Raw genomic sequence first — 72,089 nt, 5'->3', positions numbered from 1 at the left:
TTATAAATCTTTGGTGACAGGAATAGGTAACTGGAGCTAAGATTTAGTTAATTTTATTATGATGTATTGGGAGGGCAGCTAAGCCACTCCGGAGTCTGAGTTCATTGCAAGAGTCCAACATATGTTCCCCATGAGATGTGAAGGAGGAAATTATCACACAACTTCTGATGTAGTATGCTTCTGTGAAACCCAAAAGACAATGCTCTTGATCTGGAGGTGAGACAAGAGGGTGGGTCCCATTGTCAGATTTCTTTTTTTTTTAATTTTTATTGAATCACCATGTGGAAAGTTACAAAGTTCTCAGGTTTATGTCTCAGTTATACAATATTCAAACACCCATCCCTTCACCAGTGCCCATATTCCACCACCAAAAACCCCAGTATACCCCCGCCCCCGCTCCCTCACCCCCAACTGTATAACTGATGAATTTCACTTCATTTTCTCTTTACCTTGATTACGTTCCATATTTCAACACAAAACTCACTATTGTTGTTGGAGTTTCCCCCCAAGAAAGACAGCCCTACTACCAAGGAAGCATTTGATAATTAGTTTTCCATTGCTGAGAATGAAGAGATATGTAGCCCCACTGCTCCAAGTACATAACTCTTTTTTTTTCCTTTTCCTTTTTTTTTTCTTCCCCTCATCCCCCTTCCCGCTCCTCATAGTATGGTGGATGCCATGCCGCGTTTCTCCCTGAAAATGGGAAACAACCAGGAAAGAGGGATATTTCCTCTTCTCGGCCGGCGTGGGGCTGTTGCTTAGTTCACAGTCCAGAGAAGTGGCTGCTACTTTAATAACCTTCAATATTTCAACAAAAACTCACTGTTATTATTTGGAGATTCCCCCCAAAGTCAGACCTGTTCAAAAGGAACCGTTTCGCTTTGCTGACAATTATAGATGTTAAGTCGCGCGGATGCTGGATTTCTGTATAAAGTCCAGGGAAAATTCTGCCAGAAATTGCATAGCCCATCTCACAGTCCCAGTGCACTGCTGTAAGAAGTCTCTGGAATCAAAGTCTTTAGGCGCAGAGGGTCCGTTTCACTCTCAGCAGCTCCGAATTTATCTGGGCCAAGGGTGTGCCGGTTACACCCACTTCCCATGATTCCCTAGGAGCCCCAAGTGTAAAAGTCGTATACTTCTGGGTTAGGAGTCTTAGAAGATGGCTCCTGCCATGTGGATGCTGCTGCTGCTGCCGCCATTTTCCATGTAGGAAGACAGGATGGGGAGGAAAGATCCACCCCCGGGCAGTACGGAGTTGTAGCCCAGTTCACAGTCCCAGTGCATTGCTATTAGAAGCTGCGCTGGATGCCCGAATGTGTTAGGTCTCTGGAATCAAAGCCTTTAGGCGCAGAGGGTCCGTTTCACTCTCAGCAGCTCCCCATTGTCAGATTTCTTATGCAGTCCTCCTAATACTCTAGTGAGGGCAAAAGAAAATAGGGGGCCTGTATGTCATGAATATTATCTTGAATAAGGTTTGGTTAAAACTTTGTTCTGTAATAAGGGGGTTTATGGTTAATAGACAATGTGGGGGTGAAAACAACCCTGTGATATGGTCAAAAGAATTATGATCTGAGGGCTTAGGGAAAAAGACCCTGGTATATATACCAAAGTTTCTTTAACCAGTTATCAGTTCTCAGGCACTTCTTTGTTTCCAAATAAATTCTGACTATTGTAAATAGTGCTGCAATAAACATACAAGTGCAGATGTTATTTCTACTGTATTTTTTTTTCATCTCTGGGATATATTCCCAGAAGTGGTATTGCTAAGTCAAGTGGGAGCTTAATTTCTAGTTTTTTGAGAAAAGTCTATATTGTTTTCAAAAAAGGCTAAACCAGTCAGCATTCCTACCAGCAGTAAAGGAGAATCCCCTTTTCCCCACAACCACGCCAACACTGGTTGCTTTTGTTCTTTTGGATGTGTGACAGTCTCTGTGGTGTGAGATGATATCTCGTTGTTATTTTGATCTGCATCTCCCTGATAATTTGTGATGAAGAGCATTGCACTGGTGGAGGGATGGGTACCCAATCATTGTATGACTGAAATGTAATTACAAAAGTTTGTAAGTCTGTAACTGTATCTCATGGTGATTCATTAAAAAATATACATACATATATCCATATATATACACATATATACATACATACATATAATGTGTGTATACTTATTTATATATTAAGAGACCCTGGGACAAACGTCATGAGAATGAGATTTTGGCATGGTAGTGGGTGGTCATAGTGTAGCAACACTTTAAGTATAAAACAGTAATATCAGTACTACTGTACACTATGGTACCTCAATAAAAACTGATTAAAAATAAAATCTTGAGATTTTGTTAAAAAGTAAAAGGACTGAGAAGTGGTTTTGATTTAAAAAGTGAGTATGTCAGCCCGTTGAGAACCCTAACAAACCACAGTAAGTAGATTGTTCCTTGTCCAATTTCAGTTTATCAAGTACCTATAGATCAGATCACAGATTAATTAATCACAGATTAATTGGAAGATTAATTTGTCATTGCCTTTTGCTTGTTTATTTGTTTTTGGAGAACACCTGGCTTTGCTAAGGACTTATTTCTGGCTCTGTGCTCAGGAGTGATTCTTGACAGGGTTTAAGGGACCCTTTGTGATACCAGTATCCAGCCTGTGTGGACCACATGCAAAGCAAACACCTTACCCACCGTACTATTTCCCCAGTAACATTTGCTAGTTTGATTTTTAAGATGAAAAATTGACTTAAAAATCTGAACGGTATGACTATAGTTTCTTGATTGTCTGGAAAATAAACTTCATGTCCCATATTAATTCTTTAGTGAAAACATTTCTCTTTTTGGGGTATCATGTAATAATAGATTAAAGAAAAGAGTCATTTGTACAGTATTTATTTAATTGGCTCTTAGGCATACTTGCCACAAGGTGGCAATATAGCAGCCCACACATGCTTATTTGGGTTCTAGATATCTTCTAAATGAAGGGAGTGGACATATATACATATGTATATGTATATATGTCTCTCTATATATACACATACATATATATGTATATGTACATAAACATATACATATATGTATATTTTCCCTTACATTTAAAATCATGTTCATATGATTAATTAATATTAGGTAAATTTTATAGTTAAACACATACACATTATGTGTCCACATTCTTTTATACTCATAAATATTTTCATATATATTCTGTCCTATATAAAATGATGAATATTCTGTCCAGCACTTAGCAATATGTTGATCAGATGTTTCATAATTAGCCTCGTGTAAGTAGGAGCAATAAAAAAATTGATTAGTGTAATTTTTAAGTCAGTATGTAAAACTAACCCATATTAGGAGTGGTATTATTACTAACAAAATGCCTCAGTAGTTCTAGGCTGAAATGGGCAGAGAATCTATAGATTAAGGCCTAGATGAAGCCAGAGGGGAGAGTTGCTTAGCTATGTTATCATCATTTTTAAGATACAATATTACTGAGCACAAATTTTCTATTATTTTATGTCCAAAATCTGTCCCTTACCTTTGAAGAGCTAAAGTTATAAACAACAGAGCAAAAAAAAATACATAAAACATGTGAATAGACCATGACCATTATTTAAGAGGAAAGAGAGAGACAAAAGGGAAAGAAATAGGGATTTTATGGGTTTTTTGTTTGTCTAGTGGATGAGGGGAAACAGAACAAGCAAGCAGAATCAAATGGTCAAAAGATCCTGGGAATAAGAATAAAGTTCTTGTCTCAACTTTGCCCTTTCCCATTCTAGAGCATCTCAGCATCCTCATGTATAGAACTAAATACTTGTGAGGATCTCGGTGTTAGAAACAATAACAGAAAGGTATTTTTTCTTTTTTTTTTGTTTTTGGGCCACATCCGGTGTTCTCAGGGGTTACTCTTGGCTCTGAGCTGTCAGGTCACTCCTGGTGGTCCTCGAATCCTCTGGAATGCTGGTGATAGAACCCTGGTTGGCCTCTGACTGACTATGTGCAAGGCAAGTACTTATCCATGTAACTCTCTCTCCAGACCCCAAAGATGTAATTTTTCTTGTTAGTTGTTGATGTTTGGCCAGTGGTCTTTGGCCACCAGGACCTCTCCTCGGGGCAAGGAGGGAAGCTGGAGCCCATCCCCTCCGAGGGGCCCCAGGGAAGACAGCCAGGCATGCGGCCCAAGACCACCCGAACCTAGCCACAGCTATGCTCAAGGCCCCTCTCCACACATTCGGACAGGCCTCACGCATGAAGGTACCGGCAGAGGAACCCAGGTTTGTGTAATCCCATCAACGGCCAACATCCAGAGACTTAAAAGCAAGCTCCCAGAAGCTTGCTTCTATAACCTACTTTTCCCTCTGGGAGAAACTCACAAGCTACTGAGAGCTTCCTGCCCACATGGGACAGCCTCGAAAGCGTCCCATGGTGTATCTATATGCCAAAGCCAGTAACCAGCTGAATCTTGTTCCCCTGACCCTGACAGAGCCTCCAATGTGGCATCATTGGGAAGGTCTAGAAGAAAGAAGCTTCTAAAATCTCAGGGATAGGACGAATGGAGAGGTTACTGAGACCGCTTGAGCCACTCGACAAACAACGGGATTTCGTGATATAACTATATATATATATATATATATATGTATATATATATATATAGTGATATCGTGAATTGTTGATATTAATCGTGCTCTTCAAAACTATTTGTGTTGAAATAACTTTGAGAAAACCAAATTACTATATTGTTTTGCATCTCTTCTCCTCCTCAGAATCACAGTACATTAAAGAACCTGAATGAGAAACCTGGTATAACTTTGTTTAACCTGATAATTTAATCATTGAACACAATTCCTCACTCTACTCCGTTAGTTAGCTAGTAAGCATCAGTTAACATTATGTAAAATATTGATGCTCTTAGTAAATAATTTGGAAATCAGTGCATTAAGAAATCTTTAAAGTCTGTTCTGGTTCTAGGAACCTGACCAGAAGCTCCAGGAAGGCAAGAAATAATGCCTGAGTTATTTAATTCTAACCTTAAGTCTTTGACATAGAGTAATTGATCTATAATATTTGTAAAATCGATGAATTAACTCTTACAGTGCAGATTTCTCATCTCCAGCTTGGAAGCATGGATGTGTCTACCCCTGTCTGTACTGAAGTTATGTGCAAACCGGAATAAAGAAACTGCTGCTAGAGGAAAAGAGACAAGACTATTTTTTTTCGGTTTAAAAACATAGTAAAATTATGTTGTCTTTTTTTTTTTTTTTGCCTTTTTGGGTCACACCTGATGATGCTCAGAGGTTACTTCTGGCTCTGTACTCAGGAGTTACTCCTGGCGGTGCTCAGGGGACCATACAGGATGCTGGGAATCGAACCTGGGTCGGCCACGTGCAAGGCAAACGCCCTACCTGCTGTGCTGTTGCTCCAGCCCCTATGCTGAGTCTTGTGAATGAAAAAGTTTCGTTGTCTTGAAGACGTTTGACTGTCATAGGTTGGTTTCTATTTATTTCTTCCTCTGTTTTCATGAGAGGAAATCTTATCTAGATACATCTAGGAAAATAAAACACAATCAAATAGAAGGAAATGACTGACAGTCCCATTCTGGATAAAAGAGGAAAAGAATCCCAGAAAAGGGAGAAAAATTGGAGGATTTTAAGAGACTAAATGGTAGTAGGGGAAAGAGAAGATAGAGAGAGAGATAAAGAGAGAGAAAAAAGGAAGTTTCCTGAAAGATCAAAATGGTGAGCAAGTGGTGGGCCTCTAAAATTAAGAAAAAAGTTGACAACTAGCTGAATGAGCTGAAGTACTACTTCATGTGCTAGTTAAACTCTGGATGACTTAAAATGGTGTCTTGAATTAGAAATGTGTATTCCTTTGTATTCTGTAACAGTGAGTGTTCATTTAAAGCAGAACTTTTCTCAGGGACTAGATGGCACCATTAAGTTATTAAAGACATAATAAGGAAAGGGACAAAGTGCTAAAAAGTTAACTCTACTGATAGTGTAAGTACTAGAGCATCAAGTTTCAGGCTCTACCAACCCAAAAATAACTGCTGCTTTTGAAGAACTTCTGTTGCTAAGATACATTTTAGAAATGTCTCTGAAAATACAATTATATGACTCAATAGTAGCCCTATCCCTGTTGCAGGGACTGGAGCGATAACACAGTGGGTGGGACGTTTGCCTTGCATGTAGCCGACCCGGGTTCGATTCCTCCGCCCCTCTCGGAGAGCCCAGCAAGCTACCAAGAGTATCACACCTGCATGGCAGAGCCTCGCAAGTTCCCTGTGGCGTATTCGATATGCCAAAAACAGTAACAAGTCTCACAATGGAGATATTACTGGTGCCTGCTGGAGCAAATCAATGAACAACGAGAAGACAGTGATACAGTGATCCCTATGGGAGAGAGCAGAATTATAGGAAGTGGAATGTAGACAGGTAACTTTTTTTTTATTTTTAAAAGAGAAGTTGTGAATTGTGAGGCAATATTTCAGGGGTATACTGTAGCAATCCAAGAGTCAGGAGAAGGACTCTCAGTACCAAAGGCTGGAAAAAGACCCCAAATATAAGATGTGGGTGACATCAAAAATGTATTTGATCTGTTTTACAGTTTTATTCAAAGAAGACCTAAAAAGAGATAATGTCAGATCAAAACAAAAGGAAGCTGGGTTTTCCCATTTCTGCCTATCAACTGTTGTGATCTTATTAAGTAATTTGTGTTTAATAATAAAACACCAATATTTAAAATTATTAAAACTAACAAATTTAATGTAAATTATTTTAAATTAAAAATATGTAAGTAAGCACCCACATCATGCGTGGTATATAGTAGTTTCATTTAAAGAAAAAAAAATTGGGTTGGAACGCTAATACAGTGGGTAGGGCATTTTTTTATGGTAGACCTGGCATCTCATATAGTCTCCCAAAACACTGTCTGGAGTAATTCCTAAGTGCAGAACCAGGAGTAACCACTTCGCATTACAGGGTGTGACCAAAAAAAAAAAAAAGCCAACAAAAAAAGAAAGAAAAATAATTAACAGATTTCAAAGAAGAAAAGAGAATATCAACAAATCTATCTTATTAATGTCACTATGAAGTGTTAATTTTTATCCAGCAGGAAACGACTTGACTCAAATATTTATTTCACTTACTTATTACAGTTTACTTTTAGACAAAAAACTATTAGTTTGAGTGAAAAGACATGATTTACACTACTGTCCTTGGCTACCCTGAAGATTTAAATGTTATGTCAACTTTCAAAATTCAAAGCAGAAAGAGATTCAAGCATAAAATTAATTACATTAAGCAGAATTAATGTCACCATTCTCCTTAGGAAAACAACCAGAAAGCAAGAAGTACCCATGTGTTGACTTGTTGAAATGTTACTACCATGTTTTTGGCATTCCAGGTGATTAATATGTACCATTTCATACAAAGAAATGTTGCTCAGTTTAGAAGTTTCAGGTTTCAGTAGATGTCTCCAAGAGATTTTATGTGATTTATACTGACAGATAAGAATCTTGTACAAACCATGTAAAAGGACAGAAGGGGGGTAGGTGGAAACAATGACAGACCCACTGTATACGGGTATTACACAAGAAATAGTTCCCAAGGATGTTCTTGTTCTAATCCTCAAACCTGTGGATATGTTACCACACAGGGAAAAAAAGGGCAAATGAGATTAAATTAAGATGGGCAGATTATCATGGTAGGGCCCATGCAATCACAAAGGTCCTTTAAAGTAGGTAAAAGTACCAATACCAAACATAAAACATGAAAGAAGACAGACTGGAGTAGTGCTCTTTGAAAATATAAGAAAGAGTGGTGAGGAAGGGCATATGGGTGACTTTTAAAACTGATTAAGGAAGGAAATCTCTCTCACCTTGAGCCTTCAGATGACAGGTCCTACTGACACTTTGCATTTTGTCCAGTGAGACCTATTCCAGACTTTCCTGACTCTGAGAGAGTTTTTGTACACATGTGTTGTTTAAAACCACAGTGGTGACTTGTCACAGCTCCAGTAGGACACGAATATTGATGAGACCTTAAATTCCCTTTTTCTTAAAAGAAAACTTCTGGAAAGTAACATGATGAAATAGAAAGACAAGTTAGAGTTAGAAGATTGTTCAAACCCTGATTTCCCGCCCCCCACCCCGTTCCTGTTTGTGTGACTTTAAATCAGTTGGGAACTTCCCTATTTCTCAAGTCTTTCATCAGGGAAAGAGTTTAAATGAAACGAGTATACTAAGACATGTAAAATACTTAAAATAATGTCTAGATAATTCCTTCAAGATAGATCGCCAAGAAATGTTACCTCACTCTTCACAGACTGTTGAAGATTTGTTGCACAAAAATACTCTATCTGGCAATTTACACATTGTGTTTGGAGTGACCACAGACCCAGGAAGATACCAGTCCTTACTTTTCAGTAAAAACCAAGGGAGAATGGCAACCTTAGAGATTGTGTCTAAACCCAAAAGCTTAGAAGGGTTGATGTGCAGCCTGAGCTGAAGGTTTGGCATTCCTTGTAAACATTTTTTTTTCTTTTGGTCACATCCAGCTGTGCTTAGGACTTACACCTGGCTCTGCACTCGGGGATCACTACTGACAGGGCTCACGAGCCCACACGGGGTGCCACTGATCAAATCCAGGTTGGCCTCTTGCAAGGTAAGTACCCTAACCATTGTACTATCTCTCCAGCCCCAGTCCCCCCCCCCCCTTTGTAAACTGTTCACCTTCCCTGTCTCACTTTGTCTGTCTTTGACCCAGGCACAGCACTGTCTCACCCACAGTGGCACCGTGCTGATTTACCAAGAGCCTGTGAACAAGCCTGTATGTTCACAGATGGGGCATGATTACACTCACCTGCAGCTGCCTGAGTTAAAAATTTAATCCTGGGCTTGTAAGCTTGTGACTCAGACAGTGCAAGTCATTGCCTGTTTGCAAGTCCATGCTGCTTGGCACGTTCAGTTTGAGTGAATTGGGTGCCCACATTTTCAGTCATGGCAACTTAATATTTCCGTTAGAGAATATTGAACAATCCCTAGAAGGCAATATTTAGTTGTAAATAAACAAATGTGAGGATAACACATCAAAAATAAGGAGAGTTCTTTTCTCATAAATGAAATTTTAAAAAAAGAAATTCATAATCCAAGGTGAAATACATCTTTGCTGCTAAATGACTTGAGGAGCAACATTAAAGTTTATCACTTTCTGGTGTGTAAATAAATTAATATAATTTACTACATCAACACAAGGAAAGATAAAAATAATAGGATTATCCAATATGTGCAGAAAATGCTTTTGACATGATTTCTACATCTGTTTATGATACAAAAAATTTCTCAACAAAATGGGTATAGAATGAAGAAACATTCCTGAACATAATAAAAGTCAAATAAGAGGAACCCACATCTGGGACCTGAGAGATAGTACAGTGAGTAAGGTGCTTGCTTTGCATATGGCCGACTTGGATTTGATCCCCAGCACCACATGTGGTCCCTTGAACATTGCTAGGAATAATTCCAGAGCATAAAACCAGGAGTAAGCTCAGAGCACAGCAGAGTGTGGCCCAAAAGCAAAAAGAGAGAAAAAGCAAAGAAAGCTTGTACACTGTTGGTGGAAATATAAATTCATCAAGCCTCTATGACAGAGTATAGAGATTTCTCAAAATCTAAAAATACGTCTACTGTGTGATCCAGCAATTGCACTCATTCCTAGATATCTTTTCAAAGAACACAAATATATCCACATACTGCATCACACATGAGATATGAAAACAAACCAAGTATTTATTAATGGATGAAGATAAAGATGCGGTTTATACAAAAGAAGTAGAACTTCTACTCACCTATGAGAAGAGATGAAACCTTGCCTTCTGCAACGACACAAATGAAACTGAAGGGGGTCATACTTAGCAAAATATGTCAGAAAGAGCAAGACAAATATAAGAAGAATCTACACATATATGGGGCATAAATAAAAAAGCAAAAGAACATACAAAACCAAATGAAAACAAGGCCTTATAGTCTAACAGTAGAACTGAGATTACTAGAGGGGGCGATGGTGACTGAAGGTAGGAGGAGTCCAGTAAACTATAGTGGGAGAATATTGGAACTTTGATACAGGATAAGATGAGGTGCCACCACTTTTTGAAAAGGATTAAAATTGTACTCTTTATGATGGTTGGAAGAATCATTTCAGATGGGAGATGTGTGCTGAAAGTAGATAAAGGACCAAACATGATGACCTCTCAGTATCTGTATTGCACACCGTAGTGTCCCAAATTAGAGAGAGAGTATGGGGGAAACTGCCATGGAGGCAGGGGGAGGGTTGTAAAGGGGGCTATACTGGGGACATTGGTGGTGGAGTATGTGCACTGGTGGAGGGATGGGTGATCATTGCATGATAGAAACTCAAACATGAAAGCTTATAACTGTATCGCATGGTGATTCAGTAATACATTTTTTTAAAGTATATATTCTGTCACACAAAATGAAATCATTCTATTTATGTTCTTCTCATTCTGACTCTTTTCACTCAGTATGTTATTGTCCATGTTCATCCGCTTATAAACAAATTTCATGATTTCATTTTTCCCGGTGGCTGCGCGGTATGCCATTGTGTAAATGTACCATAGTTTCTTTAACCAGAACAGTGCCTTTTCTTGGGACTCAGGTTGTTTCCAGATTCTGGCTATTGTGAATAGTGCTGCAATAAACATAGAAGTTCAGGGATATTTTAAAAAACAACAGCATAGTATTAGACTAGTAACTGTGGATAGTAGGAACATAGGCCAGGAGAATTGTCCATGGTTGGAAGCTTGTCTCAAGAGGTGGAAGTGGTGGGGGCAGAAGGCAGTTGGGATAGAGATGGAACCACTATGCCAAAAATAGTTGAAAACGATCACTCTGGATAAGAAATGTGTGCTGAAAGGAGGTAAAGGAACAAGCAGATGACCTCTCAGTAGCTGAATTGCAAACCATAATCACCAAAAGGAGAGAGAGAGAAAGAAGAAAAGTGCAAACCATAGAAAAGTGTAAACCATCGGAGGGGTGGCAGGAGGAGAAATGGGGACATTGATGGTGGAAAATGTACACTGGTGGAGGGATGGGTGTTGGAATATTGTATGGTTGAAACCCAACCATACAATATGGTTGTATGAACAGCTTTCTAACTGTATATCTCATGGCGATCCAATAAAAACTTAATAAATAGAAATAAAGTAACAAGTAAATAATAAATAAAATTAAATAATTAAAAATAAAAGTATATATTCTGAAAACCAATATCATATTAATTTTTTTAAAAAATGAGAGCAGGGGAGAAGTTTGTCGAGCACACCATGTTTACTTATGGTTTTTCAAGAAGCAGATTCCAAGGTAGGATTAGATGTGGCAGAGAGTTACTGGGTGAAATGTATGTGACAAATAAAGGGTAGACGATAGGCTCATCCAAGGGAAGCCTTTAAGCTTAATGCAGGTCTATCACCTGAAGAGGCGAGGAGGAAAGAAGATTGGGTAGGAAGAATCCCAGACTGCAGGGAAGTTTCAAGAGATATTGTCCAGACTGATAAGAAGTCCTAGAGTACCAGTTATCTATCAGAAGAATCCTGATTATCTTAGTATTGACCTGCACTAGTTTCCACTGTGCTAAGCTGTTGTCAGAGAGTCACCTGAGGAAATCTTGGCCTAGCATGACGGCAAGTCCAGCAGGTCACTATTGTCATCAGTCAGTCATATTAAAAAAAAAAATACAACTCGGCTGTTTCTTCCCTTGCTCTTCCTTCTTCCCCTTGTTATGTATCTTACAAACAATGGCTTGTGTATTGACTTTTCAGTCCATTCCTAGAGTTCCTTATTCTTTATTCTTTGATCATTTCTCAAATCTGAGAGGCTCTTGGTTACCATGCAGGATTTTCCTACCAGAGTTTTCTGGGCTGTGGGTTCTGCTTCTTTCTATGTCTGGAGAAAAAGTAAGAGCCAAATATGCTAGTTTTGTGAAGAATTTCAAGAAGTAAGCTATGTTTTTCCTATATGAGAAGAGAGAACATTGAGAATGCACCGGATTCTTGGCTTCTGGGAATCTTTGATTAGAGGGAGGGATTTAGTAGACTCACAATCTTTGGTAGAAAGGAGTTATGGTTGGAAGAGGTACATGGATCCCATTGGTCACAGGGGATCTGGGCCATAATTCCAGAGGATATGGGAGGGGACATAAGTTCCATCAATCCTGGTACTTGCCCAGGCACATACTGCGTTCTGTGTCTATCAACCACATGACCAAACAACTTCTCACTTGCCAACTGATGTTTCAAACTCATTTGTCTGGTATAAAGCCTTTCATTCCATACCTCAGATAGTATTGAAATAGATCTGCTTATTACACTCTAGTCAATTGTCTACTGGCTAGGTGAATTCTTTTGGTGCAAAACTATATATTTTTTCCTCTTCTGATTTACAGCACTTGCAAAATGTTTGGAACAAAATTGATTCCCAATTAACTTGTGTTGAATGGCAGATACTTGTGGGAGAGGTGGAATCACTTTTAAGTGTATAAATGCCAAACTGGGGTCATTCAGATGTCACCTATTTTCAACTCCAGCACATTCTAAAAAAATGGCAAATAAATACCTTTCTGCATTTTAATTTCCTTCTCATAAATGAGGTCAAAACACCTTCCCATGATACCTTGAACATTTATGTCAAATGATCCCACAAAAAAGGACTTCAAAAGGTAGAATTGATAGATAATTTTATATCTTGTTTTTTTCTCTTTTATAGGAACGTGGGATTTAGCTAACTGTATTTTAAAGATAACCAGCATGTATTTCCAGCAGAAAATTTGAAGAGAGGAGTATTATGGACACCCACGTCTGCCTGGGAAAAGGGTTTTTAAACCATACATCATTATAATGCCCACCTGTAGGAAACTGTAGATTTAAAAACCTTGACCTGTAATTTACTACTGGAATTTTTTAGGCTTTATATAAGCTTGTATAAATTATTTACACTCAATATATTTGCTTTAACATCAGAACTGATATACAATAGACACACCTAATGATGAAGAATGGTGATTCACAGAAGTAATTTACTCTTTTTTAGTCCGTTGTAATTTAGCAAATGTTTTAGTGTATCATTTAAATTACCATTTTTATTCCTCCTAATTATTCTAGAAACAAGGAGTTTTGTGAATATTACCACTTAGTAGGTAGACATATTAATAGAATTCTACAAGAAAACAATGAATGACATTTAAGTTTGGAGTAAGATATATCTGGTTTAATCCAGGGATTAGCAAAATGCTAGAGGCATGAGCCTGGATAAATACATTTAGGAATTAACTTATTAACCTGGATAAATTATTTTAGACAAAGTTTCTTGTTATTCAAGATAAAGGCTTAACCATTATTTACATTTTTTTTAGATGAATGCATTTGTCCCCCATCTGAATTTTAAAGAAAAAAAATGGTCATGTGTTTTGGACGATCCTCGAGGACTTTCCTAAATTGTGAGGACATTCATATTAGTTTAAGGGAGGTATGTAAAGTTTTAGCACAGATTGTCAGGAAGTAGTCAATAAGTATTCCACAGTGGGTTTACAGTTTACAAAGGACCTTCATATATTTCATTCAGTACTCCCAACCAACCTCATAAAGCTTTTCTTTACAAATGAAGAAACTAATGCTCAGCAAGTTTATGATTTGCCTCAATTACATACCAGTCATGTCAGCACCAGCCCTTACATCGTGCTCATATTATCTTCTTGAGATGCCCATTGCCTGCCTTTCAGAGAAAGTTGTCATTAGTGTTGTCATTAGTAACCATTATTAAGAATAAGTAGGTCAGGGTTGGGCTATAAATCCAGAATGAGAATTTTTACTAAAGAATAGTGAGATGGATTCGTTTGCCTAGAATGAGTAGAGTCAAATATGCAGAATAAGTTAACCCTGGTATAGCAGACCCTGGAGTATAATCAATAAAGTACCACCCTTTGATTTCCAAGGAGTAAGAGTGGAAGAAGGCCCTTCTCAAGTCCATTCAGACACTGGAAAAACAGGTTCTCAAATTATCAACAGAAGGTGATATTATGGAGAGATGAGAAACCACAAGCAACAGTTACACTATAAGATTGAGTATGTGAGCTTAAGAGAAAGAATATGAGGGAAAGTAATTGTATAATTAACCTTGATTCTATAATTAAAGAAGATGTGGCAATCTTTTGAGTCAAAGAGAGCCATAGAAGATAAGAATAATACAGTCTCCATTTATGTGGAAGTCCTCTGTGTGTGTGTGTGTGTGTGTGTGTGTGTGTGTGTGTGTGTGTTGGTGTAGGGCATTATAAATGCAGCAATCTGTGGGTGGATTTGGGAAATCTGGTGTCATCTCTGCTGAGAAGCCATAATGAGAAAAGAATAAACACTGTAAAGGGATGACAAATTTTAATTATGCTTACTGTTTGCTTAATATAGAATGTAGAGTGTGCATAAATTAAGTGTTCAACAAAACACTGTGTCAGTGGTCCTGGGAATGGGGTCACTTGTTATCATTCTTTAGTAAGGCCAAGAGAATTTTCTTGGTTTTGTCATTGCCTAGACCTAATGTAGATATGCGACCATACAAATCCTCATATATAGGCAGCTCTGACAATCTTAGCTATATCAATGAAGAATACTCGTTCTTTGTCCAAAGGCATGCCATCCGTGAATAAATCAGTAATTGGTAGGAAGCAAGAAGTATTTAGTATTATGATTATGGGCTGGGACAGCAGAACTTTGAGGGCCCTAGGTAGCTCTATCTTCAAAAGCAGCAACAGAGGTGATTATGGACGTTTCTTTTCTAAGGACTTATATCAACATTAGGTTATGGTGCTGGGGTGAAAAGTCAATAAGCCTAGAACTACACAATGTTCAATTCAATATATACCTAATGGATTGAATTGAGGCAGAAAAGAAAAGCTCTCAGGTGCCTTTTCTCTTTAAGTAATTTTGTCTGTGCCTAGAAACTGAATACTTGAGTTGACATCATGCCAAGATTTAACTATTGGTCATATATTTTCTAGATAAATTACATTAGCTTCCCTTTGGATTTCAAAGAGGGTAAAGGATATTGAATTTGTGATGAGGCCCTAAGGACCTCCTTAAGTAGTGCTGACAAGTCTCCGGATGGGTTAAGGATATTCTTGATTTTAGGAACTGAGAAGTCTAACCCCACAAGAGTGCATACACACTGTCAAGTCTTATGAGACTATTTGGTAACAATGTATTTTGTTATGTTTTTAATATGTCTTCTTGGGTGGCCAGAATATTAGTCATCAACTTTAGCCTGGTATTAGATGATTAAAGCTCCATGCCTTTCATATTAAAACAGAAATTGAAGTAAAAATGGGATCTATTCCTTCTAGCCCTATCCATCCCCATCCCTTACATGGATATTTTCATTGCATTCAAGGTCACTAGTCCTATTTGACATCTTGTCTTAAAGGCTAGTGATATTTGAAGATCTACACACATAACCATATTCTGTATTTTGGCATGAGTACTTGTAGGAGCTTATGTCAGATTTGGATCTTATTACGAACAAGGTCAGTGATTCCTGAATCTGCAAAACTCTTTTCAGGATTTGGGAAGGAAAAATGAGCAATGATAGGAAGATTATCCCCCTCCCTTCTCCTTTTGCATCCCTGTCTAGTGACAGAATGACTTGCAAGTGAGCTGTGAAAATAACGGCCCTGTCAGAGGCTTTTAAGTGTATAGAAGGCTATTTTGCAACAGCAGCAAAACAGAAACAAGTTCAAAAGGACAGAGGAAAAGTGTTCCAAATGTGAGGCAAACAGGATTTCACTGAAATTTGCAGGATTCCTTGGATATGCCTTTGATTCATGCACTGATTTCCCAACACTTGGAAACTAATTTAAGTGGTAGTAAAAGAAATGAAAACATTTCTCTGTAATAAAAACATAAATTACTTTACTTTTATAGGCAAACTGAAAAAAAAATACAATGGTTCCCTTTCCCCCTCATTAATCTGAGAACTTTTCTTTTTTTAAATCAAGGGGATAGTTCTACAGGAACTATTTCTATTCTCTCTCTCTCTCTCTCTCTCTCTCTCTCTCTCTCTCTCTCTCTCTCTCTCTCTCTCTCTCTCTCCCTCCCTCTCCCTCTCTCTCTTTCCCCCACCTCCCCAATGAAAAACACACTTTGTGATTTAGCCAAAGGAAGTTAAGGATGAGGCTTTGGGGAGAGGAAGTAGTGCAACTGTTTATCAAGTTAATCTTCCATTATAGCAGTTGGGCTCAGAGCCAGATTTGTGGCTTAGAACAAATGAACAGCACTTGAATGGTTAAAAAAAAAAATTCCTCCAATTCTCAGCTCTGATGCTTGCAGAGCAGCTTGATATCTTTGCTGGTGTCTTTTGCTAGTGTCCTTCTTCATGCACACTAAACATGTAAAAGGACTAGAGATAAAAGTCAGATTCAGATCATTAGATGTGAAGTGACTCTCATTTATTCAGTTTCAGTAAAAGTCTCTAGTTAACCATGACTAACTCAAAACTGTACTTCAATGTCAGTTTTTCTGGAAAATTTTCTATTCTTGGCCTCTGCCTCATTTTATCTATAATTGGGAATAATAAAAGACAAAAAGGGAGTACTATGAATACAATTATCATGATGATTTTTGTGGTGCCCAGAGAGTAGGAGTTGTATTGAAAGGTAGAAAAGGTGCTTCCCATCTTCTATTTGGTTCTAAGTCTGTTTATTGGTTTGAATGTCTTTGAAATTCCTCTGCAATGCCTTTATTTCTTTATTTGCATGCAAGGCAACCACCCTACCACTATATTATCTATCTGGCCCATAATATGTAATTTTGTATTGAATTATTCTAAGATGAAAGGAATTATTTTTTAAGAGGAATGAACTGGGGTACACGAGGAGAGGTTGTTCCCTTTTGGAAGGACTGTGTTCCTGGAGTTTAGCATTCTATTTTATCTCTAGCAGTAATTAGCTGTGAGACTTTCAGTAAGTACTTCAATGACTTCAAGTCTGTTTTCTCAATTATGACATGTATAATGTCAATTTTCTCAACTATGACAAAGTTTTAGTAAATTGCTTCTAATTCACTGAAATATTCAGTTGACTTGACATTACTCTGCTTTCCAGCCCTTGATTATCATGGCTTTACTTTTGATTCACTCAGCCACTATTTACTAGATATCCACTATATACTAAATATGTGTATATTTATGTGTGTATGTGTATATGTGTCATGTGTACATGTGTATATACACATGTTTATATGTGTATGGGTATATGTGTCATGAGGATTCAGCAGTGTAACCAAATTCCACTCTTAAGGAGTGTATGGTCTAGTGTGGGTAGATAACCATGATATATTAACAAACACATGTTTTTCAGGGGTATAAGATTATGAGGTAATGGGGCTGGAGTGATAGCACAGCGGGTAGGGCGTTTGCTTTGCACGTGGCCGACCCGGGTTCGAATCCCAGCATCCCATATGGTCCCTGAGCACTGCCAGGGGTAATTCCTGAGTGCATGAGCCAGGAATGACCCCTGTGCATTGCCGGGTGTGACCCAAAAAGCAAAAAAAAAAAAAAAAAAGATTATGAGGTAAAATAGAATATTGTTTGCGATTAGGCACTGATAGTTATGGGGGAAGAGAACTTCTCATATAGTAGTCAGGAAGTTCTATTTGGACATTTAGACAGGATTCTCATGAATAAGGGAGCAGCATCTGCAGAGATCTAAGGGGAGAACTGTCCAGATGGGAAAGCAACTCAAAAGCTATAAGTTGCTCTATCAGAGTAAGGAAAAGTATGACAGAATTTGAGCTCGGTGGGAGGGAAGGGGCAGTGGGTCAGTGCTGTTGAGAGCAGTCTCAGAAAGGTTTTTGGCTTTTTCTACCCTGGGTCACATGGAGGCCACTGGAAAGTTTTGAGCAGATAGTGACATGATTTGATATACTTTTAAAAATCATCTCATGGCTGCTGTGTTGACAACAGCCAATAGAGGAGAAAGAGCGAATGTAGTGAGATTAGTTACAAGGCTTCACCAACAATTCAAAGATGATAGTGCTGAGGGTCAGAGTGGCGTTGATGAAGGTGATGAGAAGTAGGTAGAATCTGGCTGTATTTTGAAGGCATTATCAAAAGGATTGATTGATGGGTTGAAATGCAGGGTGATTATAAAAAGGTGTCAGAGATGACTCCAGTGATTTTGTGTGGGGAAGCTAGGAAAATGGGGTTGTTATTATCTAGATGCAAGGGACAACAAAAACAATGTTTTGGAAGGAAGGAAGTTGAGGTTTTAGGGCTATAGATATAGTATAGGAGTTTAAGTGCTTATCTTTAATGTGTCTGACCCTGGTTCAATCCTTGGCACTGCATATGGTCTCCTGAGCACTGCCAGAAGTGGTTATGGAGTGTATGGCAAGATACCTGTGAACTATTAGTTGTGAGCCCCCACCCCACAAAAGAGAGAATGATAAGGAGATCACTGACTGAATTAGGTCATGTGGAGGTCACTAGTGATCTTGACAGGAGGATTCTGAAGTTAGGAGGAAAACTTGACCTTGATGTTTCAAAGAGGTACAGAACTAAATATGGGGAACAGGATAGAGATATGAGGTGAGAGGTGGACTGAAGAGCTAAGGAAGTGCATTTTAAATGATTTCATTTATTTCTTAGTTTTGGACTGGAGCGATAGCACAGCAGGGAGATCATTTGCCTTGCACGTGGCCGACCCAGGTTTGATTCCTTCATCCCTCTCAGAGAGCCCGGCAAGCTACCGAGAGTATCCCACCATCACAGCAGAGGCTGGCAAGCTCCCCGTGGCATATTCAATATGCCAAAAACAGTAACAAGTCTCACAATGGAGATGTTACTGGTGCCCATTGGAGCAAATCGATGAACAATGGGGCGGACAGTGCTACAGTGCTACAGTGCTTAGTTTTGGACCACACCTGGCAGCGCTCAGGGATTGCTCCTGGAGGTACTCTGAAGACCATGTGGTGCTGGGGATCAAAACACACTTCCTAGGAGAGACTTATGTAATGTATTTGAATGTAATGGTGAAAGAAGAGAAACTGATGCTGTAGGAGTGACAATTCTGTGTAGAATTCTCGAGGCATCCTACAGGATCATGTCCAGAGTCTACAGACAGGGTGGCCTTAGATCTGTCTCTCCTTGTGACAACAAACAGGAAGAGCATGTAGACACAGTGTGGGCATGCTGGGGACGTGGCAGTGGGGTAGTGTATAAACTTAGTTTATTCAAGTGTTAGAACATTTATAATTGGAGGTTTAGAACATACTGAATTAGTAATTATACAGTCTTAGTAATATGGGTGCTTGTAGTTATTGGAGGCAATCAGCATGTCAGAAGAACATAAAATAAAATGGCGTTTTGTAAACATAAGTATCATGCAGATATTTAAAGGCATGTTTTAGAAGAAAACTCACTTAATGCAAAACTTTTTAGTATATGTTAAATGAAAAAAAAAAAGCATTTTTCCTTGAAGGTAAGCACCAACTTAATAGACATGTATGTTTTCACATTTTATTGGTGGGATTATAGATAAATTTTCTTTAAACTTTTCAATATATTACTCACTTTACATACCCAAACATCATTTTTATAAAAGATAAAATAATATAAAGTAGAATATATTCAAATCAAAATATACAAGTAGAGCTATTTTTTTCCATTTCAGAATTTTATTTACAATGGAAATTTAAAGTTATAGTATCTGATTCTATCGTCTGGGTTAAAATATACAATGAACTCATACCAAGAGGAAATATACTCATACTGGTCTGCCTTACCATGTGATGACTAAATTAGTACCTAGTTCAATTAGCTGTATCTCGGAAACAAATTGAGGTTATAGAAATTTTGTTTGTTGATGTAAAATTTTCAGCCTACTTGTTACTTCCTCTTCTTATGTAGATTTAAGATTTTTTTCCAGGATTCTCTTTGTTATCCTCACATTAGCATTGATCCTGCTTTCAGACAAATGAGGTAACCACAGATAAAACCTCTGACCTCTCAATTTTTTTGTAGGTAAAATAGAGCCAAGACTTTGAGCTAATACCTCAGGGGTATGGCATTGTAGAGCACTAGTAACTGTGATGCCAAGGTGGTCATTGGGTATCACCAAATTTCATGGCTTTGATGCTTGTGAGCAATGAGCATTTCTATTCACGATATAGTCTTGGGCATTTTGTAACGGTTCTCGGGTGACCATACAGTGCTAAGGTCTCAACCAGGGTCAGCTGCATGTAAGGCAAGCACCATGACCCCAGTACTATATCTCCAGCCCAGGTAAAAAGTTCTTATTTGTGATAGAACAACTGTTTCACTGGCAGAAAGAAGCAAGAATAATGCTTACCTAAAAAAAAAAATGAATTGTTTTCCGTGGAATATAGAGAATACAGAGCATGATAGATCTGGTATCACACAAGCAGAGTTTCATGTAAGTAGTTAATGGTTACAACTGAGTGCCATGGATTCTTCAAAGTTGGCCTGTGTACCAGATCACAGAATGAGGGCCTGGAGACTGTTGCCATTAGGGAAGCAGAAATTTTTGCAAACATCCAACAGTACAGCAGGGCAACTCCAAAGCCTGAATCAAGAATTAACATGCATCTCAAGAGAAGAGTTCTACTTTGAGATTTATTCACTAAGAACACTAAAAAAAATGCAAATTAAGTGCAAATTAAATAATTTTCTGTTGGATATGTAGATATTATAAACATATTTTATAACATACTATTATAACTTATAGTAGGACACACTCTTACAGATTATAGTCTTATAGAATTCTATAGTTTTAGAAGTTTGCAGCATCTTGGATGCAGCATCTTGGAAATGTTGCTACCTTAGGATAGATATTACTTGGTGAATTAGAAGGCTCCGGAGCGGTGAGCTCTGTACTCAGTGTGGTCATCAAAGCTGATTGCAGGGTATTGCTGCCAGCAGAACTCCCTACACCAGCAGGTGCCAGGCACCGAGAGCACCGCTCCCTCAGACATTGACCCGAGCAAGGGAATACGCTGACGCATTCTGTTTACCCCAGAAACGGACAGGGAGGCGAATGCCCCACTCCTTGAGGAGCAGCCCACGTACCATAAAGGTTTTATAGCTGTTCGAGATAGATTTCAGGTTCATTCTTTCCAGATTCATTCACAGGGAGGGAGAAAGCAAGGGAGAGGAGGGTAGAACAGGAGAGCAATGTTTAACTCAGGAGATTCCAGCGTCTCGGTGGTGAAGATCAACACCCCTATCCCCACCAACTCCTCACCCTGTTGGCTCCATAAACAGAAAATGTCAAGGGTGGGCATCATGCCAGAGGTTCCAGCCAGCAGCTGGACTGAAACAGAATGGTCCTAGGAAGGGAGGGAAAGAAATGCAACCAAACAACGCTAAGTAGGAAAAAATGGTGAACTATTGCAATAGTTCAGTCTCAGACCCATCAAAGTGTTTGTGAAAGTGAGAATTAGAATATATCTGATATGCTCTTGCCACTGATTTTATTATATTTTTGATAGCTAAAATGTATCAGATCTGAGATCTCAAACCAAGCATTCACATGCATGTTATCTATTTTCACCCTGTGAATTAGACGATATTGCATCTCCAAGTTAGAGAAGTGAAAACTGAGCTTCAACTATTTGTTATTTAATGGAATCAGAACATAATAATTAAACCTCACTGTAATTTAACCTTGAGGAATATAGTGTCAGAACATCAAGGAACAAAGCACACATCTAAGGTGTTTTACACTATACACCCCAGGATAAAAGAATAGAAAAAAAAAAAAACAACCTATCTTTTGTTTACCCTATCTTTGACCCTTTACAAAGTGATTTTATTTTCTATTGAGTAGATATTAATTTCCACATTTTTGTGTAGAGTTAAGAAATAAGATTAAATGCTCTGTACCCAAAGTCTCCCTATTTCCCTAACATCTAACTGGAAGGAAAAGGGAATAGAAAAGAACCTCCATTTTTAGTGGAAACAATGGGGTAAAGTCTATTCTGGCACAGGAGCCAATTTACTATAGTTTAATTTTCAGCAGTAGTTTAACTTCCTCTCATCTTAGCTACAAGAAATCCTGCTTTACTTGAACTTTGCTTTCTTTGAAGCTGCTAATAAACACACACACAAATCATAAGGTAAGTAGGAAAGAATACAAAGCTTTCTTTGAATTTGTAATTTGTTTTACAGTTTACAAAGCATTTTCTTAAGCTTCAAGTAGATTTGCTAGTTCTGTTTTATGATTTCCCAGACTCCACTGTTTTTTACAATGAGGAAGCCAACACCAATCCATAAATTTTTATTATACTCTGGTTATTGCAGCCACTACCATTTGTGCCTCAGGACTTTAACAGGCTTTATCTCCTTGACCTTTCACAGCAACTCGGTGAAGTAGACAGTCACTGCTAACCACTAAGGAAGTTGCTCTTCAGAGCTTTCAGTGGCTTGCCCAAGGGCGCAAAGCTTATCAAGCTTGGGAGGTGCTCTTCCCTCTACATTAGCCTAGTCTGCCCCTGGAAGTTAAAAGCCAGAAAGTTGAATGGTTAGTCTCTCAGTAATTAAATGTTAACCGGAAAATGTGAAGCACTTAGAAATGATGGTGTTGATCTCTTTATCCCTTTTTACATATATTGGAATAAGACAGAAACAAATCACAAGTCAATCACATAAATGGTCAGTAGACAGTGATTTTATGGCAGCATTTCAAACTGGATATCGTTCAGACTCTCAATGTTACATACACTAAGGACCAAAACTCTGATCAGAATTCTCTACTTCTCAGCCATGTGACAAGAGTGCCTCAGATAAACTAAGAAAATAGAGAGCCTCTACCCAATCTGATGTGCCTACAGAACCAAATAATTAGCCAGATTACCTCTATTCATATGCTACAGTTGATTTTGAGTTATTTTGAATATTGAAGGTTGCAGAGAGGTTGTCACAGATATAAAAGCAACACTTCCAACAATATATGTTTACCCTCATGAGGCCTCTATTACATCAAAATTTAATTCTGTTCTAATCTGTCAAATTTCTAAACTGTCAGATTTTACAATGATCTTGGCAAGGAATGTTTTGGTTTGTTTGGGGGCAACACCTAGTGATGTTCAGGTATTATCCTGGCTCTGCATTCAGGGATCACTCCTGGCAGTCTCAGGGACCATAGAAGGTTCTGGGGATCGAACCCTGAGTTTAAGATAAGAGCCCTACCCACTGTACTACCTCTCCAGGCCCTGGCATGGAATTTTATAGCTGTGGTTATATTGTTTAACTCTTCTGCTTTCTAAAGTAAGAATTCTAAAGTAAGAAGTGCAGAAATATTAGGACAATGGAGCTGGAGTGATAGCACAGCGGGTAGGGCTTTTGCCTTACATGCGGCAGACCCAGGTTCGATTTCCAGCACCCCATATGGTCCCCTGAGTACCACCAGGGGTAATTCCTGAGTGCAGATCCAGGAGTGACCCCTGTGCATCGCCAAATGTGACCCAAAAAGCAAACCCCCCCCAAAAATACAAAGAAATACTAGGAGTAAAGCAAAACAAACCAAAATACCAGCAGAGGGTTTTTCCCTTCGGCTTTTAAAAGACTTGATTTTTTTCACTAGATTTATTACCAAATGAACAATTCCTAGGTGATAGCAGCAGCTAGAGGGTAAAATGGTACACAGAAATGAATCCTAGTTCATGCCAGATACTATCCTAAAGGCAAGTTTCAATTTACCAAGGTAACAGGTAAACTGTGTCCAAATGGCAGGTAGCAACAAATGACCTTTTTTTTTTTTGGCTTGCTTCAAATATAATACTAGTAATTGGAAGTCATTTTAAACAAAATACTTCTGGACTGGAGTGATAACACAGTGGGTAGGGCATTTGACTTGCACGCAGTCGACCCAGGTCCGATTCCTCCTTCCCTCTTGGAGAGCCCAGCAAGGTACTGAGAGTATTCCGCCTGAATGACAAAGCCTGGCAAGCCACCCGTGGCATATTCAATATATCATAAACAGTAACAACAAGTCTCATAATGGAGACATTACTGTGCCCACTCGGGCAAATTGATAAACAGCAGGATGTCAGTGCTATAGTGCTACTTCTAAGACTGAAAAAAGTGATGATGGCTTGACATTGCTCCTCAAGAATGGGCTAGTTTCTGGCAATAATAGCTTAAATGTTGAGAAAATGAGGTAACTCTAAAGCTAAAAAAGAAGTAATGTGCCTTCTTATGACACTGGTGAAAATGATTCAGGATCTAGATATATGGTTTCTTTTTCCTAGATCTCTTTCTAGTTCTTTTTCCACGAAAGTTCATTTTCAGAAGTTCCAAGATTCACATCATTTAAATGCTGTTTAGGATGATGTTGAGGAAAGGCCCTTTTTTCTATGGTAAAGTGTTACTACATGATTTATTGCATGATCTCCTGCAGTATTCAACACTTTCTGTTTCTAATCTTGTGATGATTAGAATCAGAGGTGATAATCCTAAATACCCTTAAGTCAGAAATCCACAGAAGGTAGATGAATCCAAAGAGAAACTGGTATCATTATCATTAAAGTTGATCGCAATTTCTTTTGTAGAAAATGAAAACTCTCTGGAAATTTTGCAAATTTTTGTTTTAAAAAATTATATTTGCCTTTCTTAATGATTGGCAGTAAACTTTCTAAGTTTTAGAGCTTTGAAAAATTCTTAATCATCCTAGTATTTGTATTAGTATTAGGACTATCACTAAAAATTTATATAAATATATAAGTACTGGAGCAATAGCACAGCAGGTGGGGCGTTTGCCTTGCACACAGCCGACCAGGGTTTCATTCGAGCAAATGAATGAACAATGGGATGACAGTGCTACAGTGCTACTAAATAATAAGATGGAATCATGCAGGATGTTTGAAAAAAGGGTAAGATATAAAAGAAACAGAACATACACAACAAATAGGAAATAGTTACAAATGTTCTAGACCTTAATAAACTATGTTAGTAATAGTTTTAAGTATGAATGGTCTAAACACATCAATTAAAAGTCAGGGAAAAAGTGGTTAAAAACAAAATGAACAAATTCTCCAAACAACTTAAGTATATATTGTAAACAAGAAACTGAATTAAATTTAAGTTGAAGTCGTGTTGATTTTTATTTTTTTAAATTTAGGACTGGAGCTATAGCACAGTATGTAGGGTGCTTGCCTTGCATGCAGCCGACCCACCCTTCTTGGAGAGCCTGGCAATCTACCGAGAGTATCCTGCCCACATGCAGAGTCTAGCAAACTACCCATGGTGTATTCGCTATGCCAAAAGCAGTAACAACAAGTCTCACAATGGAGAGGTTACTGGTGCCCGCTCTAGCAAATCGATGAACAACGGGATGACAGTGCTGCAGTACTACATAAATATATTTATTGAATCACTGTGAGAACAGTTACAAACCTTTCAGGTTAAGTCTCATCACACAATGGTGAAACACCCATCCCTTCACCAGTGTACAATTTCCACCACCAAAAATCCCCAGTATACAACCCATCCCACACCTTCCCCCTACCTGTGTGGCAGAGGATTTCCACATTACTCTCTCTCTACTTTAATTACATTCAATATTTCAACACCCGACCCACCATTATTATTTGGGATTTTTCCCCAACACACAGACCTGCCAAAAAGGCAGAATTAGACAATTTGTTTTTATTGTGATAGATACAACCTTGTATCAGTGAGAATGGTTTATATCAAAAAGGTCAAAAATGAATGCTGATCTGGATGTGAACTAAAAGGAAGACTCACTGCTATTGGTAGGAATGTAAACTATTATTCTTTTGTCCCTCCAAGTTCTTTCACAAATGGATTCTACTAATCTATGAGGCAATTAGACCCCGAGGGTCCTTCTCAGGTCTGTTCTAGAATCTCCAACAATGAGGGACTCTTCATTGCTACCTACCACTGGTTACCTTTATCCTAAATTCTAATCTCAGGAGAACTAAAATGTGTATCTTGTCTCTCTTATGGAGAATAAGAATAAAGAATAGGACAAAACTCCCTATTCTCCTTTTTATTGTGCTTTTAATTGTTCCAGAAAATATATTGGAGAGAGAGAGAGATTTTGGGTTTTTTTTTAATGTTTTTCAGTTTTTCTGGTACTTATTGCCTGAGGATTACTCCTATCCCTGTGCTCAGAACTCACCTCCAGTGGGTATCATCCAGTGCAAGGGATAGATCCTATGCTTCCCACACACAAAGGATCTTTTATAAGCCTTGGAGATATCTGTCTGGTTATTTTTTCAAAAGGTTCATTCCCCTTTTTATAACACAGAGGTTTCTCTCATAGATATAGAAAAACAGCATAGAAATGGATGGAAACTACGTGTGGAGAATCCAGTGTTTAGATTAGAGTCATGTGAAGATTTTTAAAATTTATTCTTTAATTGAATCACAGTGAGATACACAGTTAGAAAGTTGTTCATGATTGGGTTTCAGTCATATAATGTTCCAATACCCATCCCTTTACCAGTGTACATTTCCCAATGTCCCCAATGTCCCCAGTCAGTGTACATTTCCCAATGTCCCCAATGTCCCCAGTCAGTTTCTCTGTCTCTCTGTCTCTGTCTGTGTCTCTCTGTCTCTCTGTCTCTCTCTCTCCTCTCTCTTTCTCCCTCCCCCCTCTCTTTACTTTTTCTTTTGGGGCATTATGATTTGCAATTCCTGTGATGCATTTTGTAAGGAAGCCCCAGGGAAAGGGACTCAGAAATTGAACACGTGAAGATTGAAGAGAAACCCCAAATTAGGATGCTAAATAGCCCTGGGAGATGGTAAGGAGCATAGAGAGTTGTGGAGTGTGTGAAATAAGCGAGGTAGGGATATTTTCTGTGTGTTTCACACAAACACAGCATAGTCAAATAAAACTAGATAAATCTTTATAACACAGTTGTTGCCTCCATCCCATCTTGAACTTGGACATGGTATTGGACACATTTCTGTAACCCTAGGGGAATGGTAAAGGGAATCCACAAGGCAGCATTAAGCTGCTAAACCACCATGCCTTTCTGGGTGGTGTTACCTGGTTTTAGGCAGGGAAACTATGTGGGAAACTATTTTTCATGTGCTGGAACTGAAATGTTTGACATGCTTCATCTGAGTTTAAGGGTGGTAGAAGGAGCCAGAACCAAAAGACTCTGGATGTTGGATCCAAAAGTAGAATTTCCTACAGCACGGCAGCAACTAAGATGGTGCAGTGGTTGTGGGTCAGGTGCTACTGAAATGATATGGGGAAACGCAGAATATGGTGGTTAGTTCAAGATATTAGTAGACTTGTGATTACAGGTTAATGCTAGATTGGTGTCATGTGACTATTAGCTGAAATGAGGGTGGGAAAGTGAATACTTTGGAGAGGAGCACATGGCGACCCTTTAAAAATAGGAATTAGCAAGGATGATGGGGACTAGACAGTGGATAAACAGCAATAAATTGTTGTTATGTATAATAGTAGCATTTCCCCCCTAAAGTTAAAGAAAAAAAAGCAATGAAGGAATACCAGATACAACAGGAGGCTGAAGAACCAAGTCTGAAATGTAATCAGGGCCATATACATAAAGGTAATCACAAGCGCTATAAAGGCTTATAGGGAAACTTTTTAAGAAATGGCACAGTTATGATACTGCTGCAAGAATTCCCTGGAAGGGATAGCACAGACATTACTGCACCTGAACATTGAAGGCTCCGATCATTTTTTATACATCAAAATGGATCATATTTATTTAATTTTTGTTTTATTTATTGATTTTTATTTGAACCTTGTGCTGAAGCGATAGCACAGTGGCAGGGCATTTGCCTTGCACGCGGCCGACTCGGGTTCAATTCCTCCACTCCTCTCGGAGAGCCCGGCAAGCTGCCGAGAGTATCTCACCCACACAGCAGAGCCTGGCAAGCTACCCATGGCATATTCGATATGTCAAAAACAGTAACAATAACTCTCACAATGGAGACGTTACTGGTGCCCGCTCGAGCAAATCGATGAGCAACGGGATGACAGTGACAGTGATTTGAACCTCTATGATTTACAATACTGGCCATGATAGTGTTTCATGCATACAACATTCCAACACCACATATTCTATCATCATTATCTTAGGATCCTATCCTGTTCATTGCCTGCCCATGATCAATTCAGAACTGGTCAGAATTTTGTGGTGTCAGGGATCAAACCCAGGGCCTCATACATGTAAAGTATGCATTTTATTACAAACTACACTCATGAATGCTACCTTCTTTATCAATGGAATCAAGTTATTACTTACTTATAGCTATTTCTTCAGGTTCACTTTCTTAGGTAAGAGAATCAGATTAGCACAGTTGGATGCTTTTTTCCCCAAAGGAGAAATTAGAGAGAAAATTATCTGACATTTTCAGTTTCTATGGAGCGACAGCACAGAGGTAGGGCTTTTGCCTTGCACGTAGCTGTCCTGGGTTCAATTCCTCTGCCCCTCTCGGAGAGCCCGGCAAGCTACAAGAGTATCTTGCCCGCACAGCAGAGCCTGGCAAGCTACCCATGGCATATTCAATATGCCCAAAACAGTAACAACAAGTCTCAAAATGGAGATGTTACTGGTGCCCGCTCAAGCAAATTGATGAGCAATGGGATGACAGTGACAGTGATGGAGGTAAACGAGATTCAGTCTCTAACCATGATCATATAACTGCAAAATTTTCTCACTTATTAAAGAAATCAAATGCTGGGAAGCCAAAAATTTGGTAAATAACCAACATATAATCCACCCCTTTAGTTGTTCAACATCCACCTACATGCTAACTCAAACCCTCATTATAATCAAAACTGTGTTTCTGTCAATGTAATGTAGTATCTCTCAAACAGACAAGAAAATACTCTTTCTTCATTTTAAGTGAGACACCCAAAGTGTATCAGTTAAAATATTGATACAGGTGCAGGATCTTGGTTGCTGTTCTCTCCTCATCTAGCACTGATACCATCCAGCACTGTCTCAGTAGTTTGTTCTATGTGGATTGTATTGTACGTATGTTTAGCCTTCAACCATACTCTTTATGTCTAAGAAATCTCTTCTGAGTCTCAGCTTTATTTGTTTCAGATGTTTGGCATCATTTTCTTCACCTTAACCATCCCTATAACAACAAGTTGATACGAGGATGAATGATTTCATATGAGTGTAACCTAGCAGGGAGAAGGGTCTTGTAGAGATATAGAAGGTTCCTGGTCATTGATGAATGACTTGGTTTACTGGTCATGAACCCAAAAGAAAGTGGACAATAAAATAGGGACTAAATAAGAAAAGAGGTTGTAGATGGATTCGGGCAAGTAGGCATAAACTACATGATTCTTTGTCTCCAATTACACCCCCTGAGGCATGTTTATCACGTAGAAAGCTCTCAACATTGACACCAACTACAATTCTCATTTTTCTCATATCTATAATTTAATCACACACATATACATGTATATATATTCAATCCCTGATACTATGCTAGTTGAAGAAAAGTTCTTTGGATTTTTCAAAAGTTTTCTAAGTGATCTTAGTGATACTGAATTTACTGCTCTTCTTAATTTTATCCTTCAATACAATGAACCAGTCAATATTCATTATAAAGTGTTGATTAGATCTTTCTTATGGGATGGAGCAATAGCGCAGCAGGTAGGGCATTCGCCTTGCACTCGGCCAACCTGGGTTCAATTCCTCCGCCCCTCTCAGAGAGCCCAGCAAGCTATCGAGAGTATCCCGCCTGCACGGCAGAGCTGGCAAGCTACCCGTGGCGTATTCAATATACCAAAAATAGTGACAACGAGTCTCACAATGGAGACATTGCTGGTTCCCACTCGAACAAATCAATGAACAATGGGATGACAGTGACAGTGACAGTGTGATTAGATCTTTCTTACTCTGCTCAAAATTCTCCAGTGGTGGGGCTGGAGCAATAGCACAGCGGGTAGGGCGTTTGCCTTGCACGTGGCCGACCCGGGTTCTAATCCCAGCATCCCATATGGTCCCCTGAGCACCACCAGGGGTAATTCCTGAGTGAAGAGCCAGGAGTAACCCCTGTGCATCGCCAGGTATGACCCAAAAACCAAAAAAAAAAATTCTCCAGTGGTTTCCCTTTTCATTCAAAGTTAAAATAATTTTTTTTCCCAAAACACCTGTAAGTCATATATACCTTTTTGTCCTCTGCATACTTCTAACTTTATATCCTTCCAGGAATATCCAGGTAATCCCCCTTTTCCTACCGCAAGCTCCAATGTGCCGACCTTACTTCCATTCCTGGGTCTATGAATGACATTTTCCTGGATCACTCACTTTCCTGATGGTATCCTATGGCTTATTCTCTCATGACTTCCAAGTCTTTTCTGAAGCATAATCTTTGCAGTGAAGCCAAGCCTGAAAGTACAGTTGACTGAAAATTTCATTCCTTGCTAATACATCAACACTCCTTTATCTCACAACCTGCTCTACTTTTCCATATCTCTTCTATAAGTGTATTTATCTGTCATACTTATTGGCTATCTTCCCACATTATAATGTAAGCCCCAGGAGTGGAGAGGCTTTTTCTGTTTTGACATTGTTGTATTCTTGACATCTAGATTGGTGCTGGGTATGTAGAGGGTGTGGAATAAATGTTTGTTCAAAGGATAAGTGTTCTTGAGTGGGGCTGTATATTTTCGAAAGTACAATTCTTGCTAATGTCAGGAAAGTGTATGAATCCCCTGTAAACAAATAGTTCAAGCAGTCAGCTACTCACAGATAAATTATTAGGGATTATTATCTGGGTTGAAAAAAAGCCTTGGACTGAGAAGGCCTTGGAAAGAGATACATCTTAGGGTCATGCCTAGGGTTCATTTGAAGCCCAATATATGTTACATCAGGGGTGGTAGATGGCCAATGAGAAAATGACACTCAACATCACATATCTGTTCGACAACAAAATGCAGTGTATCTCCCCTAAACAGAGCACCAATGTACTTTCTTTTGTTAGAACAAGATAAAACTAAAAATGATTTTATAAATACATAGTGGGCCCGACATTATGTGGGTGTTTGTTTTAAAATTTCCCCAATGCATAATGTTCTTGTCTGCCTAGTTTCAAAGAGTGTTTTACATTTCTGTCATTCTGAGCAGTATGACCCCATCAGGATGACTATAGCAGTTAAGAAAACACAGAAAACACGTCGCAAGGAAAAGGATTCAGTCACAACAAAGACTCGCTCTCCTTATCAGCCTGAACCTGAGAACCCAGTGAGTACCCCAAAATATACATTGATGATGGTGCTGTGAGTCACTCTATGACTCACAACTCACTGACCACTACAAACCAGAAACATGAGGGATAATTTACTGCCCAGGCCGAAAGGACTTGAAAGAACTTTCCCACCCACCCTGTGAGTGATATATCAAATTAGGGATAAGGCACTATTCCTTTCTTCTTCTTGGAGTGGATTAGTTCTCCTTCTTTATGCCTCTCCCCTAGAGACCCAGGTCCAGATAAGCCTGTGATTTCACTAATAATCTCTCAGTGAATCGTTCTATTCCTGTACCTGCCTATTCAGGCTCACTCTGCAAAGAAATCTAACCCTTAAGAGTGTCTCAGCACACAAAAATGTACTTCATCACTCCTCAGAGCAAGATGGCTTCTTGGATCAGCCTTTTATGCCTTCCCTCCCTGGACCATGACACTAAACAGGCCCATAATAAACCGTCTTCGACTGCACAAGAAAGAAAGTATTCTCTGTGCCAAGACAGTTTGTTCTCTAAGGCCATTTCTCTCCCTTGTATGAATAAAGGAAAATCACAATTTAGGGGCTCATAGAGTGGGTTTGTACAAAGATGAATAGCTATGTTGGTTTTCTAAAGGGATTTGACTCCCCAACACTTTCTCTGTAGGACTGCTGTTATGCTCACAGGATTTTTTGTGTTTAACCAGTGTTAATTTTTGGACCAGAAGGGTCCAAAAAAGGATCTGGGACTTAAGATCATGCATGCAAGCACTTGCTGGACTAAGGGTGTGTATACTGAAGTCCCTCTCCAAGGCTGTGTCGGTCACCTGCCCTGTCCACCTTCTAGAACTTGACTGCCCCATCCACATAGTGATGATGACATGGCCTTTCTGGGGTGGAAGGCTGTCTGGCATCTGGATTTTCTCTCCATTAGAAGGCAGCACTGTTAAAAATAGTCTCACAGCCACAATGTCCCTGCTTTTGGAGCAATGAATATACTCTCTGCCTAGGGAGAAAGGATTCTCTCTCCTCCTTCATTCTTTGCACAGGAACTGAAAGTGCATTACTTCCTGATTTATTGAGGTAGGACAGACATACAGTTATAAATATACCTGATGATATACATATAAGTTGTGAAAGTTTCTCCTATCTAATTAATTAAACCATCTACCACCATACACATCTTCTGAAAAACTTAGAGAATAAAACAAACAAGTCTTTGTGACTGGATCAGGTGATGATTTCTTTTTCTTTTTTTCTATTTCCTTTTTTGTTTTGTTTTCTGGGCCACACCCAGCTGGGCTTAGGGCTTACTCCTGGCTGTGTGTTCAGGGATCACTTCTGGTGGGTTCAGGGAACCATACGGGGTGCTAGGGATTGAATCCAGTCAGCCACATGCAAGGCAAGTGCCCTACCCATTAAACTATTGCTCCAGCCCCTAGAAATGATTTTTTACTATGATACTAAATATATAGACTGCAAAAGAAAAATGAAATTAAGACTGGGGCTGGAGAGATAGTAGCGCAGGTCAGGGTGCTTTCTTTGCTCATGGCCATCCTGGGTTTGATCCCCGACACCACATATGGTTACTCCTGAGCCTCACCAGGAGTGATCCCTGAATGCAGCCTCACCAGGAGTAAGGCCTCATCATAGCTGGGTGTGGCCTTCAAAACAAAACAAACAAACAAAAAAATCTAAGCTAGGGTTCATTAAATGACAATGCAAAAAAGTGCATCAAGAACATGAAAAGAGCCCATGATAGAAAACAGTCATTAACCATTTGAAAAGCTATTTAACACAACTGGTTGTCATATAAGTGAAAATGAAAATGCAATGGATGCAATTTCATATCTATTCAGATGACTATGATGATTAAAAAGACAGACAACAGTGATTTTTGACAAGAATGTAGAGTAATTAAAATCCACACACAATTGGAATACAGGTGCTGTGGTTCTTCAAAAAATTAAGCATGAATTTATTATGTGACCCAGAAACTCTTACCCTAGAGAAAGAAATCCACACAAGAACATACATAAATGTATTCACCATGACCCCAAAGTAGAAGCAATCCAAATGCCTATTAACTGACAAGTGGATAAACAGAATGTGATCTAGCCTGCAATGAAAGATTACTCAGCCATAAAAAGAAATGAAGTACTCATACACTCCCCAATATGGATGAATATTAAAACATTATTCCAAGTGCAAAAAGCCAGACACAACCCCCCCACATATCATATGATTTCATTTATTTGAAATGTCCAAAATAGATAAATCCATAGAGATGGAAAGTATATTAGTGTTGTTTAGGTCATTTGGGAGAAAGGAATTAGGGAGTGACTGCTAGTAGGTCTGAGGTTTCCTTTGAGGGTGACAAAATGTTCTGTATTAATTTGTGGTACTTGTGATGCTCGCTCAACTTTTAAATTCTACTGAAAACCATTTGACTCTACTTCAAATGGATGCATTTTATGGTGCGAAAATTAAATATCAGAAAACTTATAATAAATGATGTAGTAAAAATATTGAACATAAAGTACACTCATTTCTTTCTCTCAAACATGAGTAATATAAACATTTAGATGAATATTTTTATTGCAATAGTACATATATCTTAAGACTCATATTAAAGCCTCCCTACTGTCCACTTTTGTTATGGATTGAGTTCAACAGATCAAATGAAGACACATTTTCTCTCTTCTAATTTTGTCACTCTCTAAGTGCATCTAAAGTAGAAAAATCATCATTTTTAATGGTAATAGATAAACATGACTTTGGCAGAGATTAAAAATTTCCTGGATTTCAGCTATATTTCAGTAGTATTCTTCAAGTTTGAAAGTTACAAAGAAATGGAAAATATATAAGGAAATTTGCAGATTTTTTTCTCCATAATCAATCTTTATAATTGCCTGAGGGCCCAGATTATAGTAGTAAGGTATTTTCTGTGTGGGCCTTGATTTTGATTCTTGCCACTGCAAAAAAAATTGATTTTATAGATAAGCAAGACTCATTTTGAATAGAGCTTAAACACAATCTGGCCCAATGACTCCAATTTTCAGGTAGATGATGTAATATCTTGTAGCTCAAATAGATTAATAGTTGATATAGGATTAGAATACAAAATTTTAGTATCTATATCTTGCATTACAAGTTTTTTGGTCTTTATTTTTTAAAAGACATGCAAATGAAGATTTTCAAGCATTGTGATTCTGTGCACTGTATCACTGTTGAGAGCTGATAAACTTGGTCATGTCTCATTTTCTGAAGGAACATAATTGCCTTTGTTAAATCCTATGAAATACCAAAGAAACTATTCCATAATTAACAAGGTATTCTTATCAATGCACTGAGACATGCTTTTTTAAAAAAAAATTCTACTTCTAGGCTGCAAGATCCACTAGATCCATTTGGTCCTGTACTTGGTGAAAATCTATTAGGAAATGAATTCATATATGAATTTCTTTAGAGAGGCTAATTAATTTACAGAAAACATGAGCATTATTATCTGCTTATTGATAACCCTGGGAAGATAATGTCAGCCATTTAGCTCATACGTATTTAATAGGGTGTGAGTGAATAATAGCTTTGGGTCTAAGCTTATTGGAATGGCCTAGGTCAGTGGGGTCAACACTGCCAATGGTGTCACATCATGACTTGCATTAATGATAATCACCTAATTAGTTAATTCCATTTTTAGCAGCACTTGCATAGAACCTCTGGCTTATATAGTGGGACACTAATTGGCATGTTCTAATCCCTCCACTGCTTGGACCGGTAGTTGACTTAAATATGAATGATGACAAATCTATTGAATTTAATCTACTGTCTACATCCTGATCATAATTGTGGATCAGTGACTGGTTTTTGAACTTCTGGAAATTAAGATTTCTGTTTGGGTAGAGTGCAATTGCACTTGAAGTTAAATCTTAATTTTGTTTTTCATTGGTGGAAACAGGAGCTTCTGAGGTGGAAAAAAAAGAGAACTAATACCTTCAGACCGTAGTATAGGAGAACAAGCAAGGCTGATATTTCCCTGGCTACTTTGTATTCCTGTATTTATTTATTTCTGATAAAAGAAACTCAAGAAAATTCATAACACCAAAAATTTGTATCACTGTGCTCAGGAGTTACTTGATATTCTGGCATCTTATATTCTAGTTGCCATGTGCTATGTAAGTCCCTGATTTCTGAGAAACCACAAGGAAGAGGTGAGCATAGGTACAAATCCTAGATGACTAGAGTACCTTCTGAATAATAAGTTAACCATTAGGTTGCATTTTTCACTGGGCATAAAGGTTTTCATTCAGTTTTTGTTTACCTTATGCTGTAGAACATGTTTCTTAACAGTATTTCTTTTTCTGGTATGAGGCAATAATAAACAATACAGTTTCCATTGCCTAAGGAACTGCAGCTATTTTGATATTCCCCAGAACCCACTTCTCCCCATTTCCATCATTTGTTACTTGGGAAAGGAAAAGCAACTTCCCTCCTTGGGGACCCCTAATCTTTATTTGTTTTTCTATTTTGAAACAAAACTTAGTAAGTTTTGTCATGTTGTCATTTAGTATAATGATGACAGAGGGACCCTTCTCTCTGTAACCCTGTGTAGGAAGAAATTACTTGACTAAAAATATAAAAGCAATTGTCAGTGCAATGTTTTAATATATCTCCTAATTGCTTTGTTAATCAAGTATTTTCTTCATGTAGTGCAAGCTGAGGATTTTGCAGTTAGGGACTTTCTCCATGATTGTGTTGGTATTCTTTTGGCTCCTTAGTAAAGACATTTGACCCGATCATGACAAGCTGACGAGTTGGCTTCATCTGTAGAGTGGAACAGGGACTGTTGGCTGAGAAAAGTGTGAATGCTAAAGCTAAGGGTAGAGTTGCCTAATGGAACATTTTATCTGTTCTCTAAATTTCTTGTCTCAGTACGTGAACAAATTTGTTTTTGTTTAAAGACTTTCCCACACAAGTGTCTGCCAAGTTCAGAAGACTGCTTTTTGAGATTGATCTTGGTTTTCTTGGAACGAGAGCTGAGATTATATAATAAGTTCAGTTGGTCTCAGTGAGAGAAAGTTTAGAGATTCTATTTCCATATACATCAGTCAGATTTGGGCATGAAAGAAGAAACAAAAGCCTGGAAACTAAGTGGGTATGGGTGAAGGCAAAGAAAGAAAAGAGGTTTCACTTGTGTCTACTTTTTGCAAGTGTTTTTGAGGTTCTCTGGGTCATCAGTAAGTAAATCACTAAAGTTGCATTGTTTCATGTTGAAATCAACTTTGCCACATCCTCACTTTCATTTATATTAGGCCAATTTGTTATAAAAGTATCTTTTATTTCCTGATCTTTAGTAAAGACATTGCTACTAAGCAGAGCTGCTTTTATTTTTATTTAATTTTTAACTTTTTATTGAATCACTGTGAGATAGACCCTTCCAAAGATGTTCATGACTGGATTTCAATCATACAGTATTCCAACACTCATCCCTCTACCAGTGTACATTTCCCAGCACCAGTGTCCCCAGGCTCCCTCCCATCCCCCTCTGTCCCCTACCCTTCTGCCTGCCTTTATGGCATGCAATTTTCTTCTTCTCTCTCTCTTTTGGGCATTGTGGTTTGTAATATTGATACTGAAAGGTTATCAAGAATATCCCTTACCTACTTTTAACTCTCAGATTTTGTCCAGCATCCTTTCCAGCTATTATTGTCATAGCAATCTCTTCTCTATCTTACCTACCCTCAGCCCCACATACACTTGTTGTTAGTTTTAACCATTGATCAATCTCTAGGATGAAAAGTTGAACAAGAACCCAAGTATTTAAGGAAAATTCCTCTTTAGAGAAAGCAGAAGAGTAGGGAAGATGTAGTTCTGCCCTCCTAACAAGTTCTCATGGAATCGACACTCACATTTCCATGCTTGACATCAATAAAGGCACTATGGCTTTTTCAGATAGACTGTAGCTTTATAATGGAGAAGATCACTGTTTAAGGGATACTTGTTTCTCCAGCATTCTCAATGTTTACTAGTGTTCTCAGAATGTCAAAAGATGCTCAAATGATAGTAATACCAATGAAAGTGACACCTGATGAATTTGGGAAAAGTAAATATAGTTAGGAGGACAAGAAAAATTTTGTCCACTGGAGCAATAGCACAGCAGGTAGTGTGCTTGCCTTGCATGCGGCCAACCTGGGTTCGATTCCTCTGTCCCTCTCAGAGAGCCCGGCAAGCTACCGAGAGTATCCCATCCCCATGACAGAGCCTGGCAAGCCACTCGTAAGGTATTCCATATGCCAAAAACAGTAACAAGCCTCACAATGGAGACGTTACTGGTGCCCGCTCGAGCAAATCGATGAACAACTGATGACAGTGCTACAGGCAGACAGACAGTGCTATATAATGTGTGTTCAATAATAGTGTATGTGGGCGCTGGCCATGTGCATTCAGTAGCCATGAGACATTTCCCCACACCAGCCTGCAGCCACCACCAACAGTCACATGATGAGGGAACAGGGCTGCCAAGTGATTGGTGATCAGTCGCCATTTATTCTAATCTTCATCCCTTCATTTATTCCATTCTTCTTGTGCTCCTATTATAATTTCACTGAGCACCCCATTCCAGTCTCAAATTGCCCCTCATTCCCATCTCTTTCTGTCTCTCTTGCTTGTCTCTCTGCACCCGGTCCCCATCTCATTGCTTTAGTCAAAAGTCCAACTTCTAAGGTTGGGGGTAGCAATTACACATAGGTGAGATAGTGCAATCAACATATGAAAACCCTTCCTTCCAGGGAAGCTCTACTAAGACAAAGATCTCCTGCTTAGGAGATCCACTCAAGGGTGGAATTTCATCTGAGGGCATACTTCTCCTTTCCTTAGTCCATAAACAATCATCTTAGATTTTCTTCTTAATAATCTTTCTAGTCATTTTGTATGGACACAGTAAGAGATATATTAAACTTAAAAGAGATATATTAAACTCCTGGGGATATCTCACTATTGATGCCAGACTACAGTTTTCAGGCCAGATTAGTCCTTCCTACAGCCCTTAGGCTGGAGAAGTCCGGTCACTTATCTTTGGGTCGTGAGAGAATTTGTCCATGACCGTGCTCTTAACTTATTATACATTTATACATTATAGGGCACTTAGCCTGTCCTGTTTTGATGACAAAACGACTTATAGTTTACCCTGGGTCCATCTAGTCCCTTTGTCATGCCCCTTCTTTTGGGATGCTAGGAACTAAGGGCAACTGAGGCTTAAATCAAGTAAATATGACAGATGCCCAGGAGTAAATATTATTTGGAGTCCATTTTAACTATCTAAGCATAGCATTAGCTGTCTTCCTGTGTCTCTACAAAAAGGACATTGCTCTAAAGTCAACTGCAAAGAATGTAAAGGAAAGAGAAAAGCAATATTTCACTTAAAAATGCAAATCTAGAGATCTCTGAAGAATTTGACTTTACAAGTCACAGGTTCTGTTTAGGGGAAATGAGTGATTAGCAGATATGGGAAGCAGAGCATAAAGGAGAAGTTAAAGATGAATACCGAGGAAATGGGAGTGCTTTGGGAGCATTGTGATGGGTATTACTCAATAAACCTAATCCTTGTGGGCAGAGGAGAAAGTACAAATCAATGTTATCTTACAATATAAAATGTATACATCATCAAAGTTTAGAGGGCATTGTTATGAGTATTTAAATACTCACTGCTCATAGTTTATAACTGAAGGAAAAGACAGAAATTAAGAAAAGAGAAAGAGAGATTTGCAAATAGAAAAGTTCATCGTATCTAGAGTTGTCAGTGATTTTTGTAGTGAACAGGAAAAACTTACAAAGAAAATGAATCTTGATCTGTGAAGATGACGAGACAGAGACTGGAGGTTTCAGGTATACAGTGAAAACCCACAGAAACCTGCTAGAGAGTCTCTAATGTCTTCCTAAGTAGAACATGAAGGATTGTGAGATGTTCCTGTCACTGTTGCTGTTGATGGAAGAAAGATAAATGTTGTGACAGATGTCCACAAAAGTTTTGGCAAGAAATAAAATTCCATTTAGTATGATGCATTTCAGTGGAGTGATCTTTAACATCAGGCAGATGTGGCATGTTTTTGGCTCGTTGCTGAACTACAGGGTTTGGGCTATACATAAGTTTGGAAGGCACCAGGTTGAAGTGCAATGTACTTGCTCTGGCCCAATGTAATTGATTAAGTGAAAAAATGCAGGTCCTGACTCCCCACCTCCATTCCCACTGAAATACAGATATGGCTCCCCAAATTCTAGAAAGGCCTATATTCAAATATGAAGTATGTTAAAGGACACCTATAGATTGTCGTTTTAGCCTAAAATAAAATGCATAGTTTCTTTGATGTGATAAGAGAAATACCTCTGTGACTGTGAGTCAAGAGACATTCCCAAGAGAGTTCTGTAGACACTCTAGTGCATGCTGTTACCACCCTAAGAAAGATTTTAATGCCTGTTTCTGGGTTCTTAGTTTTAGATTATCTTCCTTTCAATAACTACTCAGCTTAAGGTTAAAGAGAAATATTTCAAAAAATCTTGGACATTGTTTCAATTACTAATCTAAAAGTTTCTATAAGTGATCTTCTGTTCCCTATAAAATTCTGACCCAATAGAAAATGGATTCCCCCAACTTTAATTTTCTTATTTCATCACACAAGTTCTTTTTTTAAATTGAATCACCATGAGCTACAGTTACAAAACTTTCATGTTTAAGTTTCAGTGATTGATTAAACACCCGTCCCTCCACAAATATACATTTTCCACCAACAATGTCCCCAGTATCTCTCCCTCCAGCCCCCATGCCATCCCTCCCCCTGCCTCTATGGCAGATAATTTCCCTCTCTCTCTACTTATGGGTATTATGGTTTGCAATACAGATAGTGAGAGGCCATCATGTTTGGTCCTTTAGCTACTTTCAACACACATCTCCCATGCTCAGCGATTCCTCCAACCATCATTGACTTAGTGATCCCTTCTCTATCCCTGCTGCCTTCTCCCCCAGCTCATAAGGCAGGCTTCCAAACATAAAGCACTCTTCCTGGCCCTTGTCTCTACTGTCCTTGGGTGTTAGTCTCATATTATGATATTTTATATTTCACAAATGAGTGGAGTCATTCTATGTCTATCCCTCTCTTTTTGACTCTTTTCACTTAGCATGATACTCTTCATGACCATCCACTTATAAGAAAATTTCATGACTTCATCTTTCCTAACAGCTGCGTAGTATTTCATTGTGTAGATGTACCGAAGTTTCTTTAACCAGTTGTCTGTTCGACAAAAAAGGGTCAGGCAGGCAGCGGTGCTCCATGTCTCCCACCACCCGAGTTTGGTAGTCTCACGCTGCTTCCCCCACCCTGGGGAGGTCGATGGCATTGGACAGGCAAAGGAATAAGGACCAAGCTGGTTGCTGATTAGTTACCGTTTATTCAGTCTTTCATCTTTCTCATCATCTCTCACACTCATCCTTCCTAGCTCCTCATTCCTCCATCCCCACTCTCTGGGTTCTCCTCCCTCTCTCTCTGGATTGTGCTCTACACTAGTCTCTTCCCCTACTTGTCTCTCTCCACCTAGCCTTCTGGGTCACACCCAGTCTGGTAGCAAAATCAGCATAAGAAAGCCCTTCCTGAGGGCCCACCAGGCTCACAGGAAACCCACCTAGAAATATTCCAAAGCCCTTCCTGCCTGTCTGCAGGCAAAATACCTCCTAAGATGTTTTTCTCTTTTCCTCAGTCCAAGAACTCCATCAACATCTTAATACTAGTTATTTTGTATGGATACAGTAAGAGGGGTGTAGGGCAGGTCTCCTGGCAACATCTTGCCACAGACTCAGACTTCAGCACTCAGACCAGATTAATCATTCCTAACCTTAGCAGGGTCCAAATCTAGTTATTACTTTTTGGATCATGACAGCATTTGTCCATGACCAAGCTCTTAACTTATAATTAAGCATTAGGCACTTTGGCCAGGTCCATCTTGATGCCAGAGTAGCACATAACTCACTGCTCGCCCTGGGTCCGTCCTGTCCCTCATTGGGACCCTGCTTTTGGGGGTGCTAGGAAGTAAGGGCAGCTGAGGCTTAGGTTGAGAGAACAGATGCCCAGGAGGAAAGTATCATGTAGAGTCAAATGACTCCCAGGTTACAAAATCATAGCATTTGCTACAAGTCTTCCTGTGCACATACAAAGGGACTTGGCTCTGAATAAACTATGCAAAGGACTCAAGGAGAAAAGAAAAACAATATTTAGAAGTCAACAGGATACAAAGAAAGAAATTACAAATAAACACAGAGGAATGGGAGCACTGTGATGGGAGTAACCCAATAAACCTAAACTACCTGAGGCTATGTTATCCTACATGTTCGGGTTGTTTTCAGACTTTGGCTATTGTGAATAATGCTGCAATGAATGTACAGGTGCAAATGTCATTTCTACTATACTTTTTTGTACCTTCATGATATATTCCCAGAAGCATCACACAAGTTCTTCAGTAAATCAAACTGATATACTCATTATTTCTTCAAATTTTGAACTTTTATCTATCTTTTTTCACTCTATCCCTGCTTATGCTTTTTGTCTGCCCCTCTAAATCCTTCCTGTAAATTCAAGTTCATCTAAATTTAATATTTTACATGATGCTTTCTCCAAACCACTTCAGTCAAGTGTTTTTTAAATTGCCTATAGCACTCATGCGAAATTTACATTCTTTCAGGTATATTCAAGATTTTATGTTCACATTTATATGCCTAGCTTCTTCACTAAAAGTCTTGAGCGCAGATATCTTTTTGTAACCTTTTTTTTTAACCTAACAGCAACCTTTCATGTTGAGAAAATATTTTAAGAGAAGGGAAATGTATTGCAGAGGTATGCATAGTGGGTTTCTGAAACAGTGAAAACACTTTGAACTAAACTATCATGAAAACATGACACCAGTTATCAAGAGCTACAGCTAATGTTTTCTTAGAAGAAACATAAAGCCTCAAATAAGAAACAGAGAAGTACTGGGCATCTGTTGTTGCTAGAAGTTAGTAAAAAAGCCATATATTAATATCAAAGGAACTAGGGAGCACAAAATATTAAATATGGCAAAATCGCTGTCACTGTTACTGTCATCCTGTTGCTCTTGAGTTGCTCAAGCAGGCACTAGTAACTTCTCCATCATGAGACTTGCTGTTACTGTTTTTGGCATATCGAATAAGCCACGGGTAGCTTGCCAGGCTCTGCTGTGCGGGCGGGATACTCGGTAGCTTGCCAGGCTCTCTGAGAGGAGTGGAGGAAATATGGCAAAATAAGTTAGTAAAAGAGCAAAACAGGTAAACATTTCTAAAAAGTTAAAATTTTCTGTCTCCCGCCCTCCTTCCTTCTTTACTCCCTTCCTTCCTCTCTCCCTAACGCCCTCTCTTACTTCCTTTCCTTCTTCCTTACATCCTCTTTCTATCTTCTCAGGACCTCACATATGTGAAGCATGCCGTTTGCCACTGAGCCACATCCCTGGACCTAAAAATTACATTTCTTTATTTTAAAAATCAAATAAAACTAGTAAACAATGAAAACGATGCTTACGGAAAAGGGAGAAGGCAAAATCAGAAATTAAAAGCATGAAAATAGAAGCCAATATTAGAGATATAAAACAAATCACTACAAATTCTGTAACAATAAAAAGATAGTAAGATTTATAGAAATCTTGTATGCCAACGAATTTAAAGCTTAAGTGAAATTGGTAAGTAGATGGATAAGTTCCCACTAAGTTACAAACAGTCCTAATAAAATTTTGAAAATTTTAACTGTTTTATAATTAATAATTAAACTGTACTCATACTTTAAAATTATCCCACAAAGGAAACTAATCCAAAAGCTTTGTTGGTGAATTCTACTTATTTTATTTAAAAAAACTGACTTTATTTATTTTATTTTATTTTTTTATGTTTGACTATGTTTATTTTATTTATTTTATTTATTTTTTATTAGTGAATCACTGTGAGGGTACAGTTACAGATTTATACATTTTTGTGCTCATGTTTCCCCCATACAAAGTTCGAGAATCCATCCCTTCACCAGTGCCCATTCTCCACCACCAGTAAACCCAGCATCCCTCCCACCCTCCCCAGTCCCGTCTCCCCCCACCCCACACTGCCACTATGGCAGGGTATTCCCTTTTGTTCTCTCTCTCTGATTAGGTGTTGTGGTTTGCAATAAAGGTGTTGAGTGGCCATTGTGTTCAGTCTCTAGCCTACATTCTGCACGCATCACCCTTCCCCCGCATGACCTCCGACCACATTTTACCTGGTGTTCCCTTCTCTGAGTTGCCCAGAATGAGAGACCAGCCTCCAAGCCATGGAGACAGACTCCTGGTACTTATTTCTACTATTCTTGGGTGTTAAACTCCTATTCTATTATTCTATATTCCACAGAAGAGCGCAATCTTTCTATGTCTGTCTCTCTCTTTCTGACTCATTTCACTTAGCATGATACTTTCCATGCTGATCCACTTATATGCAAACTTCATGACCTCATTTTTTCTAACAGCTGCATAGTATTCCATTGTATAGATGTACCAAAGTTTCTTCAGCCAGTCATCTGTTCTAGGGCACTCAGGTTTTTTCCAGATTCTGGCTATTGTAAACAGTGCTGTGATGAACATATAAGTGCTGATGTCATTAAAAAAAACTGACTTTATTTAATCTTTAATATTTGTTTACTTTGAAATAACTTTAGACTTAAAGTTGTAAAAACAGTACAGAGAGTCAACATCTACATATATATATGTATATATATATATATATTTGTTTTTATTAGTGAATCACCATGAGGTACAGTTACAGGCTTACAAACTTTTGTGCTTGCGTTTCAGTCATACAATGATTGAGTACCCATCCCTCCACCAGTGCCCATTTTCCACCACAAATGGTCCCAGCATCCCTCCCACCATCCCCACCCTGTCCCTACCCCACGCTCCAGGCATTCCCATTTGCTCTTTCTCTCCTTTTGGGTGTTATGGTTTGCAATAGAGGTACTGAGCAGCCATCATGTTCAGTCTATGGTCTACTTTTTGCATGCATCTTTCAGCTTTAATCACCTTTTCCTAAAATTAACAACTTTCATAACCTACTATAATTATTGTATCACTTGTATCACTTGTCATCCTGTTGTTCTTTGATTTGTTCAAGCGGGCACCAGTAACATGTCCATTTGTCCCTGTCGTGTGCTAGTGTAGCCCAATGGCTTCTGCTCACTCCAGAAACACGAAGAGCTTCAAACCATTCATTCAGGGTCTTGACAAAGAAGTCTGACCATCTTGTAGGTGGGAGGCCACACGGTCTTTTGACATCCCGTGGAATCCAGTTAATAACAGCTTTAGTCCAGTGGTCATCTCTAAATGGCATTATGCGTCCAGCCCATCTGATTTTCAACGTCTTGACAAATGAGACAGCTTCCCTGATTCTTGATCATCGATGAAGGTCAGAACTCTGGATTCCTTCTCTCATTTGAGTGAAACGTGATAGTCCAAGTATAGCTCTTTTGATTCCTCTTTGGGATACCAGAATAGCGTTCTCATCCTGTTTTTGTAGGGCCCAGGTCTTAGAGACAAAGGTTAGTGCAGGGAGAACGGTGGAGTCAAAAAGATGTACCCGGAGCCAGAGTTTCTTTGTCCTCTTAACCACTTCTTTGGCACTCTTGAAGGTGTTCCACGCTGCTCTCTTTCTCCTGCGCAGTTCAGGTGCCAGGTCGTTTGTCATGTTGAGTTCTTGACCTAGGTACACATAGCTGCTGTATTTGGAGATGTTAGTTCCGTTGAAGGCAAATAGAACATAAGGAACTAGTTTGTTACTCATGAACATTGTCTTCATGAGATTCAGCTGCAGTCTTACCTTTGCACACTCATGGTTGAAGTTGGCCAACATTCATGCCGCTTGGCTGATATTTGGTGTCATGAGAATGATGTCATCAGAGAAGCGGAGGTGGTGTGGTTGCCGACTATTTATCTTCACTCCCATTCCTTCCCATTCCAGTCATTACATGATGTTCTCAAGGGTGGCACTGAAGATTTTGGTGAAATGGTGTCGCCCTTCTGAACCCCTCTCTTTATGTCAATGGTCACTTCCTTGTAGAATGGTGAGATCCTAGTGGTGAATCCACAATACAGCTCGAGGAGGATTTTGATATACTGAGTTTGAACACCCTGTTTGGCTAGGGCTTCAATGACTGCTTCAGTCTCAACAGAATCAAAGACCTTCTTTAAATCAATGAATGTTAGACAGAGCAGCATCTTGAACTCTCACAAAACCTCAATGAGCTTGGTCACTGTGTGGATATGGTGGATCATGCTAAATTCTTTTCGGAACTCATCTTGCTTGCATGGTTTTCCTTCATCTAGTGTTCTGCCAATCCTATTCAGGATGACTTGAGTGAATAACTTGTAGACAACGGACAACAGGCAGATTGGGCAATAATTGTGGATGTCGTGGATGTCTTCCTTCTTGTACAACAGGGTGGTCCTGCTGGTTTTCCATTGGGATGGAACCTTGCATTCAGACAGGTAGCATGTGAAGAGCTGAGCCAGTGTATTGATGAGTACTGGCAGCAGATTCTTCAGGTGTTCAGGTCTGACCTTGTCTGGACCGGGTGTTGTACGCTTCTTTACCAACGAAATGGCGTGTCAGATTTCTGAAGGGAGAACGCTGGGAACGACATATCCATCCTGTGGAATTTGATATGTGGGCAGGTGGATGTGGCTATCGAAAAGATCCGAATAGAAGTCATGAATAATCTTCTCCATTTCCCTTCTGGAAGATGTGATAGATCCATCAGGACATCAGAGGGCAGTCATCTTGGTCTTATAGTTAGCGAAGGACAGGTGGGTATTGTGAATACTTTTCTGGCTTCTGCCTCATGGCCAACACTGCTGCTCTTCTCTCTTTGAGGTCTTCCTTTATTGCTTATTTTTTTTTGGTTTTTGGGTCACACCCGGCGATGCACAGGGGTTATTTCTGGCTCTGCATTCAGAAATTTACTCCTGGAAGTGCTCCAGGGACCATATGGGATGCTGAGAATCGAACCCTGGTCAGCCGCATGCAAGGCAAACACCCTATCAGCTGTGCTATTGCTCTAGCCCCCTTTATCGCTTTTCTGCACAGCTTTGCAAACTTGGATGTTAGCTTGTGATTGCTTGAGGCTCGCGCCAGATCATGTTTTGAATGAGCTCAAGAGTTTCTGAAGACAGACAACTTTTTGTGGCTTTTTCTCTCTCTGCATTCCTCGCACAATCATGGAGGTGCTGAACCAGTCGATCGTATTTCTCATCGATGTTGTCAATGACAGCATCTTCCCATATTGCTGCAGTAGTGCCAAAGAGCTCCCAGTTGGTGGTCATACTGGGAGTTCTCTTAAACTTTGCAGCCCTTTCTTCCTGCTCCGTGAAGTATAATTTTGCACAGAGACAGTGGTCTGATCCTGTTTGGTATTTTGGGACAACAGCGACATCGGTCAGGCAAAACCTTCGATTGAATATGATGTGGTCAATTTCATTGGGGAACTGTCCACCGAGAGACTCCCATGTCCAGCGTTTAGATTTGGCCTTCTGGAACTATGACTTACCATGGATGGTCTTGGTCAACATGATGAACTCAGACAGCCTCTCACCCTTTTCATTCCATTCTAGGCCGTGGGTCCTGATGTGGAGTTCTAGGTCCTATCTTGGCCTTAAACTCACCGACAATGACCTTGTAGAAGGTGTCTTCTTTATAGAACTTCTCCAGCTTCATGTAGAACTTCTCAATTTCTTCTTCACTGTAGTTGGATGTTGGTCCGTAGATGACAAAGATAGAAACTGCCAGCAACGAGCCATATCTATTCAAATGTAAGCATCTGATTCGGGTTGTTAGGCATTCAAACGAATCAATGCCCATGGCTATGTTCGTATTGAGAAGGACACCGACACCACCAATGCCTCTACTGTCTCATGTTCCGAGGAACAGTTCTTCTCCAGTGTCAACAACATCGTGATGTGTTTGATGCCTTCTCGTCTCAGTCAATCCAATGACGTTGTACTTGATCTTCTGCACTTGTACCATCAGTTCCTGGATGGATGCTTCTGATGTCAGTGTACGTGTATTAAAAGTGCAAATAGTCATTTTGGTCCTTCTTCGTTTTGGCAGCCTAGATCGCCCCCCAACTATAATTATTAAAACAAGCAAATTAACATTGAAAAGTTCTTTTAACTGAACAACACCCCTTATTCACATTTGGATTTCTCCAACTTTGTCCCTAATGCTCTTTTTAAAAAAAATTTTAATGTTAAAAAAAGGCTGTTTTCAACATCCAAAAGGAGAGAGAGAGAACAAATTGGAATGCTCTGTAACAGAGGCGGAGTGGGGTGGGGGGGATGGGATAGGGGGGTGGGAGAGATACTGGGTTCATAAGTGGTAGAGAATGGACACTGGTGGAGGGATGGGCTCTCGAACATTGCATGAGGGAAAAACAAGCACGAAAATGTGTGAATCTGTAACTGTACCCTCACTGTGACTCACTAATTAAAAAATAAATACATTATTTTTAAAAAAGGCTGTTTTTTTAAAAAGATGTTAATAAAAGCTGTTCTTAATTTGATTTCAGTCATACAGTATTCCAAAATGCTCTTTTTTAATTTCAAAATTCAACCCAGAATCCCATATTGCATTTACTTAAAGTGTCTCATTAATCTTATCTAATTTGTAGCAGTTCTTCAGTCTTTTTTTAATCAGTTCTGAATGTGACACTCTTGATGAGTAGTGGTAATTTTATAGAATGTTCTTTTAATTGAGTTTTTCTGATATTTTCTAAAAGTAGAATCTCAGAGAGTGGTTAGCTCTCATTCCTTACACCTGAAACAAAAAGACTGATTGATTAACCCACATTTGGTTTGTCATCAGTCCACACTTCTGGCTAGAAAGCCACTCTTCTTAAAAGGACTTATTCTGTGATAGAGACTATTGTCCAAGAATAAGGAAGCGTCATGGTGTGACTGTTGGGAAAGAACTTTTTGTGCTGCAGTCTTTAGACCTCCAGTTGGCCACACAAGACTGGCCTTGGGCTGGAACACTTCCTTACTGAGAGATAAAGAGTCGTCAGAGCTTGTGCTGGGCTTGCCGCCTAGTGTGAGAATATCTGTCCCTGTTTCAGACACAGTGGGTATGCTTGTATTTCATTTAAGCTTGTGTCAGATGGCACCTGGCCCATTGCTGTATCGTCCCCTGTGGGAGTGGATAGGGTCTTTTAGTCTGAGGCAAAGGGGGCTGTGCAAGCCAGTGGCCTAGTATCGGCTACCTAGAGAATGCACTAACCACAGGGGTAGCCTGAAGCTTATCTTGTTTTATTCTATGGGAAAAAAGCTTTGTTCTAGCTTGTACTTGACTGCACTGAGTTTTCCTTTGTGACTTCAATCCTAAAATGCAATGGGTGAAATATGCTTGGATTTGTAGAGGTACACATCTGTATAACTGTCGCAAACACAGGCTTGATACTGTGCATGACATGGGAAATTAAACCAAACAATAAAACACATGGGCATGCCTAGAAGAAAGTTCACAGCTGCAGAAAGTATCTATTTTTTTTTTTCAGTGTTCCATGCCTCTTCTCTTAATAGTCATGTTTCCTGGTAGACAAAGAAAGATTTGAGAATGAATCAGACCAAGGGTGAAAGACAAAGTGTAGCTGAATTAATCTGTGTAATTTTCTTTTAAAGCAGGGTGACTGATAGTAAAAGAAAATAATTGGACATAAGACAGTCAATCGTTGTACTGGAAACCAGGTTATAGAAACAAACATTCCCATAAGTAGCAAAAAGTGTTTCCAGTCCAATAACATCAGGCAGTAGGATATAATCTATAGTCTTACAGGTCTATCTAAGTAATTTTTTTTTTCATTTTTGGGTCATACCCGGCGATGCACAGGGGTTACTCCTGGCTCTGCACTCAGGAATTACCCCTGACGGTGCTCAGGGGACCATATAGGATGCTGGGAATCAAACCTGGGTCAGCTGTCACTATCACTGTCACTGTCATCCCATTGCTCATCGATTTGTTCGAGCGAGCACACAAGGAAAATGCCCTACCTGCTGTGATATTGCTCCAGGCCCTAATCAAGTAATTAATTTTAAAAAATTATATAGTTAACCACCTAGTATGAAGACTCATTTTTTACTAAAGTATAATTTTTCAAAGTTGAAGGTAAATAGGAATGAGTGTAGTGTTTCAAATGGGAGAATTGGGTGAAGAAGAAGAAATGATATCATAGTGAAGCACACTTAATTCAGGAAAAATACCCTCCTCATTTCCCAGAATAGTTGCTAGGGAAAAGTAGAGATGAAAGGGGAAACACCCACACAAATTCTGTGGGCTTCGCTTGGTATTCTTTTTCCATGCCCAAAAGATGATTTACAACAATGATGTTTAGTTTCAGAAATGTATCTGTAATAAACTTTTGATGACTCAAGGCAAAAAGAAAAATAATTTAAAAATTATTTTTCCTTGACCTTGGAAACTGGTCAGTAATTAACTCAAATGTTAGCATACCAAACATACCATTCTGCATTTTCTTAAACTAAAATTATTTGGGTGCTCCACCAGTAACCAGACATAGATGTGGCCTTATTTTGTTTGAGGGCTCAAGAGAATTTTAGAATATTTTAATGTGTAGATTATCATAATTAACTAGAAATCAGTGGACACTCAAGTTGTATCCAATTTTTGTTATAATAAACAATACTGAATGAAGATTCTTATACACATTCTATTTCATGGATGTGTACTTTGCCAAATTATGTGCATATTATTTAGAGGGACTTTGGGCCACACTCAGTGGTGTGCAGGGGCTATTCCTGTCTCTGTGCTAGAAGTGACCCCTGGCAGTACTCAGGGGATCACATTAGGTGTCCAGGATTTGAACCAGGGTTAGCTGCTTACAAAGCAAGATTCTAAATCCCTGTACTATCTTTTTGACCAGATTATTTATAAAAATTAAATTTCTCTATGACAGAGAGAGAGAGAGTAGTTTTAGTAAGATGTTTCAAATTACTCTTCAAGGAAGTTTCACCAGTTAACATTTAGTCCAGTACTATGCACTCATACTCTGGTTACCAGAGTGTTATTAGATTCCTTTATTATTGTTACTATAAGGTAAAAATGGCATTTAAAAATTATTTTAATGAATCACCATAATATAAATCACAGACTTACAAACTTTCGTGATTGTATTTCAGTCACACAATGTTTGAGTACCCATCCCCCCACCAGTGCCCATTCTCCACCACCAATGTTCCCACTATTCCTCCCCCCACCCCTGCCTCTGTGGAAGGCACATTCCCGCTTACTCTCTGTTATTTTGGGTGTTATGGTTTGCAATACAGGTATCAAGCGGCCATCATGTTTGGTCCATAGTCTACTTTTGACACATATCTACTATCCTGAGTGATCCCTCCAACCATAATTTACTTAGTGCTCCTTTCTCCATCTAAGCTAGCCTTTCCCCCAGCTCATGAGATTGGCTTCAAAGCTGTGGGGCAATCCTCCTGACCCTTAAAAAATGGCATGTTTGAGATCTTTTCATTGCTCTTCTTCTGAGTGAGACTGAACATATTTTAATTTGTTTTAAAGACATTTACACTTCTTTTCTGTGGACTGGCAATAGATCTTAGAATCTACTGCCAGTTTTCCTGATAAATAGTTCTTTTTTAGTGTTTTGATTTGTAGGTCTTATGCAATTATTAACCTTATACAGTGGAAGCTAACCTTTTGCAGTAAATGGCTATCTTTAAAATACACAATTCATAGTTGTGCTCTGATTATAATTATGGTATCATGTTTCCATACAGATAAAAAATTTTATGTGGTTGGATTCAATTTATTCTTTCATGGTTTCCTTACATAGAGAACACAGTCAAGTATCATTCAATCATGTTTTGATCCACACTGACCTGCTTATACACTGGTAGATCCCATAGACCATACACTGTATAGCTTAGATGTGGACTAGACTATACCAGTGAGGCTTGTATAATTACACACTATGACATTCTCAAAATAGGAAAGGTTGTCATTTCTCAGAAGGTATTCCCACTATCAAGTAATCATTTACTGTGCAAAAATCTCTCTGTTGTTTATTTTGTTATTTTGTTGTTTAATTTATTCATATTTAATTTTTTACCTGTATGGAATTAATTCTATTATCATATGTTATGTTGGTATCCAATTTAGCTTCCAATTCGAATCCAGTTGTCTCTTGTTTTCCCAATGACTCAACTGGAATTTAGAATAGATTAACCAACTTAGAATAGATAAAACAATATACCTCAGGTTTACTACTATACTTTCTATAACATTTTTATGATATTTTCTATTTTATTTTATTTCTGTCTACACATGAATCAGAATAATGCAGTGGTAAGCAGAATAATGCCTTTCTCCAAAGATATGGATAAATAACATAAAAAGAATTTTACAATTTACACCTAGATCTATGAGTGGGGGTTAAAATAATTCGTTGTATTCTAGCAAAAATGCCTAATACAAGGCCAGAGAGAGACCACCAAAATGCATAGTGCATGTATAAGGCCTTGAATTTTATCCCTAGCACTACAAGCCCCTGCCCCAATACTTCTGGGTGTGGGTGGGTGGCACCAAAGCACTGCTGAAAAGGCTCTTATAAGAAGAAAAACAAACCTACTAATGTCTGATGACACCAACTGAAAATATTAATAATGAACTGCTATGGGAATTCAGAGAAAAGAAAAAGTTTACAAAGGGTAGCATAAGAGTTCCTCTGTGCAACAATAAATATGAGAACAGAGTAGAGAAACATGCAAAACTTTGAAAGAAAAAGTGTTTCCTCCAGATAACTTTATAGGAAATACATTTTCTAACGTGTCATGATTTATCCGTTATATACCCCTTTGAAAATATTATTTAATATTATACCAGACAGGATTGGTTAAGCAAAACTGTAGTTACTAACAATCCCCAGACCTCAGTGGTTTAAAACAACACAAATTAGTCATTAATCACACTTAGTACCTATCAGTGGGGGGAATCATATGTTAATTATTGTTATTCAGAGATGGAGAAGTGTCTATAGACTTTTCCAAGAAGGAACAAGCACTCTGGGGAGTTCTCATTGGCAACTCCAATTACAGCTCACTAGAAGTAATCAGATAGCCTCAGTTAAACAGAATTAGGCTAGGAAATACAACTCCTACCCTGTGGAAGAACTCTGAGGGATGGAAACAGGACTGGAAGAACAACATCAAAGCAGAGCTGCTCATAAGCAACTCCTTCTCCTTCTCCACCCACTGAGGAAGACAACCCAAGTGCTGCATTTCCTGAATCCCAACCTCCCAATAGAAGGCAGTCCTTGCAAACTCATTTTGGATCAAACAAATGTTCTGCAACAACACAAAACACTATCATTTTGATTATTCTGGGTTCTGCTTAAATTTTTAATTTTAGTCAGTCATCATGTCTTGGTTTAGCACGCAGACCCTGGTCTATTTTGTGGGGGGACAGTTCCAATGACGATTTAATTTTCCAAGTCTTTTGGTCTTCTTGGTTGGTCCAGGATTGTGATTCCCACTGTTCCTGATGGTGCTGCCTAAGCGCGGAGAAGTGCTTCTTCAAACTAAGTTGCTTGTTTTCTGGAGGAAAACTGTTGTTTGCTGTGTGGGATGAGGAGACTTCTGACTGGGTATTGCTGTAAGTTATGAAATTGTTTCTGGCTTACATTTTATTATTATATCATTCATCATTAATCCATAATAAATATCTATTATATGAACACCACATGTGACATAAACTGTACTGAGGGCTGTAAATTTAGCAGGAAGCACACCAACTCTGTTTTTAAAAAAATTTTAATTGAATCACCGTGAGATACAGTTACAAAGCTTACATGTCTGAGTTTCAGTCATACAATGATCGAACACCCATCCCTCCACCAGTGTACACTCTCCACCACCAATGTTCCCAGTATGCCCCCCCTTTCCAACCCTCCCCTTGCCTCCATGGCAGACAATTTCCCCCATACTCTGTCTCTACTTTTGGGCATTATGGTTTGCAATGCAGATACTGAGAGATTATCACGTTTGGTCCCTTATCTACTTTCAGCGCACATCTCCCATCCCAAACGATTCCTCCAATCATCATCGTCTTAGTGATACCTTCTCTATTCCAGCTACTTTCTCCCCTAGCCTCATGAGACAGGCTTCCAATAATGGGTCAATATTCCTAGCCTTTGTGCCTACTGTCCTTGGGACACCAACTCTTTTAACTTAAAATTTTTTGTAACATTTATTTGCACAAAACATAGAATCTACCCATTCAAGAGGTAAAACTTAATGATTTTTAGTAAACAGAGAGTTCTGCAGCCATTGACACAATTCAGTAACAGAACTTTTGCTTCACTCCTCCAAGAGTACAACTTTTATTCTTGTACTGTTTCATTCCCCATCCCCACCCTAGGCAATCACAATTCTGTTTCTGTCTCTACCATTTTACAGCTTCTGAATATCTTACGTAAAGAAATAATATAATAGGTAATCTTTCACAGTCGATTTCTTTCACTTAATGCAGTTATCATTGGCTTTGCTGTACTTGTTAATATTGAATTATTTTTTATGGTTGAATAGTCCTCTGTTCTGTGGCTATATCACAAAGAAATGTGTATGTGTGTGCATTTCCTGTTTCTAACATCTTTGAGTCATATGATAGCGACATTTCTTTATTTTAATTATAGCTAACAAGGCCTGTTCATTCTTCTATGACAATGTTGCATTATTGAGTAATGTCTTTTTTATTATTTGTTTCTTCAATGCTCAGAACTGATAGGCTACACTGAAATCCATAGTTTCTTTATGTCATGTCAGATGCTATAGAGATCTTTCTGTTTTTGGCTCTCATTAGAAAAACAAAAGTGCCAATAGACATCCTCTGCATTGTGGCACACCCTTGGAATTGTGTTCCCTGAATGGATATAAGAAGATGAGAGGGGCTGGAGCAATATCATAGTGGGTAGGGAGTTTACCTTGCACGTGGCTGACCTGGGTTCAATTCCCAGCATCCCTTATGGTCCCCTGAGCACCACCAGGGGTAATTCCTGAGTGCAGAGCCAGGAATAAGCCCTGTGCATCGTTGGGTGTGACCCAAAAAGAAAAAAAAAGAGAAGAAGATGGGAGGAGAAGGGCTTTTTCTCTGGATTGCTTCATCAGAAATCTGAGGCCAGGTATTTAAACAAAGTTGTAGAACTTTTGAACTTCATGCTAAACTATGTATCCTGACTTGTGGGGCAGGAAGCAAAAGAAATATGGTGCATGTTTTTCCTCTCCCCTCCAAAGCCACCCCAGTGGGCTTGACTTTGCTTCACTTAATAGATTTTGGAGCATGAAATCACTGCTTTGATTCCCTGCTCCTCACAATCTTGTTTCCTTGCGTTGTTTTCTTGGTAGGGTTACCAAACTTTCTCTTTATTCTATTACCAGGAGGGACGTTCACATTATTTTCTTGCTTGGATTTCATGTTTTAAAATATTTTCTACAGTTTTAAGAAGTAATTTATTACCTCCCTGTAATTGACTTGTCAAGATCATGTATGATGTCAGCTATCTGGTATGTATGAGATAATCAGGATTATTTAAGGAATTGATAAAATGCAAAGAAGCCAGGCTACCGGCCCATAGTAACCTTTATAGAAAACAGAAAATTACCATTAAGCTTCCTGAAGCATTGACACTCAATCACACACTCTGTTTTTAACTCTGAAGTCTAAGGATCTCAAGGCTGAAAACTTCAGCATTTTTAACAATAATATGTAGGAAAAACTAGGCAGAGAATGGACTGATCAGCCTGGACGCCAGCAAATTCCCTCTGTGCTGGTGAATACTGAAGAAACTGGTTTCCTCACTTTAAGCTTTAAACTAGACTAATACAGCACAGGGCACCTTGATCAGACAGATGAATGCAGATCATTAGCTAACTGTGGAGAGTGTAATATCATGACTTTATTTTTAGTTCAGTATTTATCTTTTAAAAATACACATATATTTGTAAGCTTGCCTATGTGCATAAATGATGTCTATCCACAATGATGTCTCTTCACACACACATACACACAGAGTCTCTGAATTGGTTTCAATAAAATCTGCATCAGTGCCGAGGTACTCATGGAGTGCCTTCAATAAAAAAGTCACTGTGTGTTATGTGATAACATTGAACAGACTCCAGACAGCCTCTTATCTTAGATATACAACAACGTAGCATAACTCAAGCCTAAAGGAGAAGTTAAAGCATTAGGTAACAGTAGCAACAGTAGCATGTTAGTGGAGTAATAACTCTCCTGGAGAATAACCCAGGATAGGTTTTATTGAATTCAGTTTATTTAGCTAGGATAAACCCAGATAGGCATCTCATTTACAAGAAGGTGCTAGTAAGAAGGCAGGTAATTACAAGCACATTTAGAAGATAAGCAATAGAAAACTGAATAAAATCAGAGATCGGGAAGGGAACAGAGTGGTTCCTGGTTCAGCTTCTTGCCTTGGCTATGTCTATATTTATTCCAGCTAGGAAAATGAGTAATTCTTCTCAGACCTCGTAGGAGTGAATGGTATGTGAGCTCCTTCAGGAACCTGCTAAGTAATTCTTATTGACATGCTTGATTGGAGGCTAATTATTGGTAGTTTTGTTGTGCAGAAATTTGTGTCTTTTCTTTGGAGAATAAATATCATTAGTCAACATTTCTTTAAATTAATTTCTTAAACACATTGCAATAGTTGTAATCTTTTGAGTTTGTCATATCTTCTTACAAATTCACAAACTTTTGGAAGTGCCTTTGTACTTTCAAAGGTTGTAGCTTTTCTTTCTCTATCCATGTTTCCTTCCTTCCTTCCTTCCTTCCTTCCTTCCTTCCTTCCTTCCTTCCTTCCTTCCTTCCTTCCTTCCTTCCTTCCTTCCTTCCTTCCTTCCTTCCTTCCTTCCTTCCTTCCTTCCCTTTCTTGTCAAATGTAGATCAGTCAGATGTTTAGTTGGTTATTTCTATATGTGAGTCTTTGTCCCAAGAATGCTGCTGACAAGGCTAAGTGCACGGACTCTGCTCCTGACTCTTATGGTTTTAATCAAGCTTGGTCCAAGAGATCAGACCAATCATATGACTAATTGAAACTCTGGATTGCACATTGTAGTTGGTGGTTTTGGTTCCAGAGGTATCCTTTATGACATACAAGAATCATGTCTCAGCTGATTATCACTGCAGGAAAATGCCATGCACAAAGGACTCCTACAAAACCTCCTTGAGGGCTGGAGAATTGCTTACGGTTTAACTAGCCTACCTTGCAAGCTGCTGACTCAAGTTTGATCCCTGGCAAAACACATGGTCCCCTGAGCACCTCCAGCAGTGGCTCCTGAGTGCAGAGCTGGGAGTAAGCACTAAGTACCTCCTGGAGTGCCCCCTCCCCAAAACAAATTCATTGACATGTAATGAACAATTGAAGATGCATTCCTTCACTTGGAGATCTGATGACACTCTCCTTCTCTTGTGACTTTTAGCACCCATCAACCTGCATCACTATCAGATCCTACAGCAAAGACCTGAGTGGTGGTGGCACATATTTGCACCAGGAAAATATCTGTGTAAATAGAAGGATAATATTATGACATATTAACAAATGATTATCTCTTGTATTTCGGGTATTTCATTTTTACCTGTTTTTTCCTTCCCTCAAGTATTTGTTCTCTCTAAAAGGTTCTCTCTAAAGTGATCCTTCTTTCAAATGAAATTATCTGCTTTTTAGTATTCTAGAGAAAGCAAGTCTATTTACATAATAGCTATTGCTTTATCATTTTTCTTGCACTACTTCAGCTTTTTTTCTTTTCAAAAGAGTGTTTTCTAAGCAGAAAATATTTGTCTACTCTGTGGAAAAAACTGTGCATGATACTGTAGAAAATATAAAAGGGGATTTTGTCTTTTAAGCTCTCACAGTCTAGGGGGAAAGACAGAAACATGCATACAAGTCTAATGTGGGCTGTGCCATGTGAGCTAGTTAAGAAACATTGTTACTACTGCTTAGATTATACATTTTCAGGGATTTAAGGGGGAAGCTATAACTTGATTATTATAGATCTTTTCTTAAAATGTTACAGAATCAAATTGGTATCAGGTTAACTAACCTGATAGCAATGCATCAACAACTTTTAAACATGCCCTTGATGGTGGAATATTTATATATCATTAAAACCCCCAATTTTCAGCATGGAATTTGATGATTTTTGATAAATTTACTCAACTGTGCATCTATCATCATCATTATTCTCTTCCAGCTTCAGAACATTCACATCATTCTAGTAAGATCTCTTATCCCAGTTACAGTTAACCCATTACTGGCCCCACTCCAAGCAAACACTATTTTACTTTCTGTTGCTATAGGTTTATTTTTTACATGTTGTTATCTAGAAAATGAAACATACAATATGTGGGGATTTTGTGGCATTTTGTTATTATTTTACATTGCTGAAGCATTAAATTGTTCGGATGTGTTCGATTGGATATATTCATCAGTCACCCACTCACCTTTTAGTTTCCTATTCAATCACCCATTCGTTTTAAATTCTCTGTTCCTTTTTTTTCCTTTCTTTCTTTCTTTCTTTCTTTCTTTCTTTCTTTCTTTCTTTCTTTCTTTCTTTCTTTCTTTCTTTCTTTCTTTCTTTCTTTCTTTCTTTCTTTCTTTTTCTTTCCTTCCTTCCTTCCTTCCTTCCTTCCTTCCTTCCTTCCTTCTTCTTTCTTTCTTTCTTTCTTTCTTTCTTTCTTTCTTTCTTTCTTTCTTTCTTTCTTTCTTTCTTTCTTTCTTTCTTTCTTTCTTTCTTTCTCTCTTTCTTTCTCTCTCTCTTTCTCTCTCTCTTTCTCTCTCTCTTTCTTTCTTTCTTTCTTTCTTTCTTTCTTTCTTTCTTTCTTTCTTTCTTTCTTTCTTTCTTTCTTTCTTTCTTTCTTTCTTTCTTTCTTTCTTTCTTTCTTTCTTCTTTCTACAGTATCTCGAAAATATTCCAGAATCCTGTTTTCATACCCAGCTGTTATTTTCCTAGGAATAACCAATAAAAGTCTTGAAATACTATTAACACTTCAGGCTGTTTCTGTGTAGGTGGGGAGCTGATATGTGTGTGTGTGGGGGGGGTCGGAGTGGCGGTGAAGGGCAAGTTCTCACCCACTTTTACTTTTTGATGTGGAGGTTTTTAAAAAAGAGTATAACCGCATATTTACCTTTTAAGTAAAGGCGTGAAGTCTGACTTGTACGAAGAGGGCATAAATGAGCCCTTCGGAGGCCAGAGCGTGTCACCCTGGGCGCATCTGCAGAGTGGGTTACCTTTCAGTGACCGCGCACTGGAGGCCAGGCTCCCGTTTTGTGGTATGCGGTATGCACTCAAGGCTTTAGGGTGTCAGAGACATTTCCTTCTTTCCGCGTAAGGCAGAGTGACCCAACATCTCTGGAAGGTAAATAGAGCCCCCTCCCCTCTCTGCTTTCAAAGCCCTCTTGCCCCGTGTTTACAGTGGGGCTCCTTTGTCTGCCTTGCACATAGTTCACATTTTCTTAAAGGTAATGGGCTACCTGCCAATGACATTTCACAGTTCTCAAGCTGCACGGTGCCTTCAGGAATATAATTCCTCATCGGCTTTGCCCTTTCCCTTTGAGTTTTACGTTTCATCCTTGCTCTGCGCAATGCACCAATCAGCACGGATTTCAGGCAACTCCTCATTTCTCCTTCCTTTGATGACCTTGAAGCGCTTCATCTGGCCGGTCGATCATGCTCGGAGGAATGCGGCGCGACGTGCCTGCGCGGCGGCGGCGTGGGGAAGCCCGCGGCCGCTCTATTGTTTTATAATTTTCTCCCTCCTCCTCCTCCTCCTCCTCCTCCTCCTCCTCCTCCTCCTCCTCCTCCTCCTCCTCCTCCTCCTCCTCCTCCTCCTCCTCCTCCTCCTCCTCCTCCTCCTCCTCCTCCTCCTCCTCCTCCTCCTCCTCCTCCTCCTCCTCCTCCTCCTCCTCCTCCTCCTCCTCCTCCTCCTCCTCCTCCTCCTCCTCCTCCTCCTCCTCCTCCTCCTCCACCTTCTCCTCTCCCTCCCCCTCCATAATGACGCCCCTCTGCTGTTCCTTTCCCACCTTAAACAAACAAACAACCCCCTCCTAAGGGTATGAATAGCCTGAAATGAACTAAATCGGTCATTGTTATTACAGGAAAACATTGCCCAGAATGCAAGCAATAATCTGCTTATAGACACTGCATTTTCCTACACAATAACTTCTTTTCCATCACTCTTCTCTGGGCAAACGGAGGGGTCCTGCCGTCTCCACCCCAGCCTATTTTGCACTTTCAAAAAGAAGCCAGCCCAGCTTCCTTCGGGTTTGTTTTTGTTTGGATTTTGTTTGTTGGTTTTCATCTGGGTCCCAGAATGCGGCGAGAAGCCGGGCTGCTGGGAACTGCTGTAGAGGGAGCTATTGTGTTTTATTTGTATCGCTGTTGATTCCAAATTTGTTTCACGGAGAATGGATACTGTAGAAAGGCGTTCAACTATTGAAAGATGTAGTAAATGGGGTGAGCCCCCTCACCGGCACCCTGGAAATCCCGAGCTTGCTGCAAATCTGAGTATTTATTTTCGGGAGTAATAGCACCTTTTTGTACTATCCTGCAACTTCTACTTCAGAGGTCCTACGTCAACATTTCCCAAGACAAAAATGAGATGTTCTTATTAAAAGTAACTTTGAAAAAAAATGCTTACAAGTACAAGTCAGATAACCAACTGACCTTGTTATTTTAATGTTACAAAATGGCTTGAAGCAGGCTTTACAGTGGAGACCTTTCTTATGTAAATTTAATGAACTACAAATGGGATCTCTGCTTTGTGATGGAAACTCAGGCTCAGAGCATGTCAATGGGCATGGTGATAATTTTCCAGTTCTTAAAATTTTGGAGGGGGCACTCCCAAGGATGCTTAGGGAAGTTAGGACAACTTCCTGGTGTTGGTCAGCCAGTTGGGCCAGTTTTCAGTGCTGCCCTTTGAACTCATGATGCTCTCTGACCCTCTGTGGTGCTCAGAGCTGCAGGGCTGCAGCCAGCAGTGCCTGAATCCTTGTACTATTTCCCTGAATCCAGTTGTTCTTTTATTTCTTTCTTTACTTTCCCCGTTTTCTTTTTATTGTTCTTTTTCATGCCATTGACTCTATTTGTTGTTATTTGGTTTGGTTTGGCCACGTCCAGTATGCTCAGATCTCACTCCTGGCTCTGTGCTCAGGGATCTCTCCTGGGGGTGCTCATGAACCATAGGTGGTGCTGGGGGTGGAGGACAAATTGATAACATGCAAGGCAAGTCAGTGCCTTCACCTCGCTGGCCTGACCTGCCTCAACTATTCTTGATTTTATTTTTCTTATTGTGGGTCAGGGAGTTTGGGCCACACCCAGCAGTACTCAGGACTTTATGGTCAGGGGTTATTCCTGGCTCTGTGCTCAGAAGTCTTTCCTCATGATGCTGGGGTACCATTACAGTGCCAGGGATTGAACTAGGGTCAACTGCAGGCAAGGCAAGTCCTTATCATCTTATCAGTATCTCTCTGACCCCTAAATATTCATAATATCTCTGGGTCAGGCCATGCAATTTTAGTATTATTTGGGGGGTTTATTTTTATTTATTTCAGAAATAAATAAAAAATCTCAGTTCTGTGGCTCCCAACCAGAACTAAGAAACCTTTAGCAAAAGCCGTAGAGTCAGCTAAATTAAGAAGAGTCAGATCAACTTTGTTGAATTATTTTTATGTCCCTGTTTTTATGCACGAACAAGGAACTGATTTGAATATCCTGGTAGGCAGAAAGATGAAAAAAAAATAGGGTTTGTCTCTGTATCACTGTATCACTGTCATCCCATTGCTCATCGATTTGCTCGAGCGGGCACCACTAATGTCTCCATTTTGATACGTGTTGTTACTGTTTTTTGGCATATTGAATACACCACGGGTATCTTGCCAGGCTCTGCACTGTAGCTTGCCGGGCTCTCCGGGTCCACCACGTGTAAGGCTAACATCCTACCGCTGTGAAGAAAAAAAAGGCTAGGTAGAAAACTAAACTGAGAACATATATTTCAATCCAAGACATTAAGAAGGTACTAATAAAATACTAATAAAGTTTGTGTGGGTTCATTTTATGGGAACCTAGAAAACATATAAAACGTTCAGGCCTAATTTTGAAAAGATGCACTTAACATTCTCTAATATCAGTGATCAGTCCTTTCTTTGTATCAGTCTGGAGGCAGCAGGCTTTTATCTTTTGGTGAGTTACACAGTTACACATAGTGGGTGTTTGTGTATTTTATTGTGATGAGTAACAGCTTTACAGAGCCAGACGGAAGATGTGATGTGTTTCACTTCTTGTTCAGACATTTGTGGAAAACCCATTTGGATATTTGTTAAAAACTTTTTTGACATCTCTCTCTCTATCTCTCTCTCTCTGAGTGTGTGTGTGTGTGTGTGTGTGTGTGTGTGTTTGTGGATGTGTGGATGTGTAGTTTTGAGTTTGAACTCATGTATAAGATTTTTTTTTGAGTTAAATATTTCAAGAAAAGGATTATAGATCTGAAGAAATAAAATAATATAAGCAAATGCATCTAATTTTTTGTTTCCAAGTAGGTGATGTATTTTTGTTCCCCATGTTATTAACTATCAAGAAGCCAAATTCAGTGTTTGAAGTTGCAAAATCTGAAGGATTAGATTCTTAGTTCTTTGCCTCCTAGGAGAGAACTGTTCATACTTACCACCTCTTGTAAGATGTGAAAAGTAAGCCACAAAGTAGCTGCAGATGTAGAAAACACTGTTTTCTTTACCTATTTAAACCTCAATTTATAAAATAACACCATAATTGGAAGGAAACCTTTGATATCCTATAATATTGTTATTGCTTAAGATTTATGTTATATCGATTCCCCCAAATTTTGTAAAATATATGGCAACCATACCCTTACTACAAAATAAGACAGCTTAAAAAAAGCATTTATTTATTTATTTTGAATCAGAAATAATATAGATGTAGTGATCACCTTTTCTGGATGCGGGAGTTTAATTTTTAGTTTCTTGACAGATGAGATAAAATTATAAGCATATGGGGCTATGTTATTCCCATTGTCTTAACTGATAGCATTAAATTGACTTCCAAAACTAACATAAAAAGGGAGAAGACTTTACTTTTCACAGGTCTTATGGAGTATTCTTCAAGTTTTGAACTTTTCGAATCACAGCATAAAAAGAAATGGGTAAGGAAAGTTACTCTTCGAACTCAGGCTTGAGTTTTGTTCTGTTTTGTTTTGATTGAGGATTCAATCAATACATATTATATCGTTGAGGATGCTCTGAACTTTATTTTTGCTGCTGAAGTGTAAGGTGTTATGACCACACTAACTCTTGGTTCCCTTCTCTGTTTGTTTAAGGGTTACACAGGCTCTGTTTAGTATCTCAGCATCACAATCCTTTCAGGTGAAGCACAAGGCATACTTCAGCTACCTAAGATTAAATACGAAGTCCTGAAGCAGGTCATTTAGTCTCTTCCCTCCCTCAACTTCTCACTGTTCACACTCAGTCTTGGAAATAGGCCCAGTGGTGACGTTCAGGAATGTAGCCTTTGTGTTTGCTTTTGGTTTTTGACCTGCTAACCCTGGTCACTGATTGGTTTTCTTCTTTCTTTCAAGATGAACTTCTTATATCCTTTTATCAAAAATTAGGCCTGCAGATGTGAAAGTGAACAGTCCAGAAAACTCACTACAGTTCTGAGTCAGCTTTATTAACATTTTTAAAAAGGAAAAAATCAGGTCAATTTCCCAAAGCTCTGAACTTAATCAGTTGGTTTCTAGAACTACAATAAAAGGAAACTTGAAGTATTTTAGTTTCTGCTTGTTTATAAATCAGCCTTTTTTTTTTTAATGTTTTACACATTGAAGGTCATGGAATCAAATTATGTAAACTCATAGAATGGAGATTCCCACTTTCCATCTGTCCTCCTGCCCAATGTGTTTTCCCAGTTCTCTGTTACAAGTGGAATTCTGTTAGATTTAAGTAAAGCATTATTCAAACTGTTCAGGGGCTCCCAAACAAAGTTGGTTGCTCTGAAAGCTGAAAGCTGATTTGGAGATGACTGGAAGAAGGCAAATGTGACAAGTAAAACAGGCTTGTTATAACTTAAATGCAAAGCAGCTCTGCCTCGCTTAGTACACAGGCTTGGGAATTCTGCTGGTCCTGGGATCCCCAAGAAGAGCACCCTATACTCCTCTCTACGCAGAAGGCTGCAACATCTGGACTAAAGCCAATGAGTCATGAAGTAGTGGGCATAGAATTTCATTGATGTAGGAAGTAGATAATTGCTCCTGAATCTTAGATATACATTGAGAGGTAAAAGAAAAAGACCAAATGGCATTTATTATTTTCTAGAGTTCTAGTAGAGAAAATCTTCATGTCCTCATTATATATAATGTAGCAATTAGAGAATATAGTAAAAATGTTGGTATACTCTTTGTCACATATTGGTATGCAAATATTGTAAGTATCTTTTCTGCCATTTTTATTCTATTTTACTGTTTACATATTTCTTTTACTTTTTTCTTTAATCATATTTTATTATATAGTATAATATAACTTTACTCTGAAGATTTTTCATAATAGTGCTATTTCACTGTGTAAGAAATTCATAATTTTTAAGATCTAGTAAGCAGCAAAGAAATATTTTTCTTACTAAGTAGTTAATTTTGTAACTCTGGAAAGTTACCTCCAAGCTTCTTATAGCCAGTGGGTATAACCAGGCATAAGGAAAAGAAGTCAGGGCTGGAGAGATGGTGCATCAGGTAAGACATTTGCCTTGCATGCTGCCAAACTAAGTTTGATCCCTGGAACCCCATATGGTCCCCAAGACCTACAAGGAGCAGCTCCTGAGTGCACGGAAGCCCTGAGCACCAGTGGATCTGGTTCAAAAACCAAAAAAATTGTTTTATAATATTTTTCATTGGTTAAATTGACTAGTAGATATTTAGTAATTTGGAACACTATTCCTTTTCCTTTCCTTTTCAAAAATTTTGAGATATCATGATATACAGTCTTAGTAATGATATGGTTTTATGCATAACCCCCTGCAATATTCAAAATTAGAAATAAGATGCAAAAATCAACAACTCTAACCAAGGAATTGTACTGAATGTTAGTTATTCCATTATATTCTCAAAACATTTTTCCATCTTCATATAACAAAGCAGTTTTAGATAAATTGTACCTACATCTCATAGTTAATAATTATCGAAACTGTTATTAAAGCATAGCTTACTTTAACCCAAAGTCTAAGATCTTCGCATCACACCATAATGTCGAGATTCTACTGGATATCCAGACCCAAGAGAATTCACTGCCTTACAAAGTGGGTACTTTTTTAAAACATGCAGCTACTACTCCTCCCCACCACCAAACTGCCCGAGATCACTCTACCCAGCAGTGTTCCTCTGCCACTTCCAGTTTGTCTCATCACTCCCACCTCCCCCTCTTGATTGGTATTCCCAGTTTTGTAATTCAGAGCCACGGTTTGCTATTATTTGATACTGTCCATTTCCTTACTTCATTTCTTTATGTACCACAGATGAGTGAGATCATATGTATTTGTTCTCCCTCTGACTTATTTCACTTAACTTAATACTCTTTGACTCTATCCAAGTGGCAGTAAACTGTCAGATTCATTTTTTGTGACTGCATAGTATTCCATTGGCATATATACTACAAATTCTTTATCCATTCATTGGTGACTAGACATTTAACTTGTTCCGATATCTTTATTGTACTATGTACTGCAATGTTATACTATGTAATTCAGTGTACATAGGTGTGGCTATATCTTCTCAGATCAACTTTGTATGTATTTTGAGAATAGATGCCAAGAAGTGTAATTGCTAAGTCATGTGGAAGTTATATTTTTACTTTTATTTTTTTGAGAAATTGCCACACTGTACTCCATAGAGATAGAACCAGACAACTATTCTACCAATGGTGAATGTTGATTTCTTTTTTTAAAAAATTATATATTTATTTATTTATTTATTTATTTTTACAAAGCTGTTCAGATTAAATTTAAGTCATACAGTATCCCAACACCCATCCCTCCACCAGTGTACATTTCCCAGCACCATTGTCCCCAGGTTCCCTCCCATCAGTCTTTACCCCTTATCCCCTGCCCCTGCTTGCCTCTATGGCAGACACTTTTCTTCTCTCTCTCTCTCTCTCTCTTTCTCTCTCTCTGCCCTTCTCTCTCTCTCTTTCTCTCTCTATGTCTCTCTGTCTCTGTCTCTCTGTCTCTCTCCTTTTGGGCACTGTGTTTTGCATATTGATACTGAAAGGTTATTCAGAATATCCCTAACCTACTTTTAACCCTCAGCTCTTGTCCAGCGTGATCATTCCCAGTGACTATGGATATGGAGAGTATCATGCTGGGTGAAATGAGTTAGAAGAAAAGGGACAGATATAGAATGGCTGCATTCATTTGTGGTATATATTGATTCCTTTTTTACCACTTTTCTCCCAACATTACTTGCTTTCAGTCTTTTTGATATATGCCATTCTCACTGATTTGGAATTATACATAATTATTGTTCTGACTCATGTTTTCCTAATAAGTGATGATGAACACTTTTTTATATGTCTACTGGCCTCATTGTGGAAGTTTCTGTTTATCTCCTTTCCCCATTTTTGATGGAATTATTGCTTTTTGATTGTGGTTGAGCTATGTGAGTCCTTTATAGATCTTTGGCATTCTCCTGTTTTCTGATTTATTATATGCAAACATTTTTTTATTCAGTAGAATAGCTTTTTATTTTCACCCAAGGAGGGTTTTTCTGTTATGTAAAAACTTTTAAATTGAAAGTTTTGGTTTTACTGGTTTTGCCAACAGAGTCAAATCACTGAAGATACCTCTAAGGTGTCTAGAAAGTCTGCTGATGCTTTCCTCAGTGCTCTATGGATTTTGACCTAGTTGTGAGGTCTTTAGTCCAGTTTGAATTAACAATTGTGTATGGCTTAAGATATGGTTCCAGATTTGTTTTTGCTTGTCACTTTCTTTTTTCTTTTCTTTTTTGCTTTTTAGGGCACACCCAGCAATGCACAGGGGTTACTCCTGGCTCTGCACTCAGGAATTACTCCTGGCACTGCTCAGGGGACCATATGGGATGCTGGGATTCGAACCCGGGTTGGTCGCGTGCAAGGCAAACACCCTAGCCTCTGTGCTATCGCTCCAACCCCTTGCTTGTCACTTTCACTGTTGTCCCGTTGTTCATTGATTTGCTATAGTGGGCACAATAACATCTCCATTGTGAGACTTGTTACTGGTTTTGGCATATTGAATACGCCACAGGTAGCTTGACAGGCTCTGCCGTGTGGGTGGGATACTTTCAGTAGCTTGCCGGGCTCTCCGAGAGGGATGAAGGAATCGAACCCGGGTTGGCCATGTGCAAGGCAAATGCTCTACACTCTGTGCTATCACTGCAGTTTGCTTGTAACCATCCAATTTTCCCAACATCATCTGTGGAAAGACTCTGCTTGCTCCATTTTATTCACCTAGTTCCTTTGTCATAGATTTAATTGTCCATAAATTTGAGGATTTATATGTGGGCTCTCAATTCTGTTCCACTGGTCTGAGAACCTCTCTTTAATCTAGTACTACATAATTTTGATTACTATAGTTTTATAGTACAATGAAAGGTTGATAAATGTGTTACTTCTCATTTTTCCCTTTTTATTCTCAGAATGGCTTTGGCTATCAGTTTTATGATTCCATACAAATTTAATAGAGTTTGTTTTAAGTTCTTAAAGAATGTTATTGATATTTTAATGGAAATTGCAATGAATTGCTTTAAGTATGATTAGCATCTTGACAATGTTAACTCTTCCAATTCATGAACATGAAATATTTCCTGGTGTTATATTTCTTTCAACAATTATATTTTCTGGCACAAAAGTTTTTCACTTCTCTGTTAAATTGACTGCTAGGTATTTGATATTTTGGGACACTAATTTCTTTTTATTTTCTTTTCAAAAATTTTATTTGAGACAGCATGATATACAAGTGTATTAGTTATATGGTTTTATGCATAAAGTGTTACAAACCCATGTTCTCCACCAGAATGTCCACTCCTCCATCCCGTCCCTGACATTATCTCAATGTTGGACACTATTTAAAGTTAGGTTGTTAGGCCAAAGAGATGCTGCAGTGGGTAGGACACTTGCCTTGCATACAACTGACCCGGGCTCAATTTTCAACTCTTTATATGGTTGCCCTCATCTTGCCAAAAATTATTCTTGAACACAGAAATAACGAGTAACCCCTGAGCACTGCTGACTGTGTTACCCAAACCAAAAGATAAAAAGTAAAAATCTAACTAACAAAAGCAAATAAATTAATTTAATTAAATTTTTTTTTCTTTTTGGGTCACACCTGGCGTTGCGCAAGGGTTACTCCTGGCTCATGCACTCAGGAATTACTCTTGGCGGTGCTTGAGGGACCATATGGGATCGAACCCAGGTTGGCCGCGTGGAAGGCAAACGCCCTACCCGCTGTGCTATTGCTCCAGCCACTAAATTAAATAATTTAATTAAATAAAGGTCGTCCTTTTTTCTTTTCCTAATTTGGCATGGCATTTGAATACAGATATGCAACAGATTTTTGTATCACCTGATTTTATAGTCTGCTACTTCCCTATATTGGTTCATTGCTTCTATGGGTTTATGTTTTTTGGCATTTTTCTGGATCTTCTAGATAAGAGTTTGTTTTCCTTCTCAGACTGGGGAAGTTTATCATTTCTTTCACCAGCTATTCTTCTCCTTTCTCTCTTTCTTCTACCTTTGGAATTACTATAATTTTGAGGTTGTTACTCCTGCTATGGCTCATAAATATCTTAAATTGTATTCATTTTTTGAATTGTTTTTCTATGACCTCTTTTCTGATGTGGTGTGCCTTGTGTCCAAGGTCACTGATTGTATTTCCAGCGCCTTCTGTTCTGCTTCTGAGTCTTATTATTGTGTTCATTAGCACTTTCATTTCTATTTGAATGAATTCTTTAATTTTTTCATCTTTGAGTTTATTGAATCTCTCTTCCAGTGATTTCCTCGGTCCAGTCGTCAAGATGACTATTGATGTACAGTCATTGGAAATTCTGGTGTACTTGAGGACTTACTGGATTTCTGTTCTCATCTATCAAAGCAGATGAATTTCTCCATTTTATTTTTCATAATCCCTGATGCTTCATGGATGCCAGAGGAGAAGCTCTGAGTTCCAGATGGTCTGAGTAGTGATAGTGATCCTATGTTCCTATTCACAATATCAGCCAGTGTTTATGACTCTACTGATTTCTGGCATCCCATTTTACCTATGGCGGTGATGCCACATGGAGATGTGGGCGAGCTTGGGTATGTTCCAGGTCAGATAGAGGAGGAACAGTGGGCTGAGTATATTTTCATATTTCAGTGCCAGTACAATTGAGCTACAGTGTCCTCAGTTTATGTAAGAATGATATAGCAATGCTTTAGGGGTGGATCTGTGGACAACTAAAATTAGTAATCTTGAAAGTCTTAAGAGATTGAGCAGGCATAGAGAGGCACACACACTCATCTCAGGTACGTATTCTGCAAATTTTCAGATGGTTTGGAGGCATTTTCTTTAAAGAAGAGGAATAAGAAAAGGAAAGCTGGGCCTCAATTTGGCTAGACTGGAGTGCTAAAAATTGCATGGGTTTTGAACTTAACTTCTGGTTCCATTCTTGACAGAAGTGACCTTTGATGAGTCAAAAGTTCTTGATTTAATGTTTTTGCTTACCATTAGTAAAATGTTACTAATACTTGAACACATTTTGTGACGTGCACATATGACAATTTATACAAAAGTTTACTGTCTAAACTGCAAGTTCTTGAACATATATTTGTTAGTATTATCTTTTTTCCAAAGTGCCTCTTGTTACAGCTTTACTCGGACTATATCACCAGGCAATAATTATTGTGCAGCACTCTTGCAAATTAAGGCAAATATCTTGTGATTTCTATCACTTTGTCTTCTTGGAGACACTGGCAGATACGCCAGACCTACTCTTTCACCCAAAGTGCCATCAAATGACAGTTGGTTCTTCTCAGAGTTTCTGTCCCTGAATTTTATTGAGGAAAGTGTCTTTGACCTCCTCTTCCTCTGACTTTCCATTCTCTCATCCCTGGAATGGAGGTGAAGGGTGGGTGGAGGTATTTCTTGGTGGGGGAGAGGATGGAATGGCCTTGGAGAGGAGTGACACTCTAATCTTATGGTTGCCTTTCCAAGGTCTGTGAGGTGTGGTTTCCATAGCTAGCCAGCAGCAACAGTCCCCAGAATAAAGTATATTGAAGTCATTCAGCTCTGAGGACTTCCTGTATACTTTCAAGCTGCCCATGACATCATTTTACTAGGCAGCTCAAAACAATAGGCGGAGGAGGACTGAGTTGAACCAAATATACAAAGTGACAAGAACACAGTCAGAAGATGAAACAGAAACGGCCACAATTGGAATTGGTGTGAGCCTTTTTGAGCTAACTGGGAAAAGAACTAGCCCCTGCATTTTGAAAGATGGCCCAAGAGAGCTTTCCTCAGCCGATGAGCCCCCTCCCACCCACAGGGAGCCCCGTGACCTCTCTCTGCAGAACAACAACAGCAGACACACAAGGAAAGTCATGTGACTTCCAACCGGTTCATCCATCCAAGTTCAATAAATTAGCAGCCAAAAATTTTAATCAGATATTTAATCTTTCCTCCCTGTAAGGGAGATTGGGTGTTTACTATGGCTCTCAGCCAGGTTAATCTCAGAGAAGAAAGATTGCTTGCCTTGTCCTTGGCGCTGGAAGGCCTTAAAGAAGTCACTTTTGCCTAGTGAGCCCTCCTCAATCAGTCTATTAGCCAGTGTCCCTTGTAACCCTCTTCAGTGTGTGTCAGAGCTGAAATGTGACTAGGCAAGGATTTCCACATCTTTCAAACACATCTAGATAGGGAACAAACACATGAAAACCTGCAAAAGTCAATATACAGTCTTGTCTGGTGATCTCAGTCTTCATTCCTTTTTTGCCTCCCCTGTTCTATTCTTACCCTTTCTCTTTGCCCTTCTCTCTCCTAAAATCCTGTCTTGTCCAAAGGAAGAGAAGGGTTTGAAGGAATCCTGTCAGGGAGCTCTGAACTCGGGCAGCAGGACTTACCTGACTTCTGAGAAATTAGCTGATGTCTGCATTGCTGATTATGGCTAAATTTTATTAATTTATTCAGCATATAGCAAGTGTCAGACAACCTTCTGGACTTTCTGAGAAAAATTAAAGAACAAAAAATAACAAAAGACACACACAAATATTTTTCCTTGTGTAATAAGTGAAGGATCGTTAATGATAAACATAGTCAACAAATAGTATAAAATAGGAAGATGACAAGTGCTACGCAGGAAAAAATGTACCAAGTAAGATAAGCTGGGCATCCTTGTGATCATGCATATCATGATCACGAATCATGAAATACCATTGATTGTAGAGTTGCTCAAGCAGTCTCAGTAACCTCTCCATTCGTCCTATCCCTGAGATTTTAGAAGCCTCTCTCTACTCGGCCTTCCCAAAGATGCTGCATTGGAGGCTCTTTCCGGGTCAGGGGAACGAGATTCAGCTGGTTACTGGCTTTGGCATATGGATACACCATGGGAAGCTTGCGAGACTATCCCATGTGGGCAGGAAGCTCTCAGTAGCTTGTTAGTTGCTCCCGGAGGGAGAATTAGGTTATAAGATATCACTTCTGGGAGCTTGCTTTTAAGTCTCTGGATGTTGGCCGTTGATGGGATTACACACACCTGGATTCCTCTGCTGGTACCTTCATGTGTGAGGCTTGTCTGAACGTGTGGAGAGGGGCCTTGAGCATGGCTATGGCTAGGTTCCAGTGGTCTTCAGCCGCTGGGAGCTCCTCTGGGGTCAGGGAGGGAAGCTGGAGCCCATCCCCTCCAAGGGGCCCCAGGGAAGACAGCCAGGCGTGCGGGCAAGAGACTCTCACTCACACTCACTCACTCTCACTCAGAGAGTGAGCATATATTTTGTAATATATCTGGGGATGTAGCTCAAAGGTAGAACACTGCATTGCATGTGTGAGGTCTTGGGTTCAATACCTGGTGCTATAATAGAGTGACAGACAAATAGAATAAATTATTTCTTCAATATTCCCATGGTGGAACCTTGTAAATATTATTTCAGTGGGATGTTACTATATGCTGTGGACATGGGGTTGTGAATTGGCTTCATAGGCAAAACATATAAAATGAGTCAGAGGAAGGTGATAAGAAGGTGAGACTGTTTGGGGGCTGTAGTGAAATCCATGAAAGACTACAAAGGTGGGAAGTGGCCCTAAGTGGAAGTGGAATTAAGAAACAATGCAGGGGCAGAGATAGTATAGCAGGAAGAGTGTTCGCTGCTGATGTGGGTTTGATCTCTGGCACTACTTATGTTCTCCTGAAAACCAAAGTGATCCCTGAGCACAGAGGCAGGAGTAATCTTTGAGCACTACCAGATGTGGCCCCAAAGCAAACAAAAAGAAACCATGTAGCAGACTTGAAAGGCAAGGAGAGGGAGCAGCCTGACATTGGTTGTATGAGGCAGAAGCGGCAGAAAGATAAATCAAACTCATCTGGACTTTTCTACATGTCCAGTGATGAGTCTTGATGGCCAAGAAAATGGGTGGACTTTTAACTCAAATCTGGAATTCAAGAGAGGTAGGTTGGGGAAGCTTAGAAACTAAGTCGTAAATT

Source organism: Sorex araneus, chromosome 2, assembly GCF_027595985.1.
Source record: "Sorex araneus isolate mSorAra2 chromosome 2, mSorAra2.pri, whole genome shotgun sequence".
In the NCBI taxonomy this organism is placed as follows: Eukaryota; Metazoa; Chordata; class Mammalia; order Eulipotyphla; family Soricidae; genus Sorex; species Sorex araneus.
This window is presented reverse-complemented; position numbering follows the sequence as displayed.